Source organism: Bidens hawaiensis, unplaced genomic scaffold, assembly GCF_021521415.1.
Source record: "Bidens hawaiensis isolate Kalapana, Puna unplaced genomic scaffold, B.hawaiensis_p1.1 tig00000536_1, whole genome shotgun sequence".
NCBI lineage: Eukaryota > Viridiplantae > Streptophyta > Magnoliopsida > Asterales > Asteraceae > Bidens > Bidens hawaiensis.
Window position 1 is genome coordinate 1691679 of NW_027491034.1, and position 72089 is coordinate 1763767.

Here is a 72089-nt window from a genome sequence, read left to right on the forward strand (position 1 = left end):
ATGGGTAGTTATCTTTGTCATCTGAATTAATCTAAGTATTTTAATAGTTTATTTTATTTTAATTAATTAGGGTTAAGTTTAATAATATATTAATTAATTAGGTTAAAGTAATCATTATAGTTTTAATATTATTTGTTAGTGCACGAAATGGTTGTCCGTAGCATTCGAATAAGTTATACATAGTCAATATTGTTTATTTATTGTAAATGGCCCATTCGCTATAGTTTGTATAGCGAATGAGGTCCCTTCTTTATATGCTAGGCTAGTTCGTTAAGGTATAAGCTCATTCGTTATGGTAGCATAACGAATGAGAACTGGTTCGTTAAGTGATTAGCCTAAACATAGTGAATTAGGCTTATGTTAACGAATGGGAGTGTGCAGCCTATATATAGGATGCTCCCATTCATAATTATGTGAGATCACACATATGAGAGGTGTGAGGTTCCTACAGTGGTATCAGAGCAGGAGCTGCTCTCGATACTTCGATTAAGGTATGAATATGAGTTTTTCGTGTTCTTCGTGTTCTTCGGGTTTTGGTTAGATCTGGAGTAAATTAGTGTGTTATTGGTGGATTTGAGTGTGAATTTGTGTTTATTGATGGAAGAGGGAACTTCCTGTGTAATTTGAGGTTAAGTTATGGTGAATTGAAGGATATGCCATGGAAGAGCATGGTTATGGTTTGATTCGGTTTATGATGATTTAGTGAGTGTTAAGTTATTTGGATGATGGATTTGTGTTTATTATTGAAATCCGTATGTTTCTGTGGATTTTGGTGGTTAATTATGGTGTATTGAAGGTTTTTCCATGAAAGAGCATGGTTTCGGGTTAATTATTTGGTGATGAATAAGTAATCGTTAAGGTATTTGGATTATGGATTCGGAATTGTGGTGTAAAACCGAGTGTTCGTGGTGATTTTCATGGGTAATTATGGTGTTTGGATGATTTCACCATTGATGTAGTTCAAAAATTCCAGATTCCGGTCAGATCTATGATTTTCCGGCGATGTAACAATATTTTCCAGCGAATTACGTTTTTCCGGCGAACATCTCAGATCCAACCACTTGATTCGTTATTACTGTAGCTGAATCGTTAGAAAAGTCTAACGAATTACTGTAGCAATTCGTTATGGAAAAGTTAACGAATTAAGATTATTCGTTAAGGTAATTCGTTAAGGTTATGATAACGAATTAGAGTGATTCGTTAAGCTAATTCGTTAAGGTATATGTAACGAATTAAGGCAATTCGTGAAGCTGATTCGTTAAGTTAAAGATAACGAATTAACGCAATTCGTTAAGTTATTTCGTGAAGGTGATTCGTTAAGGTATTGATAACGAATTAAAGTGATTCGTTAACTGTTATAACGAAGTGAAATCTTAACGAATGGGAGGCCATTCGTGTAACTATTATAACGAACTGGAGTTGGTAATTTATAACGAATTGAGTTGATTCGTTAAGTGTATAACGAATGAGTGACTGGTTGACGAATGGTGATTAAGTTAACGAATTGAAGAGCACGAACTAAGTTAACGAATGGGATGATTATTTATAACGAATTAAAGAGGCAATTCGTAAAAAAAAATGGCGGGAAAAATTTTCTTACGCGAATTTTTTCCTGAATGCTCCTCGTAAGTGAGATTTCATTTTTTAAAATTTTGGCGTTAATATTTATTTTTCGAAAAATTTCAATGAATTTTGGCGGGAAAATTGGAAAAATTTTCTTATTCGAAATTTTTCTAGGATGTTCCTAACGTATTGGGTACTCTTCTCTCAAATTTTGGTAATATATTTTCCGGCCGACTGTTTATGCGTTTCACCTGGCCGAGGGGGAGATCTCGTGTAATTTAAGGAGGAGTGTGTTTGTTTGTGAACCTTGAAGATTATTTAAGACCTTGCCGAATTTATCAAGAAAAGGGGGAGATAAAACTTTCATTTGAGATTATTTGGCTTGTATATTCCTACGTTTGCAAGGTTTCTTGAAAAATTACTGCATTTCGGGTGGTAATTCATGCTTACAAAGCTACGTTTGACTGAGTTCAAGACTGCAGTTGTTTTTCGATTGGTGATTGATTTGTTCAAAGATTGAAACCTGACTATGTGGGATACGAGTGTCTGTTCGTTTACTTATTTCTGAGGGACTTGATCCTGACTATGTTGGCTACGAGTATACGGCGGATTACTTCTGTTGAGGGGGACGATTCTCGAACGTGTTGATCTTATTGAAGAATATACGAGTCTTGTCATTAGATTGAAGAATTTAATCATTTGGGGTTTATTAATGGAGGTTGGAACTCTGAATCTTATGATGCCCAAACATTAGTGCATCTTTGCGAATGAGATGTGGAAGAGCTTCAAAGAGTTATTTGGGATAAACGTTATCAAGAGAGGGAAAACCGAAGTGAAAGATGTTGAATAATCGAGTTGTTCATGAAGATGTGTAACGAGGTTAAACGTAAAGATATGTTTTTCTTTACCGGTGCTGACGGATAGCTGATGACTTGTTGCTGATTGTTGAAAGATTGAACCATATCATACGCCAATGGATAATCGGGATGATCTCCAAGAGTTGCTCACATTGAGGGGGTGATCTGATATGAGAAGCTACAAGTTGTTGGTTTGCTGAAAAGATTTAAAGATTGTCCGTCTACACAAGCCCGAAAATCATCAGTCAAGGGGGTGTCTGTTAGTGCACGGTTTGTGACTGGTGATTTGCAGTTAAAGTATTCGATAGCTACGGAAAAGGGGGTGTCTGTTAGTGCACGAAATTGTTGTCCGTAGCATTCGAATAAGTTATACATAGTCTAGATTATTTATTTATTGTAAATGGCCCATTCTCTATGGTTTGTATAGCGAATGAGGTCCATTCGTTATATGCTAGGCTAATTCGTTAAGGTATAAGCTCATTCGTTGTGGTAGCATAACGAATGAGAACTGGTTCGTTAAGTGATTAGCCTAAACATAGCGAATTAGGCTTATGTTAACGAATGGGAGTGTGCAGCCTATATATAGGATGCTCCCATTCATAATTATGTGAGATCACACATATGAGAGGTGTGAGGTCCTAGATCTAAGTTATATTCTCTCTAAGTTATGTATTTATCCACCATAATGTATTCTCTCCATATTTATCAATAAACTATGTATTTAACGTATCTTAGATTCGTATTGTATAATCGATGTATCATAGCGGCTAGATCTGTAACGGGTTTCTACATTATTTAATTAAATTAGGGTTTAGTTGTTAGTTTATTACTATTTAGTTTAAAAACTCCCCTTAAAAAATATAATTAAAGAGCCGTGTCAGTTAGTTGAGTCTAATTAGTTAATTACGTAATTTAAAGAGTCTCGTGGGTTCGATATCCGGACTTACTTAGCTGTACTAGAGTCGACCGGTTCACTTGCGGATTAGTAGTTTTAGTTAAGAGTCTAGAATTATTACCTAGTGTCTCATTAGCTTATTTTTAGTCAATAATTATTTGACTACTTTTAGCACATCAGAGGGTGAAAGTGATTTGGGATGCAATAATGCAAAGCCCATACCCCTATTTGTAGAGCTGCAATTGTGACCCATCGCGTATTGCGATGGGTTTAAAGACGATCCATCGCGTATCGCGATGGATCGCTCCACCGCCTCTGAATATTATATTCCATCGCGTAACGCAATGGAAGATTGGGTTAGCCATCGCGTATCGCGAAGCCACTCACTAGGTTTGATTGGTCATATAGTTGACCTACCACATGTTGCCATGTGGACACGTGTCCACGGTGGATAAACATTCATAAACGACTCTAATAAACAAACGAACATTAGCAGTTGCATATTAAACTCAGAAAGTATAATCATTATTGGACGTTCACGAACACGATTGAACGAACACGATCTCTGGTCGTGTTTGCTTGTTATGCTTACTGAATGAACGTTTATTGTTCATGTTTAGTTCGTTTATTAAATGGATGAACATAAACAAATTTCTTGCCTAACAGACATTTAGACGTCCGTCGGACGTCCGGTTCATTTACAGTCCTACTTCACACACTTACATGCATAGGGGAATTACCATGATGGCGGTGACAACATCTGAGCCAAAGATGTCTCTCCCTTCGTCGGGTTCCTCCTCTTAGCAAGAACATTGCCATAAAAGAAGTACCCAACTCTTCCGGGTCGGGCCCAAGAAAAATAAGATTAACATCATCATAACACAAGAAGAGGAACCCGACGAAGATCCCGGTGAGCTCATGATAAGGACTTGCCAACCATTTCGGTTCTTGTACTCTACAGTGACAATAATCTAATCATTAAAATAAATACCTTGGGTGTCACAAAATCCATTTTGGGATAATAACTAGGGCACTCAGGATAATAACTCGTGTTTTATCCGGGAAATCCCTCAATAGGTGGACCGCTAGGGGCTCCATTCGAACTAGTGGCTGACTCGGGCTACCTCTAGCCAATGGGAGCCGTGTACAGAATACCCAGCGTTACTTAGTTGGTCGTTCCAAAAAAAAATAATAATGCGTTAATAATTAATTAGGTTTTGATTGTTTTAGACATACAGTAGGATCCGTTAGGACAACCAAGCTAGGGGTGTCGGGGTCATAGAGACGCCCTCCGCCACCCACCGTCGATTGTGGACTTTACACAATTAACATGCATTATTACGACAATGACTGTTCCTTCAAGTCACCTCTCTCTTTCTCTCTATCTGCTCCAATTACGCCGGTACATTTCATTTCATTTCCTTCCACAAAACCCTTCCTAACATTAGTACCACTTTTATGATAATTTGATCGTTGAATTTAGCTAGTTCAAGTGTGTGATGAAATGCTTGTTGTATACGTGGCAGATGATATAGTTTCTAATTAAAAGTAGTCAACGCTAGCTAGGGTGGGGTTCAGTGGTTGTCACGATGGATGTTGTGGTGTCAATAAACAAATAGTAATATTAATTACCACCTGAGAAATGATTATCCTTTTAATATGGAATTCGTAATCAATCTGTAACCTAGCTAGAAACGTACGTACACGTGATCTCAAGTAACTACGTACTTTTACTTTCAATCTTACACACAACAAACATATTATATTGTTATCCTCATGATTTTATCGTGTAAGTTTTTGTGATCTACACGATAGTTTTGATTCTTTTCTTACACAGGGAAAAATCATTAACAGAAAAAATGATTTGATTTACTGCATATATAATATTTGCCTTTCATATCAAGTATAGTATACCTGCCTTTTCTTTATACTTTTCAATGTTAATTAAGCTCAAGTGAATCTTGTTGTTGTTAGAGAGATATAGTTAGATTCTTTTCCTAATATTCTTCGTGCACACCAAAAATGTTGTTGGGCTTCTAAAATCCTTGTTTTCCAGTTTCTGTTTGAGTCAATGAAGATCGCAACTTTCGTCGGGTGACATCAACTATTGCTATTGCTGCCTACGCGTGCAATGAGGGCTAGATGGACAGCATATAAACTCGGTTTATTTCGTTTCTTGCTTTTGATTCTTGTTTTAATTCAAGGGTGTTCTTCACTGAACCTCGAGGGTAAGCTTATAACCTTTTATATAACTTATTGGTGGAGTTTTGTATATTATTATTTATTACTTTTAACGTGATTTAGGTGGTTTGCAATTGGAATGTAGGTCTGGCTTTGTTGGACTTTCGGGCAGGAGTATCTCATGATCCATTTGGTGCCTTCACAAGCTGGAATCCTAATGACCATGATCCCTGCTCATGGTCTAATGTTCATTGTGTCGATGGTAATGTTCATGTGCTGTAAGTTGTTCCTCTATTCTTTTGATATATATTATGGAATATGGGTAGTTATAGGTTGTTGTTTTGAGTATTAAATGATAAACTATAGCCATTTTAGTCTTTAGAGTGAATTGAGCGTTGACAATAACTCATTGGATTTATATGTAGGACTAAGTTTTTGTGCATATGATAATTGATAGATAGTATTGATTTTTTTTTAAATAAGTGAGTTTTGTTGTGTTTTTTTTGTTTTTGTCTCTAGGAATCTCAATGGGCTTTCTTTGGAAGGAGTGTTAGCACCTGAGATTGGGAACCTCACTCATTTGAGATGCCTGTGAGGCTCTTCTATTTTGTCATTGCGTTTTGATAAATCTGTTGCTGTTTGTATTTTGTAGTTTTTAGTGTAATCAAACCATAGTTTTTAAAGGCGTTAGGCGCCCTCAAGGTGCATAGGCCTCGCCCGGGGCCTAAGAAAAAAAGCGTACTTAAATAAAAAAAATTAAAAATATTTTATATATGTATATGAAAGATAATACTATTCTTCAGATAAAATAAAAAAAAGCTATTATGTAACATTTACTGTCATCTAATTTAGTACCAAAAGTTTTAAAATCGCCAAGATTCAACTCTAATTCCAAAACTTGAATAATAAAATGTTCAATGTAATTATTTTGCTTGTCTTTTATCTTCTCATGTTTCTGTCATAGACATTGCTGAAGCGCTCGCCTAGGAACTAGAAACACATTTATTGAGCCTCACCTTAAAAAATGGGCCTAGGCCGCAAGAGACGATGCCTTTTAATAACTATGAACCAAACTTGGAGTATAGATTCATGACCTCCTTTTTTATTCATGTTATAATGGCACAGTAGATGTAAGTTGAGAAAAAAGTAAGTCCTTTTAGGGAATTATGGTATGCAGAATGTTGGTCTAAAATGGTCATCATCGATGCTTATGGCTAATATTGTTTTGCTAGATGTGAGTCAATGTTGAGAATCATATTTTATTGTTTTTGATATTATTATTTTTTTGGACTAGTGTTCTCTCACAGAACAAGTTTTCGGGAGTTATTCCAAAAGAGCTTGGTGAACTGATGATGCTGGAAGTATTAGACTTGGGGGATAATAACTTTAGTCGACAGTCCCTCTGTTCTCTTCTAAGTTTTTATATCAAATGTAGACCAGCAGTTTAGCTTTGTTACAATTCAAAGAAGATTATAGTTAAATTTACTGTAGCTTGCTCTGCAACAACAATCTTGAAGGCTCTATTCCCTTGGAACTCAGGACTCCCAACTTTCTCTATGAAAACCTTTTATCCTTCGTTGCCGATGATGGCATTGGATGTCTAAATAGGAAATTTGGAAGACACTTGTCATTATTATATTTAGTTTAGATATGGATGTCTATTTGGATGAGCCAATTACACCGATGTGTATGGCCATATTGCAGTTTTGGGACCAAGCTTTGAGAAATTACATGTTTAGACCTATAGTTTGCCAAAATATTACACGTTAGGTCCTAAAAGTGGATGTCAGTTAACTTTTCTGTTACATTTGTAAGAAATGACTCAAATGCCTTGTAACATTTGGTGAAAACTATTTATTGGTCTCCTGAAAGTTTGGAGCCACACCTCATGGTATTACATTTATTATTCATTTCTTAATATGAGTGATTGGTGCTGAAAATTTGTGTTGTATATTGACAGCATATGGCAGGGTGGTTCTAAACTTCAACAGAAAGCTGATTCTCTTCTAACACAAATCAAAGAATTAACAGTTATTGGTTACCTCAATCTCTTCCAACTGTAAGAAAATTTATTTTATCTTCTGCTTTCTTTGCCAAAGTTTCAGGATTCACAGAAGCCCCTCAACCAATTGCACTATGAATGAAAAATGTAAGTTAAAAGAACACACCATATTCTAATATTATTACTTATTACTGGATTCTTCATTGTGTGTGTGAATCAGTGGGGGCAGAAATGGTGGAAAATCTTCAAACCTAGCAGCTGTACCGTCTCCAAGGGACAAGATCATAGCTCTACCAATGACTAGAAGCAGTGGATCATTTCCCGCTGTACCCAAACCACCACCATCACCAAATCTTACTCCAGAAAGTGGAAGATTTGGGTCATAATAAGTTTTTGTATACTTTTGCTTATTATCCTTGCCATAGTGCTCTGGTGCGTGTGTAGAAGCCGAGCAGTTAAAACCATAGGTCCTTGGAGAACTGGCATTAGTGGACAGTTGCAGAAAGCTTTTATTACAGGTAAGTTGTACATTAGTTACAACTTTGGGCTTGCAATAAATTACCCATAATAATTATATTTTGTTACAGGTGTTCCAAAGCTAAACCTCACAGAGCTAGAAACTGCATGTGAGGAATTCAGCAATGTTATTGAAACACGAGACGGGTATACACTATACAAAGGAACATTATCTAGTGGAGTCGAGATTTGTGTAGCATCGACCTCCATTTCCAGTCTCAAAGACTGGTCAAAACGTGCAGCATTAGGGTTTCGTAAGAAGGTTTGTTTATCTATCTATTATATAGGGTATCTACCATCTATGTAATATGTATCTAACATATATATCTTTTTTTTTTTTGAAAACTGTATAGATTGATGCATTGTCTAGAGTGAATCACAAAAACTTTGTTAATCTTCTTGGTTATTGTGAGGATGATGAACCTTTTGTCAGGATGATGGTGTTTGAGTTTGCTACTAATGGCTCACTCTCAGAGCATCTACATGGTGATTACTCTCTTTTTAAAATACTTTTATAATATTGTTTCTTTAGATGCTTTTTGTTATAGAAATTGATGTAATTGCTACAGTTAAAGAGCTTGAACATCTTGATTGGAGTTCGAGGATGAGAATAATAATGGGAACCGCTTATTGTCTTGAATACATGCACGAATTGGACCCTCCTGTACCTCACACCGATTTGACCTCAAGAATGATCTGTTTGACAGATGATTACGCACCCAAAGTAATTCGTCTTTTCTTATTTTGCTTACAGTTATTACCAAATGTTATAACATTTTAGTGAGAAATCAAGAAGTTACTCAAAGAATGTGGTTTCTCAGGTTGCGGAGATGGGTTTTTGGAAAGATTTGATGTCAAAAGCAAAGGTATCTGCAGATTCTGAATCAGAGCATTCACTGCGACCGCTTATTGACACCGAGACAAACGTTTACTGTTTTGGTCTTTTAATGCTTGAAATCATTTCTGGAAAGCTTCCTCATTCAGACCAGCAAGTGCCTATTGTAGATTGGGTAAGACCTCATATTACTAAAAAGTTGTCTTGTACCATTGATTAATGTTCAGTTTGGTAGTTAGAGATGGTGACACTCGGGGTCGGTTAATGGGTCAAAAGGGTATTTTTGGTGGTTGAAACATGTTGGGCTGACCTGAAATTTGGTGTCAAATTGCTCAAATCTTATACCTATACAACTAATGTGTCGAATATGATTACATAAATGATCTTAAGGGCTGTAAACGAACGTGAACTGTTCATTTATATTTGTTTGTTTAATAAATGAACAAGGAGTTTTGTTCGATTAATTAAATGAAAGGACATGAACAGAGGTCGCACTTGTTCAATTGTTGTGAAAGGTGTTAGTTGATCTCATTTACGTCTGTTCATTTAGTTATCCTTTTATTAGTTTATCATCTTAACTTTTGTACTAGAAATCCTAAGTTTATATTTATTTTGGCTTGATTTATGCCTACATGTTTTTCGTTTGTGTTTGTTTATGAATATAGCGAACGAAACAGATGAACACGAACAAAATCAATTTCTTAATAAACAAATACGTTCAAGAAATTACGCTTGGTTTGTGTTCGTGAGCCATTCGCTTGTCCAATAAATGTTTTACAAACAAACATGAACAAGGTCTGGTCTGGTTCAGTATTGTTTGTTTGCAGCCCTATTAGTTATTGATCTCATTTCAGTAGTTATTGAATTCTTTGACTAAACTGATCAATAGCTCATTTAGGGTTTAGAGTTTAGGATATTGGTGGGAGCCTGTGCGTTTTTCTTAACGGGTTTTGTGAGAATTGAAGTGATAATCATTCATTTATCTGTGCAGGCTGCACAATATCTAAACAATGAAAGAAACAAAAGTGACATAATCGACCCTACATTAGAATTCTTTAAGCAACACGAACTTGACTTGATATGTGAAGTTACTGAAGAATGCATTCAGCATGATGCTCAAAAGAGACCGACAATGAAAGAAGTGGTTACAAAATTGAAGGAAGTGCTAAAGATTTCACCAGATCAAGCAATTCCTAGACTCTCGCCTCTTTGGTGGGCCGAACTTCAAATCTTATCGGGCGAGACAACATAAACAAACAAGTACCAAAGATACTTGATTCAGTTTGTTATTGGTGTTTGTAGAATTTGATCAGCGTACGGATATCATTGTTTGTGTCTCTTGTGCGTTTAATTATTTTTATTTATTGAGGATGGTTTGTCGACAACAGTTTGTGTCCAGTGTGCGTGTGATGGTTCTTGAGATAACGATGATATTGTTTGAACCAAGATTTATGCTGTATTTGTATTTTAAGTGTAAATTTAGAGATTTTAGTTATGTGTAAGGTTGGAAATTTTTCAGACAAACCAGTTAGCTTAATACTTGCTCGGTGTAGACCGTTTTTAGATATATAGGCCATTGAGGAAGGTCACCAATAGATTAAATTGAAATTCAAACTGAAACCGAAGTAGGTGCATCTCTGGTAACAACCGAGGAACCTGAATTTATACGTGTTAGGCTATGAACTTTTCTATTTCTTGCGTCTGTTAAACGTTTATCCCATTAAAAAACCAAATAAAGCAATTAATCAATAATCCGATTCAACTAACATGCAACTTGTTCAATTTTGGGTTTTTTTGGTTTGAAACCAAAACCGAGCCGTTTTTCACTTTTCAGTTATTTTCGAATGAAGATTTGAAGTATACTTCAATTTGTTTTCTTTAAGGTTAGGTCTAAATGTGGGGTTACAAGAACAGGGTATGCTTAGATGTGACTGGGCCATACATGTGAAGGTTTGTTGTGTATTGTTTGAGTCTCGGTCTACATATGTTCATATTGTCTTATATGATGAGAACATTTGGCCGCTAGTCATTAAAGTGTTTCCAAGGACACAACCCTCCTAAAAAGAACACTAATATGTGTGTAGACCCCCCGTATTCTTACAATGTCATGAATACTGATGTAACACCCCGGCTTAAGCGAAAATGCCCGAGTGTGACGTATAGATTGTTCAAAACACATGTGATACTATTAATTGACAATAATAACATTAATCCATTCAAATCTCAAGTACACAAGTTGTTCAAATAAACAAATTACAAAGGAAGGAATAAAACGAACATTAACTTTGTTTATTATTTAAATAATCTAAACTCTAGTGTCTTCGTCATTTCATCCTCTAATAAATGTACCTGTAGCATACATATAAAATAAAGTGTACTAATTGAATAATTGGTAAGTTCACACACGTTTGATACAAGTACATAAATATCATACAATTCAATGAAAGTAATAGCGCAAGCAATGCTTTTTTCAATTGGTAATAACCAATGTACTCGGATCGGGGTCCCTTTTCCACTCATAACATCGAGGTCCTTAGTGCAAAGGGAGGCGTATGATCATACTTAATGAGGAAACCATGAGTACGTAATCTTTGAGCAAGTAAGCAAATAAACTCACAAGTCCATGATAATGAATTGTAGTTTGAATATACGAAGCGAAATAAAACAAAGTATTTGAGTAGGATTTGTATATTATCCCCCAAAAGTAAAAGCGTAAAAAGGAGTGTGAGAAACTCGCCTTTGAAATTGAGAATAACTTGGAACAATAAGCGAAGATGCGCTAAAGGAACCGAAGCGGACGAACATCACAAACTTGAAATTGATATAACGCTTGAGGACGAACGAGCAGTACTTCGACAATACGTGATGGCCATTACAAGAGTTCCATGCGCTTAAATCGCAAACTAAAATACCGTAACATCAGTTGAGCCCACAATACATATAGAAAATGTGTGTTACGCGCCTTTAACTTGCATATAAATGAAATCATAAACACACAAACAAAAGGGACTTGAAAGGATGATACACAACTATAAAGTTGATTTGTGAGTTAAACATAACTAGGTTTGGACCCGTCGCGTTGCGACGACTGTTTGACATAAATTTGGTTAGTATCGATTAAGTTCGTCACGACACCAACTCTAAATCAAAAAAATATACGTGAACACCCAAAATAGTGTCAAATAGTGTCAGCACACGTATAACTTAGATTAAAGCGGCACATATACGATCGACATAGGTTACGTTCATACCGGTACCGACGCTAAATTAGAAAAATAAATTAATAAATGTATAGCTTATGATACACAAAAAAAAATAATATATGTAAAACGACGTTTTATTGGGTTCGCAAAATACAAGCCTTGTGGCGGAAAATTCAGTCGATATCGATAGGTTCGCCATGGCTTAGAACTAAACCCAAAAAATAATTTCGAAGAATTAATAAATTTAAAACAAAAAAAAAATCTGACAAAACACTACATTGCAGCGGCGAGTTGAGACGCATTCGGTCGGTACCGGTTAGGTTCGTTATTGTACCAGAAGAAACATAAAAAATAAATTCATTATTGTCTAGATTTCTTACGATACGATACTAAAACTAAATCTAAACTTAATTTTCTCAAATTAGTATACGTAAAACAAAAAAACCAAAAAAAAACTTTCCAAAAAAGAACCTCAAATCAAAGACAGCTCACCATACTTAAAACAATTAATAGAGATGCAAGACAACCCATCAAAATTAAGGCAACCCACCAGAATTAAAACTATTAATAGAGATGCTAAACAACTCATCAAACTTATAATCGTTAATAGAGATGCGTAGATTCGAACCCGGGGCAAATTGAACACATAGATTCAGTCGGTATCAATCACGTTAGTTGCAGTACCATAATCAAATCAAAAAATAAATTCGTTAAATTATCATATAAAATGAATTAAAATATCTAAAATAATGTTTATTCAATCAGTAAAACCCATGTGTTGGTAAACCCTGAGTATTGTCAATAAAACCCGTGTGTTGGTAAAACTTGGGCGTTAGTGGTCGGTTAAACCAAATACAAAAGCATAGCATAGCAAAAAATAAATTCGTTAATTTATCATATAAAGTATATCTAAAATAACGTTTATTCAATCAGTAAAACCCAGGCGTTGGTATACCCTGAGTGTTGTCAATAAAACCCGTGTGTTGGTAAAACTTGGGCGTTAGTGGTCGGTTAAACCAAATACAAAAGCATAACATATTTAAAACGACGTTTAGTCGGTCGGTTTACTCGAGTGTTGTGGGCGAAATTCGGACACGAATTCAAAGGGAGAGAGACGTGAAAATATGGAATGTAAACAAAATACACAAAATCAGTTAGCGGTAAGGATAATAATTAAAAAACAATTGGGAAAAAAAGGAATGTAAAAAGAAAATACTGCTATGGGTGGGATTTGAACCAGAGTAGTAACAACACCAATCGACAAGACTTAACCAACTCAACATCAGCCAACATGCTACTTTGTTTAACCTACTCTCTTACCAAATTTATTTCTTAAATAATAATATCCTTAAAAGTAGCTGTGGGCTCGTCGCACCGGCCTTTGCTATTTATCTATACTAGGTTTAAATCCGCCGCGTTGCGGCGGTGGCTTGACGTAAATTCGCGTTGCGGCGGTGGCTTGACGTAAATTCGGTTGGCATTGGTTAAGCTCATCATGACACCTGCACTAAATCAAAAAAATTATATGTGAACGCCCAAAATAGTGTCAGCATACGTACAACTTATGATGAAAGCGACACATTTACAGTCAATATCTGATAGAAAAACAAATTAGGAAACGTATAGCTTATGATACCCAAAATAATATAAGTAAAACGACGTTTATTCGGTTGGCAAATTATAAGAGTTGTGACGAAAATTAGGTCAGCATCTATAGGTTCGCCACAACACCAGAAGTAAACCCAAAAAAATATCTCGAAAAATTGACATGTTTAAAAAAAACAAACAAACACGAGCGTTGCAACGGCGAGTCGACATACATTCGGCCGGTAACAATTAGGTTTGTTAGCGTACCATAAGTAAACATAAAAAGTAATTTCGTTATTGGCTAGGTTTGTTACGGTACCGGAACTAAATAAACAATAACACGGGTGTTGCGGCGGCGATGCATTGTGTTTATAGTTGGTGTCGCTTAAATTCGAAACTAAATCTAATACTCAATTTCCTCAAATTATTATACTTAAAAAAACCTTTACAAATTATTATACTTAAAAAAAACCTTTAAAAAATCTAGATTGAAGACCTTTTAAAATGTATATCAAATTTAAAGGATAAATAAATGAAAAATGAAATGATGCAAAAGTCTTTTAAAAATGATTCTACATGCGCAACCACCAAGAATCGAACCCAGGCAATCTAACACTAAGGAAGTTAGCAAAACACACACAAACCAACATACCATCACTAACAACTAGGACTGTCACTTTTACCCGAAACCCAAAACCCAACCCGAAAAACCCGTACCCGAACCCGAACTAACCCGACTTGAAGAACCCGAACACGAGAAAAGACTAACCCGAACCCGAACCGAAGTAATTGGGGTTGGTTCTCGGGTTTGAATAATAAGATTTGGGTCAACCTGAAAAACCCGAATAAACTTTTAGTTTTGAAATTATATATATTTGTATGTATAATAGGCTAAGTTTTAGTCACTAAACTTATTAGAATCTGGCTTTAATCGACTGTTGTCACTCTAACTATTATGGATCGATTGTTTATTGTTAATTATGTTATCCGTTTATTACAATTGCAACCGTAATCGAACAATCAAACACGCCTGATTGAATACGATTATGGTTCGAGTTGGTTTTACTCTTCTTTTATCAAGTTAGGTTAGTTTATTATTTGATTTTTTATGTTATAAGCAAAGAAGAATATGTTGTTTTAATTTTAGCATTGTAATTTTAAAAAAAAAAATTGGTTTTGTGTTTTTTTTCTAGGATACTCGAAACCCGATTAACCCAAACCGAAAAAACCGGAACCCAAATTACCCGAATCAGAAAAACTCGTGAGAGATTTGGGTTGAGTTTCGGGTCAAGATTTAAAACTTTGAAACCTGAAGAACACCCCTACTAACAACATTGTTTTAAGGTTGAAACAAAAATCATAAATACTAAAACTCTTGGCTTCTTAAAAAAAGTTGTGACACCAACATTTGATATTTATCTATATATATAATTAGCGTGATTGCTTCTAGCATGTCACATGATTTTAAGTTTTCGATTGTAAAAAAGCCTCACGTGTCATAAAAGTAGTTATATGACTGATATGTCACGTGTTTTCAAGTGATTTTTTAGTCTTTTGTTTTTGTTTTTATAATAATTTGTTTTTTTGTTATATGACTGATAACTCTTTATTTGATATGGAAAACGAGAAATGAGAAAGCTTTTAAACATAAGGAGTACTCGATTACAAAGTTGGTAAATGATGTTAAGGCGTTCCCTTTCCTTTGGATATTAAAAACCGGAACAAAAGGGCAAGCTTGGATTGGTTTCTTGGTGCAAATTCAGTTTTATGAACTTCCCCTCGTAGCTTTTATGTCATCTTGTATTTGTTTTCGTAAGTTGTCCTTTTTGTCAGTTTGTACTCTTGGGCCTCTCGCTACTCCCTTGAGGTTCCCGTTCTTGGTTTTTTTATAGAAGTTTAGCCTTTAAAAAAAGTTAAAAATATTAAGCTGTTATTATAAAATAGAATAAATATTATTTTCTTATAAGTTACTTTTTTCCTCTTGTTTATTTAGATTTGGATATCTAACTAGAATACAAGATTCACTGACTTGTAAGTTACAGCTATAGGCTTATGTTGATTCTTGGTATAATTTGGAAATGAAAATCAATCTACAAAAACATTCGCCAATAGCCAGTCGCTCGCTGTTTAAGGTTTACATAGGTTACCAAAATTCGAAGAATCTAGAACCTATTTCAAAATAAAAAATAGAATGAGGTCATGCATCTATAATAATAAAAAAATATAACTAAAACCAACAAGAGAAAACCTTGCTACAAACGTTCATGTCGATTCTACCCAAGCCAACCAACATCCACATTCCACAATTAATAATATTATCCTCAACTCCCACAACACAAATTCATTAATATTTCCAAACATTCCATCACTTGACATCACCCACAATCTTAAAAAAAGGAAAAAAAATGGGTTCACAATCAACAAGTTGGATTTCATCTCCGGTGGGAGAAACTGTAATTGTTGTGATGAATGGAAATAGGGAGAAAGGAAGCATGGATGCGTTAGAATGGGCCATTAAGTATATCGTTGGCCCGAAATATACAATCGTCGTACTTGGAGTGTTGCCCGAGGAGATCGGAAGGAAACCCAATCCTTCTTGCTTGCCTTTTCACCTTGGATTTGGGAGCTCCGGCATGTGTAAGCTATTATATTCTATTTTTATACCTTCATTTTGCAAATAAAGAAAAAGAAAAAACAGTTGTGTGGAAATTAAATGAGGATCAATAAGAGGGGTGGATACAAATCCATCACCCATCACATCTAATGATACAGTGACACTTCACCCTAAGGCTGAGGGGTGTGGGGGGCTTTAATGAGGGCTTTAATGGGGGCTCCAACCAATAATATTATGACGTGTTGCAGAGAGAGAAACTGGATAAGGGGGTGTTGGAGCCCCCGTTGGAGTCTCTGGCCCTGGTGTGGAGGGGCTCCAGCAGGGGCTCCAGCGAATTTTTTTTTTTATTTTTTTATAAATATATTCAAACAACGTATTATTAAAAAAACTCATAAATTATTAAAAAAACACACATTAATAAAAAAACACATTAATATCTAAAAATAAAATAAAAATTAAAGTACTAAAAAAACATTCTTCTTATTCTTCGGCTTGGTCTTCTTCGATCAACCTCTTTCGGATACGTTCCTTTTGCTTTTCCATTAGCATTTGATCGACCGGATTTAGGTTACTGAAGTCTCTAGTAAGAAAGTCCAAATCTCTTATTCGACTTTTTTTCTTTTTGTCATAAGAGACCACCTCCATGGTTTTGTTGAATTTATTGAGGGATTCAACAAGATTGACGATGTTTACGGCTTCCCCCTCAGCCGGTTTTTTCCCCTTGGCGTCCCTTCCCAATGGCCACCTCCTCGGCGGTGAAGACGTTTCCTCCTCCGCAATGTTTAGGTCGAATCCAACGCGGCAGTTTTAGTCCGTTTGAAGTGCTATACGCTCCAGACGAACTAGTTTTAGTCCGTTTCGGCCTTACTTCCGCATCAAAGTCCGGCGCCACCAGCTCAACCCACTTGGAACACCTTTTCAACCTCTCCCACAACTTTAAATCGTCCCACGTCTTCACCATCCCATATCTCCGCAAACACTCCTGCTTCCACTCTTCGACCGTGAAATTGTAAACCGCCAAATCATCACTGCCACTTGGCCTCATACGACCGCTGTTCCTGTTGAAAAGATTAGTAAACAAGCTGACAAATTTTCTGATTTCGGACCACCAACCCGAAATCATATCGGCGTTCCGCTCTGTACTCCCAACGAGCATGTAGAACGTCTCCCTAACCTTTGTCCAAAAAATCTTGCTCTTTTGGTAGTCGGCTGCAAAATGACTAAATAAATTAGATTTCCATTTAACTTTTTTATTTAACTTTTTTATTAAAAATCATTTTTAAAAACGTTAAAACAATTACCGCAACGCCGATCCTCAGAAATGACTATCCAAGCCCGACACAAGGCTTCCTTCTCATCCGATGACCACGGAGTGGCTTTCCGTTTCGTCCTCGGAGTCGAAGCCGGTCCCGACCCGTCCGTTGCAACTTGTTTTTTCCGGTGGACGCGTCTTTTTGGTCCCGTAGCTTCACCGTGTGATTCTTGTGTCTCCGGAACAACAAAGTTAGGAGACGGTTGTGTGTTGGATGGTTGAAAGCCGGATGATTCTTGCGGCTCCGAATAAAACATCGGTTGGTGCGGTGACGACCATAAATCATCGTCAAGATAATCTGAATCAAGGTTTGGGAACCAATTTCCAGCCATTTTTTTAAAAAAAAAGTTGAGAAGATGAATTGATTTTGGGTGAAGGTTTGAAGTTTTGGTATAAAAATGGGTGAAATGGGGTATAATTATATAGGAAAAATATTATTTTTTTTGGTTTGTTCGGCTCCCAACGGTCAAAAAACCATCAAAAGTTGTGCAGCCCTTTCTCTTCTCCCGCTAACCGGCTCACGCCTGCATTGTTTTTCGCGTTAGCGCCCCGTTAGCGCCCCCGCTAGCGCCCTGGTGGTGTGGTGTTAGCGCCTGGGGGCGCGAGCGGAGGGGTTCTAGCGCCCCTGTTGAAGCCCCACACCCCTCAGTCTAACCAAATCCATCATTAGTGATGGAATTTAGTGGGGTGGTGGTGTGGTGTGATGAGTTTTTTTGTTTTTTTTTGTTCTTTATTTTTTTTAGCAACTTAAAAAATAAAAACAATATTTTACTAGAACATATTACAACTTAAAAATTATAATTAAAAAATAAAAGTTACAATAAACAATCTACTCCCCGTTTGAATTCGGAAATTCCAAACCTAAAGAACCTATAACTTCAACTAGATCCCATCTCAACTGATGGTGAATATTCTCATCCCGCAAGTCTAATTGCACATCCTCAAGAACAGGAACTTGAGTATGAGGATTCGGTACCCAATCTGGAGAAATTGCACGTCCATCTTCTTTTATTAACATATTTTGTAATATGATGCATGCATATACGTAGCTAGAGATGGTGGGTTTTTTCATTGCACGAACCGGTCGACTAAGTATGCACTATCTACCATTTAAGACACCGAAAGCTCTCTCGACATCTTTTCTTGCCGATTCTTGCAACTTCTTGAACGTCTTTTCATTGTCCTCGACAGGAAACGATAAGGCTTTCACAAAAACAGGCCATTGCGGGTAGATACCATCGACAAGATAGTAGTCACGTCTGTAATATCTCCGGTTGACAAAATACGGACAGAAAAGTTCGGTACCATCTGTTACGCTCTGAAACAACGGTGATGTGTACAGAACAGTGATGTCGTTGTTTGAGCCAGGAACACCAAAATAAGAATGTCAAATCCATAAATCATTTGACGCAACCGCTTCAAGTGAGATGGTCGGTCGTTTGATATCACCCCTAACATTCGCCCCTCGAAACTCACGTGGACAATTCCTCCATTCGACATGTGTACAATCGATGCTACCGAGCATCCTTGGAAAATGCCATCTAGCCTCATGCGCAGCGTAAAGACGTGTAATGTCGTGTCTTGTTTGTTTTCGTAGAAACTCTTTGCCATACAATTTAATAATCTCGTTACAAAAGAGTTGCAGACATTCACGTGAAGTTCTCTGAGACATGTGTAAGTATTCATTGAATTGGTCGGGTGGATTACCTGTCGCTAATTGACGACTAGCGGATGTGCATTTTTGAAGCGCCGTAAAACTTCGTTTGCCCCTCGCGTCGTAAGATTCTTGAAACCATTCTTCGTTTGCTTCGACGTCGGCTACAATCTTTAAAAATAAAGATTTCGGCAAACGAAACTGTTCCCTAAACGTCTCGTCATTGTATTTCGGTTCCTCCACAAAATAGTCGTTCGTTAGCACTTCGTGGGCATGTATACGATCACGATCTACCATTTTTTTCTTTGGACAGCTCGGGCCTTCAAGTTCGTTATATAACAACAGGAACCATTCGGCAATGTCATCGTACGTAGACGAAGAGCTATCGATGTCTAACAGAACCAAGTTGCTCGGAAATTCCATATTTTTTTTGTTTTGAATGAAGAAGAAGATTGAGAGTGTTTTGAGTTGGATTGAAATGGTTGTTTATTTATATTGTTTAATTTTATTTTTTTATTAAATCCCCCCCCCCCCCCAACGGTCAAAAATCCCCCCAACTGTACAATTTCTTGGTTCCATACACGTGATGGCCATCACACAAAAACCTCCACCACGCGTGATGGGGGGCACCGACGGCGGTGTTGGTGATGGTATCACGCGTGATGGGAGTCCATCACGGACCGCCCCCACCGCTCTAATGCATCCTCAAACTATAAATCAGATATAAAGCTTGAGTTTTCAAATGGCGTCGAAATGACACCATCAGAACTCCAAAGGGAGATAGACAGGAAGAAGAGAGAGTACCAAAAGTTTCTGGAGCCCTACTACCACCAATGTAAGAAGAGAGAGGTTTGTGTCTTTTCCTTTTTAACTACTTTCGACTTTTAAATAGAGGTATTAACATGGGCCGGTCTCTTGAGTAATGTATCAAAACATGAGGGGGTTAAAATGAGGCGGTTTAGAAGGGTCATGCTATCTTGGTTAAAAAAACGTTAGGCGAGGCGAGCCGTTTTGGTCTAAAAAGCGGAAGCGCAAAGAGGTAGGTCTGAAGCGAGAGCTTCACGTATGTGAGGCGCTCAATTTAAAAAATACTAAAAATTTATTATATATGACATATTCTACTTGTTAATCAATCATAAAGATAAAATGTATTTGTAAAACTAAATATGAATACTTAATACGTAGTTTAAACATTATAAAACCATACTTAAAAGTTTCAAAACACTTACATTCTTAGAAAAAAAGACGATTAAAAATAAAAAATGCATTACACAAACATTCGATAATAAAAGAAAGTATAAATATATAGTAAAAAGTAATAATGAAGAAAAATACCTCATGTGTCATAAACATATGTGTAATAATTGGGAGAGTTTGAGCTGATTAAAAAGATGGGAGTAATAACTGAGGAGAAGAGAAACTTGATTCGTCTAGTAGATTGACATTTAGAGAAGATAAACTTTGAATATGAAAATTAAAAAGTGGTTTGAATTGAAGATACAGTACGACTGAGTAATGTTTTACGGATGGGCCCCAATGTTAATATTTTAAGCATATGAAAACAAGCAGTTACATTTTCAATCTAATTTAGACTGCATCACATGAAGCGCCGCCTCAAACGCATCGCGCCTCACCCGCTGATGCGCCACTTCAGGCCACCTCATGTTTTTTTTTCTCGCCTTACGTAAAATAAGGCGTTTTCCAAAACGCTTCGAGCGCCTCACGCCTCATGCGCGCCATTTTAAACCAAGCATGCTATATACACACCAATTTGAGCATTGTATACCATACTGTTTGTCACAACATATAGGCCGAATGGTTTGTACTAGTCATATAATAGGACGGAAAATGGCCATACATGCCATATGATTTCGTCAAGGGTCATATCAGTAAAAAAAAAACATTCAGGCTGTATGATTTTCCTCTCAAACAACCCACATGGACATTTTTCTCCATGTTATATAGGCTATATGGTCATTGTCTCTATGCCATACGGCTCGTATGACAATGGTGTCCGGATGGATAGTTTGTCACTTGATGTTTGTTTAGTATGGGCTGGGTTGGGCGGGTTTACACACGAGAACTTGTGTACAATAAGAAATTTTAAATATCTAATGTGCTAGTTATTATTATTATTATTATTATTATTATTATTATTATTATTATTATTATTATTATTTTAATGATTTTGTTAATTTAGCCCGTTAAATAGAACCCAAAATATAATTCATTTATAGCTGAAGGAAGTTGATTTGTAGTTTGTACACTAGAAAAATTTATACTTGCATCACATATCAAAGTTTCCATCTTTACTTTCAAACAAATATCCAAATGGAAAGCCATCTCCCTCCATGCAGGTAAAGTTAGATATAAGGCTAACCGCAGGGTTAGAATCCAAGAACATAGCTATCGATGAAGCACAAAAGCTCGATCCTCGATGGATTGTGCTAGACGGGTACCTCGATCACACTTCATTTTCTTGATTTCCATCATTATTTTGATTTCATATAGATTAATTGTTGTTGAATATATTCTCAGTTTCTTCAAGAAAGACAAGGAATTCATACACAAACATGTCAACTGTCACGTTGCTTTGTTAAAGACAAAAGGCGTAGCAACACTAATCCCATCAAAGATCACCGGCCCAGAATGTCAAGATTGGCAAATTGTGTGTAGAAAAATCGATGACCATGCTTTGACCGCGGTTGACTTTGTGGAAGAACCAAAGTCCCCTTGTTCATCGAGAGCTTTCAGTTTTGGTGAAATTGAAGAAATAACAAACGGATTCAACAATGTCACTGTTAAGGACGATCAGAGGATAGTATACGATGGCATTTTTGGTGAATCCCGTGTTATGGTCATGTGTTTCCCTGCAGATGATCGAACGGTTTTCCTACTCAGAATTGCATCGCGTGTTCGCCATAGAAATGTAGTGAGTTTAGTTGGTTATTGTTGCGTTGCTGATTCGCTCTACTTGCTTTGTGATTGTCCCCAAGGTTCACTTGAAGCTTGCTTGTTGTGTAAGTCTCTTACATTGGTTACATGCCACCGTTACTCTAAACCAGCCAAGGCGCTCGAGCTTGGATCACTAAAAGCTCCACTCAGCCGGCTTAAACAAGGCTATGCAAGTCTATTAATTATTTATTAATATATTAAACATACATACATTTACAAAATAATGATTATTCTTTATTGATAAAGCTATGTTAAAAAACTACTTAAAATATACCATGTTTTATATATAACTTGTACTTATGTTTATCCATAATCAGGGACGGCTCCAAAAAACAAAAAAAATTTTGGATCAAAGGCGAAAATATTTTTGGGCCTTAAATAAAAGGAACACTTTGTTGGTTTAAAAATTTTAATTTTAAATGAACTTACTTGATTATGATTTGAGTTGTGTAAAAATTTTTTGTATAAAATAAGTTTAAAAATGTCTAAAATAAGAGTATGTTTGAGACTGAGTTTGAAAAATGCTTATTGGCTTATTGGTGTTTTCAAAAAGCCAATAAGTTAAAATGTGTTTGGCAATTATAATTTCTTTTTTTTATTTTAGCCCTTTGAGATGGTTTAAAAACGGTTTTCCAAAAGCCTCAAATCCTAGCTTTTTAATGACTTTTAGAAAAAGCCAATAAACCAATAAACATTTTTCAAACTTAATCCCAAGCATGCCATAAGACTATAACTTACAACCTTTTGGTTAGATATAATACTTGGTTACCACTAAACCAAGCTAATGGTTATGTAATTGTGTTGAAACATTGACTATACATATTTTTTTCATAAAAATACATTAAAAATATTTTTTTTTTAAATCGGGCCTAGCGGGATGTCGGGTCTGTAGCCGTCGACTACCCAGCCATACCTTATGGGCGACCCTGTCCATAATAATAATAAATATAGATAGATAAAATACTTGAATAAGAAACAAGCCGATATCAAACTTGAAAAGCTATCCCACAATCGCTCTTGATTATTAAATGAAAGAAGTGGTTATGGGCTCTGGCTCGACTCATTTACACCCTTAGGTAAACTGTAAATGGGTCATTATAGTACAGGTAACATGTCTAGATGTCTAGATATGTTGAACCCGATCTAAAAAGTTATATATATGTCATATATAATTATTGAAACTATATTATCTTAGTAACATATTGCATATCTAGTTTAGACTTGTATAAACATTATACCCATTCAACGTGTTGCCCCATTTCGTTCTAACCAAGTTCTTTTAATTTTACCTGTTTAACACGATAGAATTAACATATAAACCAAATTGATCTATTTATTTATAAGTTAACCCGTGAACCAGTTACTAAATATATATAGAGGGTAAACTTTGCAGGTGATAAGGCAGCAACAAATCTTTTGTGGGAAAATCGGTGGGCTATCGCTCTAGAGATAGGTGCGGGCATTCAGTACCTTCACGAGGAATTTGTGGATGGCGCGATTGTAAATCTATCCATTTGTTCATCTAATGTTGGACTTGGTGGCAGCTCTTGTGCCATGGTAACCCAACTTATGTTTCAGTAAAATGGAGGGGATGATCGAGTTTTTTTCTTTTTTTTTTGTAAAGAGTCACCTAAATCATTTTTTTTACAAATTTATTTAGGTTTTTAAATGAGTAGTTAGTGTGCTTATATCGCATTTTACAACCCTGAATCGATGAAATTTAAACACACAACCCGACTATACTCGTCTATACATAAAATTGCCTCATCTTTTATTACAATGGGATTGGTATATTAAAACTTATATCTTTAATGGTGTTTTGAAAGCTTTGTATCTATGAAACAACAATAAAGCAGTTGAAGCTTGATGATGATCCTATGAAGTAAGATCGGTTTTAGCAAATATCTTGCAAATTATCATATAATAATGTACCGTTTTGAAGAATAACTAAGGGCATTCGTGTTTTTAGTGAATCAAGAAGCACGGACATTGACATAAATATACATGTTGGAGCGGATATAAAAGATTACGGGATCCTCTTGTTAGAGCTCATATCGGGACAGAGTAGGCGATTGTTTGAAAAAGATGGTCAATGCCTCGTTGACTGGGTAAGGTCCACGTCTCTAAGGTTAGAGGTGGTAATTTTGGCCCATTAACAAATGAATGTGTCGAATCGGGTTATATTACATCGAGAGGGTCAGTAACACAGAAAATAACTTAAAGTTAACGAGCCAAACAGGTAAAAATGGCTGAAACTAAACTTGGTAAATCAGTTTCTTTAAAGTAATATTGTTATTGAAATAATATAATTTGTATAAGGGTTAATAACATGAAAAACTAATAAGTTTTCTTACTTTTCACGAAAAACTTACTAAAGCCAATTTATGGTATATTAAATCTCTCAACTAGTTAGAAATACACGAAAAAAATCACTAAAATAGTTTTTGTATATCAAAGATAATCTTATCTAAGACTAATTATTGATTAAAAAATTTAAGTTTTTGTACATAAAGTATTTCATATCAAACTTAATTGACACATCAGTAAAATACTTGTTTATATGAATTGACCCGTTAGCCAACCCGATCTACTTGTAGTTGAAGCAAACACAAGACCTACCAAACCACTTAAAATCCTAATGCTTATTTATCAAAACTGTTTTCAGGCATTACCACTTCTGGAGAAGAATTTAATAAGCACGTTGTTGGATCCAAGGTTAACCGAGGCAAGTGATCCTCAGGTGGCTCATATGGCTCGAGCCGCATTGGCATGTCTAAAGAACTACTCGAGCCCCTCTCTTAAAATCAGTAAGGTTGGTATGTTTGTAGTTCATGTAATCTTAAATGCAAGCTGATTCCTTTTGTTTATTATGTATATGATTAAAAATCTAAAGATATAAACTTTTTGTAGGTGTTGGCAATTGTACGCGGCGATCAATAATAACGTGGTTAAGTGATGCATGGCTCAAATGTGGTGTTTTGAGCTATTCAGAGAATGCAAAAAGAATAACGATGTTAAGTTGATTTCTCTATCGTTCATAGAGAAATATTGAACGATATCTAAAACTTTATTAAGATGTGTTTAAGCATAACTTCATCTCTATTCATTTATAATTACGTTAATATCCTTCCAAACTTTCATATCATCTTAATATAAACTAGTGGTATTCAACCCTTGGCGACGCGACATAAATTTAGCCGGCATCAATTCGGTTAGTTACAATATTTGTACGATAACGGCACTCGCTATAACAACTGGAAAAACCTATAATAAATAAAGTCTATTATCTAAATGCATCAAAACATGTTTGCGATGTTTGCTTCGTTGTTTTCTTAATTGTTCAACTTTAAAAAAAAACTAATTATTATTTTTTTGTTTTTTGAAATAATGAATTAATGAAAAAATAATAAGACCATATGATTATAAAAGTCTTAAACCCTCACTATTTGGGAACGACCCAACATTAAAAAACACCTTAAAAAATTAATAAGTTGATTTTAGTTAAACGTTTATAATCATAAAAGTCTCATCTATTTATTTTCTCCCTATTAAACAAGCTCACTTAAAAGGATCATATGAACTTGTTGATTAATATTGATACGATAGAATGATTGGTATTGGTTGATTGAGGTCGAATGGGTCTATACGTTTTTTTCTTTTTTTGATATGACACACAGTATATTGGTATGGGTTGGATAGGGCCGGCCCGATTATCATTTAGCTTGACCAGGATATGCCCAAAAGATAAAGATACCACATGTAATTAAAATCATTTTTAGTCGGGAATGTTAGATGGTTTTTTATTTGGAACAACCAATTAAGTAACGTCATGTATTTCGTACGCAGCTCTCATTGGCTAAAGACAGTTGTGAGTTAAATTGGTTTTGTAATTCAAAAGTTGGGTTGGCCATTTTAAATATATATATATATATATCTGCATTTAAACTCTTAAGGTGATTAAGATGGTTTTTAGATATTATATATTTCGAGTCTCGTCACAAGTATTTGTTTTTTATATTTTTAATATCAATACTATATGGTTTTGGTATTTTTAATGATACAAGTACCGCCTGATACTGAACCAATAAAATTTGTATGATATACACTTCGTTTGGTATGGAGAAATAGAGAGTGGAATGGAATGACTCATTGCAAGAGAATGAAGAAAAGTGTGTTTTGTTAGTCAAAGAAATGGAATGACCTATTACCTACGTCATTTCATTCCCTCTAAAACACTCCAATTTCATTTCATCCATGCCCCATGTTTTTTTTTTCATTTCATTCTCTTTTTCACCATACATCACCTCCACCACCCTCCCAACACCATCAAGACCCACCACGACCACCACCCACCACCATCGCCATCCACCGCCGTTGCCATCGAACACCATCACCGTCCACCGTCGTCGTTATCGCCACCACCACCAACCATCGCCATCAGTGCCAATCGCCCATCACCGCCACCCGACCGCCCCTGCACACCGTCATTGTTGCACACCACCGCTTGTCACCTTCACCGTGACCGCCATCACCCACCCCCACCACCAACACGTGCCCCCGCCCACCGTCACCACTACCCACCGCCGCCTGCCACCTCCACCGTGACCGCCATCACTCACCCCCACCACCAACACGCGCCACACCCACTGTCACCGTTGCCCACCACCGCCTTCCCCCTCCACCATGACCGCCATCACCCACCTTCAACCTCCATTATCTCCCGTCACCGCCCACCAATGCGACGACCACCACTGCCACTCACTACCGTTTTAACTTTATTTTTTCTTTTTTTTTCTACCTACCAAATAACGCAAAATAATCATTCATTTCATTCTCATGTGGTAACCAAACGTCTTATTGCGATTCCATTTTACAAAGCAGAAGTCGTTAAGATTTACGAATCATTAATTTGGGAAAAGGACATAAGCGTTACCATGAGAATTACAATACTTAATTGTTTCTATATTAAATCAATCATAAGTGTATTCTAGAAGGGCGATTCATCAAACATGCTCTCTTTAAGAAAAAAATAACAAATAAATAAATAACTTTTTTCATTATTTATACATGTAATTGTCATATTTTGTGACGAATACTGCTTTATGTTTAACTAAGATTATATACTCTTTTTTTAGTGTTACTTTTTCTCTGTTTTAAGGGCCTTGTTTATATATTTTTAACGTCTCGTTGTTTTGTTGTTTTATGATGTCTTCTTATTTTTTTCCAGTTGATCTAGTTATGTTACTTCATTGAGACATTATGTTACTTTATTGTTTAACTAGTTTTTATCCCCCGTATTACGGGGGCTGTTTAAATTATTCGTTTTTAATATTTATATACTTTTTGGAGTTTAATTATTTATTATAAAGAAATTTATAATATACTTAGAGTTTGATGATAAAAAGGTTTTACAAATAACTACGATGTTATAACCCGGTTTAAAAGTTATCTGGGTTGGGTGAGATCCAAGACCTACTTATTTTTTTTACTAAAAAATTGTTTCTTCTTTTTTAAAAAAATCATATAATAATTTTATCTTTTTCTAATATTTATTTATTTTTGAATTTATATTTTTTTATTGTATGAAAGTTACAAATATACTTATGGTTTGATGATAAATTATTTCACAAATAAATGAGATGTTATAACCGGCTTAAAAGCTATATGATTTTGATGAGACTCAAGACCCGTTTATTTTATATAAAATTGGTTTTTAATTATAAATCATATTTATGAAAGTTAATAATATACTTATGGTTTGATGAGACCCAAGACCCGTTTATTTTTTTGACTATAAAATTGGTTTTTTAATTTAAATAATATATATATCTTTTTCAAAATAAATAAGATATTAATTTTTAGTATATCCTATTTTATAGGATTTTTACATCAATAATTTGGTGAGAATAATTTTTAGTTTAATGAGATTTTATAACCCGTTTAAGGAATATCTGGGTTTGGTAAAACCCATACACATGAATTCGGGTCAAATGCATGAGAAGCCTCCATTTAAAAATCAAGCAAATCTGGTGACTCCTAAAAAAGGGGAGCGACCACATCACGACACATAAGATTTTTATGTTTTCGTTTATATATATTATAGATGTCTTTGATGCTTTGAAATTACACTACTTATATCTAATTATGCTATGGTCTTATTTATTAAGATGTCACCATGTAAATTTTCAACTTACTTCGCAGATGAAAATTTCAATTTTTATGTTCACTAGCTAGCCCCTATATAGATATCCGTTTTGCAATAAATATTTCTTGAAAATTATATTTAAAGTGTAATAATTGAAAGACGATTTGTTTTAGAAAATATAGATATGGGATGGATAGAAAGAACGAAAGATGCCATATACACATGGTGTCATACAAGTAATTCTTTGTTCTTTTCTTATAATTTGCTTTTGTTTTCTTCTTCGATTTCTTTCATTTTATTTTTTTTGTGTGGCTCTAGAGTTTTTATTAGTACTATACGGCTAACTTCATGATTTTGGACACGTATGTTATTTTCAAAATAATATATATATATATCTAGACAACTATTAGCCGAAATGTGTATAATGATTGAAGTTACTTGTGCCTACCATGATAAACTTGATGGCAAGTATGATTAGTTTCTTTGAATATGTTATACATGTATGTATATATGTTTTTTTGCATGCACGTTTTGTGTTATATGTATGTGTATATTGGTCTTATCTCTATGTATACTTAAGCAAAATGGGCCGAGTTGCTACTGAGGTTTATTATTATTACTAGTTTTAGAGCCCATGTCACACACATAACGATTCAAATTATAAAATTATAAATAAGCAAATAATTACGAATTAACGTATATGAAAAAATGTATTACATCTATGCTTGTATATATACTACGTGTAGATAACTTGATTTAATTTATACCTCAAAATGATTTTTGTAAAATAAACTTAATAAAAAAATACACGTGCAAAAATATACCCGAGAACGCTCTTTCTATTAAAAATATCATTCCTAGTGGCATATACGTATAATTGAAAGAATTTTGGTTATGAAACAATTTAGGAAATAAAACTTCGTATACGATAGTAGTTCTAACCACTCATTATAAATACAGAATGAGCGTTACCTATATTAATATATTTATCAATTTACCATCCATCAAATGAAATGAAAACATTAAATTGTAACGAGGGATGTTTTTCAATAACTTGTTTTACTAAGCTAAACCATGAAAAATATTTTGATAAGTTTCAGGGGGTTTATCAACTTTGTCATAATGACAACATAAAAATAACATGTTAACTAGGGTGAACGTGATTCGGTTCGGTTCAGTTTTTGGGTGAAACCGAAACCGAAGCTATCGGTTATTTTAGAATACCAACCGATCGGTTTCGGTTATCCGGTTATTCGGTTTTCGGTTATTTTTTATTTTGGTTGCGGTTGATTTCGGTTTTATTTATTGTGAGTAGACATTAAAAAAGAATTCAAAAAAATAGAGTATCTCGTATATATTGAATTCAAAATACAAAAATAGGCACGTGTTACGTGGAACCAAACAAATACAAAGTTGTTTGAGTAGTAGAGTTTAAAATTCAATAAAGTTCTTAATAAATAAAACACTAAAAGTTTGGCCCGAATCTTAGTTCATTATTTTATTCATCTTCAAAGTTTAGACCCAATTTTCAGCATCTTCATCATCGTCAATGGTAGATTCTTTTGCCGTTTTTTTCCGGTCATAACATCTTAAAAGAAATACATGTAGAATACATAGGTTAGAATAATCTGTTCGGTTCGGGTTTTTTAAAATGGATAACCGAACATAAACCCAAAAATCGGTTTTTCGAAACACTAAAAAATTAGCCGTCACTTAATGCTTCGGTTCGGTTTTTTCGGTTATTCAGTTCTGGTTCGGTTAATTCGATTTTCTGTTCACCCCTAAATTGTTAACTCATTCAACTTTGTGAATATTTTGCTTAATTTGAGCATAGTTTTGCATGACACGCTTCCCATATAACGTTCTGATCACGATTGAAGGAAAAGTTAATGTTGCCACAAATATTTCAAATTTGATAAAAGTTAGAAGCATTGATAACCCTGGGTTGACATGTCGAAAATGTTTGCAATATTTTCTTAAATCTTAATATTCGAAGGAAAATGGTCAATTTACTAAAACCCGAACCTTTTAATTATTTTCAAAAATGCCCTTGAAAATAATTTTGAAACCTGAATCATGTTTAAAATTCTAACTTTCATCCGTTTGATATTTTCAAGTCAACACTTTGAACCTGTAACAAATTTGACGATAAGTTTATTTGCATTCCCAAACTTTTAAAAATGCTCAAATTTATCATTTTTGACCCGTAGCAAATTCTAACCTAAATGTAGTCTACTTGTACCAAATAATCTATTTACCAACTTTTTGACACATAAAAATCAAATTTAAGTTCCATAAAAAACTTGAAACAATCCTTGATAAAAAGAACTATAACATTCAATATGATAAACTTTTTTATGTCATAAAGTGATTGATATATATTATCATTACATTTTAACATATATATATAGTTTACTAAATTAACCGAAAAAATAAATAGATAGATTTAAAGCATATATTTATAATTTATAAATTTATATGAAAGATTACAATAATAATAATTATAATAGATAAATGAATTGATTTAAAAAATGATCGAATTTTAAGCATATATATAAAATTTAATGATTATTTAATTACTTTGTCAAATGAAATCATATTCGAGTTTTGTTTTTCTTTACAACCTTTAGACGATATACATAGTACAATATGTTAATGATAACATTTGAAATTATATTCTTTTTAATCTTTGACAAATATGGTTTATTGTTGATTTTTGGATTTCACCAAGTATTTTGGAATATATAGTAAAATAACATGTTAATATTTATTTTTATAAAAATGTTTACATATAATATAAATAGAGTGTAAAAGGAAGGTTAATAATTATTGATTTATTGCATATATTAAGTTTAATTAAGATCTTAGTTTTGGAAGTAAATATTTTTTGAGAATTAACCAAAACAATAAAAGTGTCCATAATTATTATACTAGGGACAATAAGGTCCCGGGTTCGAATCCCACAAGGGGGTTTTCCCAAGATTTATTGGGTTTCCTCCTGAATTGGTGGTTAGGCATTATTGCCTAGTGGAGATGGATATGATCGCGTGGTTCTGCTGGTGACACGATGATCTCCAGTGGTCCGTGAGTGATCCTAATTTGCCGTTCAAAAAAAAAAGAATACGATTATTATTATTATTATTATTATTATTATTATTATTATTACTAATAACCCAATCAGTAAAGTTGTCATATTATTTATCATATAATTAAGAACCATTTTACACACTGTTTTTATACTCGTACGAGACCCTAAAGTTTTAAGGGATTTTAGACGGTACTGCACATAAGCAGAGCAGCCGCCCCAAATTCAATATAAAGCTAATATGTAATTTAAAGAAAGTGACATTTTTTAGATACGTATGATTAATTATTTAACTAACCACAAAAATATAAAATCAAAAACCTCTTCATTTTAACCGTTGATTATTGGCTAGGTTGCTATCAACTCCTCCGTACTGGTTGCTGTACACGTACAACGACGGGACATGTGATTTTATTAGGAATCCGAGGCTACATGATCTTTACCTCCATTATACTTTACCACATTAAAATTATGATTTTAAGTTGTGATGTTTACACCGTCAAAACGGGTTATCTTTATATTGACATGTTTTCTTAAACCGTTTGTATTTATGTAGCGTTTGGTATGGAGGAATGAATGGTGGAATGGAATGACTCATTGTGAGGGAATGAAGAAAGGTGTGTTTGGTCAGGGGCAGACATACCTTAAGCCCAACCGTAGCCTCCGTTACGGCTCAAATTTTTACGGGTAGTGCAAAAAAAAAAATTGGTCGATTTTCGTGTTTCGTTACGTGCTAATTTTTAAGCCCAACTAATATATGTTTTAAACCCAATCAAAAGATAAAACCCAAACAAAAAAACCCATTAACCCAACCCAACCAACCCATTAACCCACCTTTCACAAAAAAAAAATAAATCATACGCACATACATAATACTGTCCATTGTCCACCCTCCCCTGTAGCAGTGCAGGGCCACCAATCCTCCACACTATAGCAGCCGCCGGCTCCACACCACGTCACCACCGCGGCACTGCCGACGTCCAACGAACCTCCACCTGCCCACTGAATTACCGACTTACCGCCCACTGCCCACAGCCCACAGGTAGATGTCTTGTTTAATTTAGGATTTAGGGTTAAATTGGAATTGAATAGGTTTTTGTTTAGGTTTTTGTTAGGTTATTGATTATTGGTTATTGGTAATTGATTATTGATATTGGTTATTGATTACTGATATTAGGTTTTTGTTTCAATTTTGTTTAGGAACTTTGAATCTTTGAAGATGAGTAAACAAGCTCTTATTAGCAACCTTTTTAAAAGTCAAAGAAAAGAAAACGATGACATTGGTTCATCTTCACCAAGTTTAAATATTCCAACTTCATGCTCAAATATGGTTGATGATTTGCAAGAAAATGAAGATATCGGTCCAAGTTCAAGTCCTTCAATACGTTCAAAAATCAATTTGGATGATCTTCCTTCGGATCCCGCCGATAGATTACCTATTACTAGTTATCATCCTAATCAAATAGATGACGTAAGAAGAGCATATCTTGTTAAAAAAGTTTTTCAACCACGAGGTCATAACTTTAAATGGTCAAATTTTTCTAGTGGCCGGAGACATTTTAATGTCAAATGGTTTGATAAATATGATTGGTTGGAGTATAGCACTAAACAAAAAACGCGTATTGCTTATGTTGTTACTTATTTAATGGAAGTGTTGGTAATCAAGGTGGAAGAGAGGTTTTTGTTAGTGGAGGCTTTTATAATTGGAGTAAACCGGGTGCCTTAAAGGAACACGTTGGGGAAGTTAATAGTATTCATAATAATTCGGTGCAAATATGTGACAATCTTTTAAACCAAAATCGATCCTATGAGGCGAATGTCACTAAGCATAGTAATGAAGAAAAGATTGCAAATTGGTATCGATTATTGGGTTCTGTTCGTAATTCGAGATTCTTGTTAGAAAATAGTTTATCATTTCGTGGTCATAATGAATCTGAAGACTTTTTTTTCTAAAGGGTTCTTTCTTGCGGTTTTAAAGTTGATTTGTGAGAACAACCCGGATATTGGTAAGTATTGTTTAGGGATTGCAAAAAAGAATAATACGTTAACAGCTCCATCAATACAGAAAGAGATTATCGATTGCTTTGTGAAAGAAGTAACCAAAAAGCTTTGTGAAGAATTTAAAGATGATGTGTTTGGGTTGTTAGTCGATGAGTCTAGTGACGTGTCTCAAAAAGAACAAATGACCATAGTTATGAGATATGTTGATAAACGCGGAGTTGTTAAAGAAAGTTTAATTGGAGTTGCTCACGTAAATAATACATCTTCTGCAACTCTTAAAGAAGCCATCGTTTATTTATTATCAAATAACCAGTTGAGCATTGATCAAGTAAGTAATACGTTTCATACTTTTGTTACATAAACTTTAATAAAATATATTATATACGTATCTTATACTTATAGTTTATAATTGTTCACACAGGTCATGGGTCAAGGTTATGATGGTGCAAGCAACACGAGAGGAAAGTTTAATGGATTAAAAGCTTTGATTTTAAGAGATAATCCATCAGCACATTACATACATTGCTTTGCTCATCAACTTCAGTTAGTGATTGTGGCTGTTGCAAAAAAACATACCGGTGTTAAAGAATTTTATGAATCTCTTGGCCTGGTTTTTAATACGGTTGGTGCTTCTTGCAAAAGAAAATATATGATGTTGGAGTTAAAAAGTGAGATGGTGAAAAATGAAATTCTTCTTGGTGAGATTAAAACAGGTAAATGATTAAATCAAGAGGTTTCCCTTGCACGAGCCAGAGACACCCGATGGGGTTCTCATCATAGAACAACCACAAGTTTGTTAAAATTATTCCCGGAAGTTGTTGAGGTGCTTCAATTTATTAAAATTAGATGGATATAGTGTGCAACAAAAATACAATGCGAAAGGTATTCTATCATATTGTAAGACTCTTGAATTTGTGTTTTATATACACTTGTTGGACGAAATTTTACGCCTCACAAATGCTTTATCAAAACATTTTAAAAAAAGAGTCAAGATTTGTTGGAAACGTCTAAGTTGATAAGCGGGTAAAATCAAGCATTAAATAATTTAAGACAAATCGGATTTGACAAGATGTTGGCAAAAGTTACATCTTTTTGTGAAAAAAACAAGATTAAGATGTTAGATATGGAGGAAAGTTATGGTAATCAAAGAAACCAGAAGTACGTCATTACTAATCGACATCATTTTGAGGTTGAAGTTTTTAACACGGTCTTGGATATGCAAATTCAAGAACTTGGAAATAGATTTAGTGAGGTCTCAACTACTTTGTTAGAAAATATGTCGGGTTTAAATCCTTGTGATTGGTTTTCCAAGTTTGACATATCTAAGATAGTGGCTTTTTCAGAGATGTATCCGAGTGATTTTACGAACGAAGAAAGAGGGTGTATTCCGGGTGATCTTACGACCTTTTATTACACTTTAAAGGAAGATGATAAATTTGCAAAACTTGGTGGAATGAGTGATCTTGCTCGTGTAATGGTGGAAACCGGAAAACACACAACTTTTCGTTTGGTTTATCGGATATTGAAGCTAGCATTGGTTTTACCGGTTGCAACTGCAACCGTTGAAAGATGTTTCTCTAAAATGAAGCTTATCAAGACGGATTTGCGCAATCTAATGGGTGATGAGTATTTGATCAATGCTTTAGTTTGTGCGGTCGAAAGAGAAACATTTGATAAAGTAAATTAAGAAGATGTAGTGGCTCGGTTTCAAGCTATCAAAAACCGAAGAGGAGTTATTTACAGCCCAACCTAGATCCGTCATTGTTGGTTCGTTAACCCGGTTAGTTTAAATTTATTTGTTGTCGTGTTCTTTATATTTGTTTCGTTAACATTGTATTAAATATGAGGAAATTTTTTTAGTGCTACGGCTCGGTTTCGAGTCTAGATCCGTCATTGTGTTTGGTTGATCAAAGGAATGGAATGACCCATTACCTAAGCCATTCCATTCCCTCTAGTGTTTGGTATGATGGAATAAAAGGTGGAATGGAAAGAATCATTTCAAGGGAATGAATTATAACATGTTTGGTTGCCATGTGTTAATGAAATTTTGAAATGAGTTATTCCTTAAGGAATGAAACTCCTTCCATTTATAGGATTTTCATTCCTTTAAGAGAGGGTGTTTTTTTTATCATTCCTTCAAGGATTGAAATAAACCAATAATAATAATAATAATAATAATAATAATAATAATAATAATCTCTATTATTTTTATTATATCAATATTATATTATAATAATTTTTTTGTATCATAGTTATTGTATATTATCAATATTATAATAATAAATATATATTATTATTATTATTAGTTTGCATATTATAATATAACAATTATTATATTAGAACTACTATTATATTTAAATTTTGAGAAGTTAACATTGCACAACATACATGTGTGATTCAATGTTTTTACAAGTATGTTTATTTGGTTAAATAATCTCGTTGTAAGGTGTGGGTCTTAAAAACCAGTTATTATGAATAATATTATTAATTATTATTATTATTGTTCAACATTTTTACGAGTATGTTTATTAATGATGTGGTCCAAATTATACATATTCTTATATTAATATTTCCTACACTTTTAATTGTTTTTAAGCTGAATTTTTATATAATATTACTCCAAAGTGGTTCATCTTTAGATTTGAAAGGTTTAAAAAGATAACGAGCTAAAATAGTATATTTTAAACATAGTTATTATTTTAGCTAAAAGTTTATATAAATTAAACTAACAGTTGAAAATTGTCACATTATTAATCTTAAAAGTTAATATATGTTATAACAATAATGCATGCAGTCTCAAATTCAATGTTCATATATGATTTTATTTTAATAAAACGTGAGATGATATAGGCCATGGAAATTATTGCTTGGAGAGTGGGCCCACATATAACAATATTAATTGGAGCTATGAGCAAGCCAGCCCACAAGAAAATAAACCTAGTTCCAAATTTATAAAAGGGGTCGGCTAAGCAGAGGAAAGAAAAAAAGAACGAGAGACATTATTATTTATTATTATTAGTGCACATTGGCGGCAGAATCTTTGAGCAGAGACATAAGTTTGCTTTTTGGGACGGCAGGAACATCATCACAAAGAAGTTATAACATATATATTTTTATTCTTGGTGGTCGGCAATTAGGAGACAAGAGAGAACCTTGAGTTCTTGGTCAAAGGTCACAAAAAGAGGTTTGCACATCAGAATCAAGAATAAAATTCATTAATTTTTTGTGAGTAACTGTTCGAAGGGATACTTAATATTTGGTATTTTAATCTTTTGTTTCACTTTTTTTGTTTTGAGCATGTTGGCTGTCATATTTGGTATGGTTTTCAAGATTATTATTAACATAAGGTTTTCAAGATTATTATTAACATAAGTAGCTAAACTTATTAGAACTACCTAGGTTTGGTTTATTGACGGTGTGTTGACGATTGTTTTGGGTTGAGTAACGAACATATAATTGATTTTCTAGTATCAAGTTCATATTATTATGATTTTATTCTATGATTGCTATTGAGTTGTTCATTATTATATTAATTAAACCACGTGTGATTTTATCTTTACATGAATTAGTTTCGTGATTGGTTTAGGATTGCATGTTAGACTAATTACTTGGTGTTTTTGGTTACTTGTGGTAGACGTCACCATAGGGTTTGATTGGTTAGAGTTGTTTATCTCAATGGTTCATCTCCTTTTAGTTGGACCAAGACATTAGGAGTTGGTTTGTCTCTTTGGTCTATTCAATTTAGTTTGCCGTTGCGAGACCACGTGCGGTTTTCTAGCTGTTGATTAGGTTAATTTGTAAGCTGAATTATTTAATCTTTAATATTGAATTACCCCTTATTCCCTAGGTTTGTTAGGCTTATGAGCTTTAGAGGAATTTGTGATTTTGATACGGACCAAGTAATAAATCAATTGGGTACTTAGAAAATCAACCGTACTTTATCTTTCTTTCTAGACGTTTTTAGGGGTCTTTAGTAAAACTGACCGTGGGGACCCATTTTCCCTTATAATTGTCTAGTTAGATAACCTTTAGAACCCGGCTTTATGTGTTCGTTGTCACCCGAGCGTCGTTGATAGTCGTTAAGATACCTTACCTAGGTGGTTCACCTTCATCATATTTGAGAGCTCCGTTAGTGTCGTTAAGTCTCGTTAAGTTTTCTTGTCAGTTTCGTTAACTTAAGTTAAGTTAGTTTAAATTAATTAAAATAAAATATAAAAAAAATATATAAAATCAATTAAATATTTTAAGGTAGGACTTGAATTAAGGTTTATAATCTGAGCCGTTCTCACGTGGCTTCGAGTTCGATATCCAGACTTTCCTAATCTTTGCCAGCCAGTTATCCGAAGAGCACCAGGTTCACTACCCAGTAATACTGAGAAAAATTCGAGAGGGTTCGCTAAAGCGGTGACTACTAGAAGCGGTGCTAGAAGAGAAAAAGAGGCTGGACCTTCGAGAGTTGTCACACCCGCGGTTGATGAAGAAAAGCAGGTGGACGAGGAGATCCAGATGGAGCCTCCTCTGGCCGAGGCACACCAGCAGACTATTCCAGCGAGTAAGAAGCCGGCCGATAAACCTTCATCATCATCAAACCCACCTCTGAGAGTCTACAAACCCAAACTGCCTTATCCTGGGAGACTCCGATCGGACAGAGACGAGGAGCAAAACTCCAAGTTCCTTAAACTTATCAAACAGCTTCACCTGAACATTCCTTTCCTTGAGGCACTCACTCAGATGCCCAAATATGCCAAATTCTTCAAGGACATTCTTTCCAATAAGGAGAAGCTAGCTGAGGTTTCTTCTATTCCGTTGAGTGCTGGGTGCTCTGCAGTTTTGCAGAGCAAGTTGCCTGAAAAGATGGCCGATCCTGGAAGTTTCACAATTCCATGCATCTTAGGCGACGATACGGTTCAACATGCTTTGGCCGACCTTGGGGCCAGCATCAATCTTATGCCGTATTCTGTTTTCAGTAAGTTAGGTCTTGGTGAATCGAGGCCAACCCAAAGGAGTATCCAACTTGCTGATCGTTCCGTGAAATACCCGCGATGGGTGGTCGAGAACATGCTTGTTCGTATCGACAAGTTCATCTTCCCGGTGGACTTTGTCATTCTGGATATGAATGAGGATGATAGTGTCCTGCTCATTTTAGGCCGACCATTCCTTGCCACCGCACAGGCGTTGATCGACATCCGTGAGGGAAAATTGATTCTGAAAGTTGGGGATTATAATGTCACCTTTGACGTAAGACAGTCCCTTAAGCACCCCAAGTCGGCGGACGACTCCCTGTATTTCGTTGACACCATCGTATCGCATGTGCGAGAGTTTTTCACTGACATCTGTGGAGGACCTATCTTGGACCCACAGATTCTCAATAGGGAGATTTCAGAGGTCGAGATGGTTGCCATGACCACTCAACCATTGATGGATGACACCGTGTCACCGCCCCTAGATTATGAGTCTGCTGTTGAGATCGTGCGAGACGTTCCAAGGGACCGACCCTCTGTTGAGAGCCCTCCTCATTCCTTAGAACTTAAGGATCTACCTGATCATTTGGAGTATGCATACCTGGATGAGGAGAGGAAGTTACCCGTCATCATCGCGTCTGCCTTGACGGAGGTCGAGAAATTGAAGTTGTTGAAGGTGCTGAAAGTGCATAAGGAGGCGATAGCATGGAAGATTATCGACATAAAAGGGATTAATCCCTCATTCTGCCCTCATAAAATCCTCATGGAGGATAATTTCAAATCCGTCGTTCAGCCTCAACGGAGGCTTAATCCGAAAATGCTAGAGGTCGTTAAGAAAGAAATCATTAAACTCCTTGATGCGGGAATCATTTTTCCCATCTCTGATAGCGCCTGGGTGAGTCTGGTCCAAGTAGTTCCCAAGAAGGGTGGCATGACTGTCGTCACCAATGAAAGGAACGAGCTTATTCCCACTAGGATCGTGACCGGTTGGAGAGTCTGCATCGACTACCGCAGACTAAACGATGCCACTAGGAAAGATCATTTTCCTCTGCCTTTCATTGATCAGATGCTAGAGCGTTTGGCAGGTCAGCAGTACTACTGTTTTCTGGATGGTTTCTCCGGGTATTTCCAAATCCCGATCTCTCCCGATGATCAGGAGAAAACCACATTCACCTGCCCCTACTGTACGTTTGCCTATAAATGTATGCCTTTTGGACTCTGTAACGCTCCAGCCACTTTCCAGCGATGTATGGTGGCGATCTTTCACGAAATGATCGAGAATTCCATGGAGGTCTTCATAGACGATTTTTTGTCTTCGGGAATTCTTTCGATCATTGTCTCTCCAACCTTGATAGGATGATGGCTCGTTACGTCGATACCAACCTGGTTCTCAATTGGGAAAAGTGTCACTTTATGGTGCGCGAGGGCATTGTTCTAGGACATAGGATCTCGAGTGTGGGGTTCGAGGTCGATCGAGCTAAAATTAAAACCATTTCTAATCTTCCCCCGCCCACTTCTGTGAGATCCATCCGTAGCTTCTTGGGTCATGCAGGTTTCTATCGCCGGTTCATTAAAGATTTCTCAAAAATTGCGGGACCGATGACCAAGCTACTTGAGAAAGACACTCCATTCGTCTTCTCTGAACAGTGTATCGAGGCGTTTGATCTTATAAAATACAAACTCGTTAACTCCCCGATCATGATTACTCCCGACTGGTCTTTGCCATTCGAATCGATGTGCGACGCGAGCGACTATGCCGTTGGAGCAGTGCTTGGACAGCGGAAGGAGAAGCACTTCCACCCGATCTACTATGCTAGCCGGACACTAAACAGTGCTCAGGAGAATTACACTACCATAGAGAAAGAGTTGTTAGCTGTAGTGTTTGCATTCGATAAGTTTAGGTCCTATCTTGTTCTGTCCAAAACAGTCGTCTACACGGATCATGCTGCCATTCGTTATCTTTTCAGCAAGCAGGATGCAAAACCACGTCGCATCCGATGGATCTTGCTGCTTCAGGAGTTTGATATGGAAATCCGTGATAAAAAGGGAGCCGAGAATGTAGCGGCCGATCACTTGTCACGTCTTGAGAGAGCCGAGATTGGAGATGTTGGGGTCATCATCAATGACCATTTCCCAATAGAGAATCTCATGTTTGTTAGAGCCCAGGATGATGGCTACCCATGGTTTGCCGATATCGCGAATTTCCTCGTCGATGGTTCCCTCCCTAAGAGAATGTCTCACCAGCAAAAGAAGAAATTCTTTGCTGATGTAAAGTTCTACATCTGGGATGACCCATTTCTTTTTCGTATAGGTGCCGATCAGCTTGTAAGGAGATGTGTTGTGACATTCGTCAATTTCGGGTCACTTTTGTTATGTAAACCCGACCCTTTTGTAACCCGAACATTTCAAATATATAAAATATTGGATCTTGTAATTTAAAATATATAAAATATATAAAATATTGTTTTTTTATATTATGCTTAAACATACCCATTTTTATGCAAACCATAAAAGAATCTTTATACCCAACCCTTCACTCCTTCCCTATATATACACACCCATCTTCTTCATTTTACTCTTGCTACATCTCCAAAAACTCTCTCAAAATTCCATAGATTCAAGGTTGTTATTTCTCATGTATTCTTGAAGTTTTGACTTCTCAAGTCAAGCTAACTATAGTCTTTCATTCTAACGTGTTCATATAACATTACTAACTCTTGAATATGGTGGTACAACATATATATAATACACACCCCTTGTTTCCTTTATTTGTTACTTCACCGACTCTGGTTGGTTAAGTTTCGAATGTCATAAGGCAAGGCTTCATGGAGGACTTCGTGTTCTTGATATATATTTACACACACATAACTTATTATACATATCACTTATGACTAACTTCTAACCCTTTAGTTTGTTCATCTTATTTACAAGTTCCATGGTGTGGGTTTGTATAAGACTAACCTCGGTTTAACCGAAACTAGTCCAAACCGGAAACCGAACTTTTGTTTACTAGTTTTGTTAAAATAGTTGTTTAAACATGTTTATTGCTAGATTTGAGTTTCAAAAATCATTTTTACAAGTTCTTTGATATTAAGCATATGGAATCCATCTATGAACTCGTTGGGAGATGGAAACCGAACTAAACCGAAACTTTTTTCTTAAAAGACTTGTAGTTAAATTTTTATGTTGTAAAATTTAAGTTTTCTTCATTTATAAACCAATATACAAGTTCTATGATATTTGGGCATGTAGAAACCATCTATGAACTATTTGTGAGATGGAGACCGAACCAAACCGAACTATACCGACTTTTACTCGCTTAAGACACACAAGTGTGTTTTTAGCTATCAAGACTTGTATATTTCATTAAAAAAATAGTTTACAAACTGATTTTAATTATTTTCTTAAGTACTTGGAATAGTTGGATCCAACTTGATCTCATAACATAGTTTGGACCGACAAAACCGAACACTCGCTTAACATGCGTTGTTAGTTCTAAACAATAGATCTACATACTTGGTTAAGTGTTAGTATGTTTTAATGAGTTATCTCATAACCATTAATATTTTGGAAAGTTGACTTTGGGTTTGACCATTTGTCAAGACCCGAACCGACAACCCAAACACTCGTTAAAAACCCGTTTTAGTATCTTTAGCCTAATGGAACTTGCATTTTAGCATTTTCCCCACCTTATTACTTAACATTGGTTAAGTAAATATTAAGGTTAGATACTTTAACCCGGTTTTGAGCAAACTTACATTTTTAAAAGGGTTATTATTATAAATTCTAAAATAGTTACATTTTAAACCTTGAACTTTAATTGATTAGTTTTTGCAACAATTATTTTATTTAAAGATCTTCAAGACAACCTTTCTAAATCCAAGACTTTCTTTTATTTAGGCTTCATACGTTAAACTCGTCGTTCCGGCAAATCTCCAAATAATCAATCTTTCAAGTTTATTACTTGAACGTGAGTAACTTCATACCCCGTTTTCTATCTTTTATTTTGGGGGTGACATTTCAACTTATCTAAACTAAATGTTTTATACTTGGGTCTTAAACCACAAACGTTGTTGTATACCTTACTTGAATAATTGCTCGATTTGGTGTTCTATGCTTATTTGACTATGTGTTTATCGCTTTTGGATGGTGGAACTATAAATCCTAGACCATTTGGCAACCCCTCATGGCAAGGTGTCGTTAACGTAATGCAATTAACGATAACTATAAAATCCTAAACTATTTGGCAACCCCTTATAGTTGGGTGTCGCTAACTTGTTAGCGATAACTATTTATCCAAGTTTATAGCTATTATTTATGGTTTTGTATACTAGTTTTGTGGCTTTTCATACTATATATCTATTGTTCAAACTTATGAATTGCTCACCAACCTTTGTGTTGATAAACTTTATTTTATGAAATGTTACAGGTTTGCATCTAGGTTGATTATGGAGTTCGGTGAAGAAAACGTCACAAATACCGTTAGGATATTAGCAAAAAATGAACAATATCTGATTTGCTATATTTTGTTATATTTTGTTGTATTTGAGTTACGAATATTTGGTTATGTGACATTTTCGATGTTGTGAAATGAAATGAGTTTGTTAAATATTGTCGCTTTAAATAGTGTCATGCGCTTATGAGCAATCGTTGCACCCCGGCATGTTCCGCCGCCTTTGGTCGGGATGTTACATGTGTGGATATCGAAGAGGGGTGGCGGATTTTGAGCCACTGTCATGAGGGACCGACAGGAGGTCACTATGGTGCTGTTCTTACTGCTAAAAAGGTCTTCGATTCAGGATTCTATTGGCTTTCTATTTTCAAAGATGCTCATGCGTTCGTAAAAAGCTGTGACTGATGTCAACGTGTTGGTAACATCTCATCCCGAAATGAGATGCCCCAGAATGCAATTCAGGTTTGCGAGATTTTTGACATTTGGGGTATTGATTTTATGGGCCCGTTCCCGTCATCTAGAGGGAACAAGTACATACTCGTTGCAGTTGATTACGTCTCCAAGTGGGTCGAGGCAAGAGCCTTGCCCACTAATGATGCCCGAGTTGTAATGAGATTTCTTAAAAATCTCTTCTCTCGTTTTGGTGTACCAAAAGCCTTGATCAGCGATCGAGGTACTCACTTCTGCAACGCGCAGATGGAGAAGGCGTTGCAATGCTATGGGGTCACCCATCGGCTTGCGACTTCCTACCACCCACAAACCAGTGGGCAGGTGGAAGTGAGTAACTGGGGCATTAAACGCATTCTTGAGAAGACGGTTGGGCTAAAACGAAAGGATTGGTCCGAAAAATTAGATGATGCTTTGTGGGCTTTCCGTACAGCGTACAAAACTCCGACCGGTTCCACACCGTTTTGAATGATTTATGGGAAAGCCTGCCATCTGCCTGTTGAGTTGGAGCATCGTGCTTCTTGGGCGCTTCAAACAGTTAACCTTGATCGTTCGACTGCTGGAGATAACCGTTTCCAACAGATACATGAGTTAGAGGAGCTCCGCGATCATGCTTATGCACACTCGTATAATTATAAGTTGAGGACCAAAGAGCTGCATGATAGGAAGTTGAGAGGTGATAAACAGTTTAAGTGTGGGGACGCCGTACTCTTGTTTAATTCCCGATTCAAATTATTCCCGGGAAAGCTTAAGTCCCGATGGTATAGACCATACACAGTCAAGGAAGTTTTCCCGTATGGAACAGTAGAAATTGAAGAAAAGAATGGGAGCTTCAAAGTTAATGGTCACCGTCTAAAGCGCTACATTGGTGAGAAAGCGAGCATGGGGGAAGGCGAGGTTTTGCGCCTTACAGCATCTTTAGGTTAGACTTGAGAGAGGGGTCGGGCTGAGGACCCGTTAAACCAAGCGCTCTCGGGAGGCAGCCCGAGTTTTTGATTTCTGTTTTTATTTTTGTTTTTAAGGATCCTCCCAATTGGAGCCGTCGTACTCAATCTCCATTCGAGCAGCTGATTTTGAGGGAATTATGTTTTTCTTTTCATCTATTACAATAAAATTAAAAAAAAAATCAAAAAATAGAAAACACAAAAATATGTTTATTTCTTACGTTTTGTTTTTCTGTGTTGTACGCCGCTACATGCGAGCGAGTTTGAGTTATTGCAGGTATTATTATGCGCATGGTAGCTCTGATGGCGTTTTGGAACTGGTTCTCCCGTGGTTGTGGTCGCGAATGAAATGCTATACGGTCGCTCGATTGATGCACAGCTGATGAAGATTCTGCATATAAACCAGGGGAGTAACCCGTTTTCTGTTTTATTCTTGAAAATTTTAAGTTTTATTTTTATTTTATTTTATTTCTTTTCCTTGTTCTCATCGAGGACGATTTCGTTCTAAGTGTGGGGTTGGAAATTTATTTTACTTAGTTGTAGAAAATTTAAAAAAAAATGTTTTAAATAAAAAAAAATAAAACAAAAGTTTTAAAGAAAAATGTCCCTTGAAAATGGTTTTTCTTCTACGTTAAGCAGGAAATGATATTATTACCAATGTGCTAACGAACTCTCAGAACTTTTGAAAAATATAATATAATAATAAAAAAAGGGATGGTTTGCATATCTGATTTGGGATGTGTCGGTCGGCCCAACTAGCTTTGATAGTCCTCTTTAGCATGTTTATATATATATAATAATTAAAAAAACGGTGAAACCGAATTTCGATGCTTAGGGAGGATTACCATAATCTGAAAACTTTGAGATGGTTATACTTAGATGCACTCAAACCAACACACACCACATGTCTATCTTTTTACGAGCTTAGAAATAGTTATATATTTTAGGGTGATATAAAAGATTGAAAAAAAAGAAAGATAAAAAAGAAAGAAAAAAGAGAAAAAAAAAGAGTATGTTTAGAAAGTTTGTTATGTATTGTATTATCCAAAGTTGTTCAAGAAAAGCAAAATACTTGTGAAGAAAGTTATGTATTGTAAAATGCCAAAGAAGCATTCTTTAAAGTTAGTAAAAGAGGCCAAAGTTGCACATACTTGACGGGACTTAGAGTTTACGTGTTACCAAGGGGATAGTGACTCTGAGGATACACTATTGGGGCTCGAAGGTTCTTAGTCGATAAATAAAAATTAGGAATTTATAGGACAAAGTCCAATAATATTAAGGAATAGCTCGTACGACCTCCACATGACCATTCATCCATCAAAATTTCACCAAGTGCATCTAATTAGTACCATCAACGAGTCCTTGGATTATGATGATTTGTCGAACCAGTTTGCTTCGACTCTAGTTTTTCTAGCTCTCTTTGTCTGAGATGGGGCAGGGTGTAGCCTTGATTTTTGGACTTAAAACGCTTAATGCAATTAAGGGCTTGATTGGTTAGTGGCTGGGTTTAAGTGGACAACAATACCGGCCATCGCGGTCAATATGCCAAGCTTATTCTTATGCTTTAGTAATGTTAAATAATCTGGGATTTTGTTGTTTTCACTTGGTTATGATCCTGTGTAGATTTCTTTTTCAGGGACGAAAAAGGTTTAAGTGTTGTGATATTTGATGTGGTCCAAATTATACATATTCTTATATTAATATTTCCTACACTTTTAATTGTTTTTAAGATGAATTTTTTATATAATATTACTCCAAAGTGGTTCATCTTTAGATTTGAAAGGTTTAAAAAGATAACGAGCTAAAATAGTATATTTTAAACATAGTTATTATTTTAGCTAAAAGTTTATATAAATTAAACTGACAGTTGAAAATTGTCACATTATTAATCTAAAAAGTTAATATATGTTATAACAATAATGCATGCAATCTCAAATTCAATGTTCATATATGATTTTATTTTAATAAAACGTGAGATGATGTAGGCCATGGAAATTATTGCTTGAAGTGTGGGCCCACATATAACAATATTAATTGGAGCTATGAGCAAGCCAGCCCACAAGAAAATAAACCTAGTTCCAAATTTATAAAAGGGGTCGGCTAAGCAGAGGAAAGAAAAAAAGAACGAGAGACATTATTATTTATTATTATTAGTGCACATTGGCGGCAGAATCTTTGAGCAGAGACATAAGTTTGCTTTTTGGGACGGCAGGAACATCACCACAAAGAAGTTATAACATATATATTATTATTCTTGGTGGTCGGCAATTAGGAGACAAGAAAGAACCTTGAGTTCTTGGTCAAAGGTCACAAAAAGAGGTTTGCACATCAGAATCAAGAATAAAATTCATTAATTTTTTGTGAGTAACTGTTCGAAGGGATACTTAATATTTGGTATTTTAATATTTTGTTTCACTTTTTTTGTTTTGATCATGTTGGCTGTCATATTTGGTATGGTTTTCAAGATTATTATTAACATAAGTAGCTAAACTTATTAGAACTACCTAGGTTTGGTTTATTGACGATGTGTTGACGATTGTTTTGGGTTGAGTAACGAACATACAATTGATTTTCTAGTGTCAAGTTCATATTATTATGATTTTATTCTATGATTGCTATTGAGTTGTTCATTATTATATTAATTAAACCACGTGTGATTTTATCTTTACATGAATTAGTTTTGTGATTGGTTTAGGATTGCATGTTTGACTAATTACTTGGTGTTTTTGGTTACTTGTGGTAGACGTCACCATAGGGTTTGATTGGTTAGAGTTGTTTATCTCAATGGTTCATCTCCTTTTAGTTGGACCAAGACATTAGGAGTTGGTTTGTCTCTTTGGTCTATTCAATTTAGTTTGCCGTTGTGAGACCACGTGCGGTTTTCTAGCTGTTGATTAGGTTAATTTGTAAGCTGAATTATTTAATCTTTAATATTGAATTACCCCTTATTCCCTAGGTTTGTTAGGCTTACGAGCTTTAGAGGAATTTGTGATTTTGATACGGACCAAGTAATAAATCAATTGGGTACTTAGAAAATCAGCCGTACTTTATCTTTCTTTTAGACGTTTTTAGGGGTCTTTAGTAAAACTGACCGTGGGGACCCATTTTCCCTTATAATTGTCTAGTTAGATAACCTTTAGAACCCGGCTTTATGTGTTCGTTGTCACCCGAGCGTCGTTGATAGTCGTTAAGATACCTTACCTAGGTGGTTCACCTTCATCATATTTAAGAGCTCCGTTAGTGCCGTTATGTCTCGTTAAGTTTTCTTGTCAGTTTCGTTAACTTAAGTTAAGTTAGTTTAAATTAATTAAAATACAATATAAAAAAAATATATAAAATCAATTAAATATTTTAAGGTAGGACTTGAATTAAGGTTTATAATCTGAGCCGTTCTCACGTGTCTTCGAGTTCGATATCCGGACTTTCCTAATCTTTGCTATACGCGACCGGTACACTTGCCGTTTGTGTGAACTAGGATAGATTGTTTGGTTATTAAATCTTAGTTGCGATTTATGTTTTATTTATTTATATATTTTCGCACATCAATTAGTATTATTTACTAATAATAATATTCACTAATGATAATAATTATTATCATTGGTGAATAATTACAATAATAATAAAAAAAGTGAAGAATCATTTCATTCTTATATGATAACCAAACATGATAACAGAATGGTAATAATTCATTTCATTTCTTTGCCCATTCCATTACCACGTTCATTCCATTCCTTTATTCATTCCATTACCCCATACCAAACAGACCCTAATTTCATTACATCCAATACCCCATGTTTTTTTTTCATTTCATTCCTTTTTTCACCCTATATCACCTCCACCACCCCCCCCAACACCATCAACACCCACCTCCCACCACCACCGCCGCTTCCACCGACCACCACCATCGCTGTCCACCGCCACCGTTTAGCAATGGGTTAAATAGTTTGACGGGTCAGATGATGTTGGGGAGGGGTGTACATGGATCGAACCCGGCTGGACAAGGGCATGTCTGTTTACTTCCGTTAAGCTTTTAACGAATAAACGGATGGTTCATGAACACTTTACCGAACAAAAATTTATGTTCGTGTCCGTCCATTAAAAAATTGAGTTTGCCCGTGTCCGTTCGTGTTCGTCCATTAATATTGTAAACAGACGTTAACGGACACTAATTGACAAACTGACACTAATAGACACCAATCGTACATGTGAACATTAATGGACAACGGACACTTAACAAACATAAACAGTCACATATTAATTCCAAACAACTTCACATACAAATTTGGAATTGCATACACCATATAACTATATAATATCCAAATATACTTAACACTTAATATATTAACATAAAATGAACCACTATAAGAAACATCATACGTATGTAGTTATACTAAAGCGTGATTAATAACAATAGAAATTCCACAATTAAATACAATATTGGATAGATCTTAACACTTACAATACCGGATGGATGTTACCGGACGTTCACTGTAACATCCCGAAATTTCAAGATAATATTAATTATATTACTTTATAATAGAGGGAAAGTTTACTCGGGCTATCGGGATATAAATAACAGAATAGGAGTTGGTATGAATCGGGCTAGTGTTGGGTAATGGATGCGGGTTGTGGACTTGGATTATTTGAGATGGGTTAAATGAGAATGGGATTAAAGGGATATAAATATCCCCTAAACCCAAAATATCTTCATTCTCACCCTACACCCTAAAACTCCTAACACACACATACACACACATTCTAACCGATCAAGATTCGAAGCCGAGACCCGAGATTTTGTTGATAGATCTGAGTTGGTAAGGTAAGAACAAATCCAACAAAGCTAATATTACTGAAAATGGTTAGGATTGGATGGGTTAACCGGACCTGAAACCCAAACTGCCCAAATCGGACCCCTAAAACGTCGATTTTAGGCCGATTGGATGGTTGGGATTTGTAGGCGCCGATCATACGATTCCGTGGATACCAAAATCGAGTTATTTGGCTAAGAAACGAAGGAGTTATGGGCAAACAGATCTGCAGCGCGATAACTTCGCCTGCAAGATTAAGTTCGCCTGATGAACTTCACCTTCAAGCGTAACTTCGCCTTCAAGTGTAACTTCGCCTAAGGATAACTTCGCCTACGGCCAAGTTCGCCTAAGGTTTAACTTCGCCTGAAGCCAAGTTCGCCTAAGGTTTAACTTCGCCTGAAGCCAAGTTCGCCTAATGTTTAACTTCGCCTGAAGTGAAGTTCGTTTAGAAAATAAATTAAAAGCGATAAGTTAAAGTAAGCTAATACTAGGCCACCAGATTAGATCAGACGAGTATTAATACGTGTAACTTGTACAGTCAGCCGAGCTCAGTTAAAGAAGGGATTTACAGCTATCAGAAGAAAGAAGCAGAGTTCAGGTGAGTTTCTAGCCCCATTCCTTGTTATGTTTTTCGGGGCTGTGTGCATACTTGATGTGTTGTTAATACATTTATCCTAAGTGATAAGTGTATGCCATATGTGATATATGTGATATGTATGAATGATTGCTTGATGGTACGTGAACGATCTTCGGATATTGCACGTACTGTCAGGTTGTAACGTTATAAATATGGTAAGTATGATATGTATGTTTATGTGTATGAACGTAATAAAGTTAATAAAAGAAGGAAATGACGGTTGTATGGTTGTATGGTTACGAAAAGGGTACCGAGCCCTAATAATACTCGAGGTATGATGTATGGTTGTATGGTAACGAAGAGGGAATCGAACCCTACTAATATTCGAAAGCAAGACCAGACCCTTATAATATCTGTGATGTTAGAGACCAGACCCTTATAATATCTGTGATGTTAGGGACCAGACCCTTATAATATCTGTGATGTTAGGGACCAGACCCTTATAATATCTGTGATGTTAGGGACCAGACCCTTATAATATCTGTGATGTTAGGGACCAGACCCTTATAATATCTGTGATGTTAGGGACCAGACCCTTATAATATCTGTGAGGTTATAGGGCGAAAGGCTCTTTAAAACGTATGATTATGAATGTAAAGAAAGTATGTAAGTAAGAAAGAAAGTATGTAAGTAAGAATGAAGGTATGAGTACTTATGTGTGTATGAAAGAAAGTTATGAGGTTAAGTACGTATGTATGTAATAAGGTATTGTATGGTATTGTATGATTAACTAGAACTCACTCAGCGTAGCTGACTTTTAGTATGCACGCAGGTGAGCTGATTATAGAGTTAGCATGAGGATGACACACGGCATGGATTGAACGGCTGGCATCTGAAGAAAGAAGTAAAGATGTTTTAAATATAAAGTTTTGTGTTATGGTATCAAAGAAAAGATTTAATGCTTTGTAACAAATGATTGATGTTTTATATTCCGCGAAAAGTTTTAATAAACTCTGATTTGAAGGACTGTGTTTATGAGTAAATCCGACGCTAAAGTAGGGTCATCGGTAACGGGGCCTTACATTCACGAACACTATCAAATGGGCTTGGCACATGTCCGTGTGCTTCCGTTAAGCTTACCGAACGAAATTTTTTTGTCCATGTCCGGTTTGTTTATTAAACGGACGAACATAAACAAACTTCTTGCCGAACGGACGACCGGACGTCCACCAAATGTCCGGTTCGCTTACAGCCCTAATGTTGGGGCTTCGGCATATAGGACATATGACGTTTTTTAGTACAATTGTATTCATACTCTGCCCATGTACCTAGATATACTATTTCTAAACACAAGTTTCAAATTAATTTTGAATCCAAATCACAATTTACACACAAAGTATCACATTATTTGTAAATGAAATATGCATATTACAATATGATCAATGATGCCAACGCACCCTATACACATGATTCACGTCTGGCATAAAAATGTACATACTATGATGTATATCATGTATATACTTTCTTCATTATGGTTAATTTATACGTAATCATATTTTTTTCCTTTTTGATAGCTAGTTTTTATGTTTTTTATGCGACTTATTGTCTCACTTAAGTCACAAAGTATCTCAACAGAATGCTTATTTGAAGCACAATACTTAAAACATCTTCAAAAACTCTTCAACGTATGTAAGTGCTATCGCAAAATACGATAAGCAACCTTAATATATCCCTTTAAATCTCTATTCTCGTAACATAGAAGACTTTTCCTAAGTCTCTCTTAGCTAAAAATATCATTTTCTAAGATTTTATACTTTGTAGTGTTGGACATTCTTTCTAATGATAAACACATGTACCTATATATAAGATCGAAAGGTCTTTATAATCTTTTTAATATTATGTAAAAGATGTCTTAAACTCGCTTTTGATAAAACTAACATTCCACACACTTAGGACTTGAGTTTGTTGATTAGTTTATCAATTCTTATTACCTATGGTTGTGATTTAGAATTTGGATACATACAAACTAGTAACTTTTTCTACTAAAAATACCTTATTCATATATATTGTATAGATCTGACTTTTTTTTAAAGATAACTTTGTTGAAACCACAAACCCGACTAGCACTAAACTCATTCACATATATAGTTTTTGAATTCTCTGTTTATATTTTATATTTATTACATTTATATTTTCTTGAAATTAATAAAAATCATTATACAGCTCAGTTCGACAAAACAAAAGGGGGACCATAATTTTTAAATACAATTTAGTACCAAATTCGGATAAAAATAGTTTTACATTTGTTATAATAACAATGCATTTAAATATAAATATAATGTTATCAATTTAACCTTATTATCCATCATTTGTAGTCTAGTGGTAGGAAGGTTTGGATGCTTTAGTGGAGACTCAAATTCTATCCTTATTTGTGTCAATTTTGGTTAAGTATGATAATAAAGGATTTGAGCTAGGCCTTGTGAGGTTGTCAATTCGAATCCCGATCCCACCCGGGTTTTCGCCCCACTTGTGTTACGTCAAAGGGTTATGTTCTTGTGGCCCAACGACTGTCGATATGGTTTCCTGAGAGAGTGCCCATGCCAAACTCTGCAGCCATCGTAAGCTCGATTAAGACAATATAATCCAACTAGAGTATGGCAACAGGGGCTCTCCAATTTAAAAGTGTGTTGTTCTAAAATCACAAGTCATTATTCTAAACATGCTGTCGATTAAGACAATATATCGATTTAACCCTATGAATAGTAAAATTATCAAAATGAAGAAAAGGACAATACCCATTTGAAAAACATGCTGTCGTTTATTTATTTACGTCTTTCTGTATTTAAATATGAGAGATATAATTTTAAAACGAAAGGACTATACACAAGTGTAATTTTATTTTTAGTCGTTTTGAAGACAAGACGAAATGATTGTCACTTTCAACCATTTGCTTACGGCTCTTGTTCACTCGTCCGAATTGTCCCCACTTCAATTTGAAGATTAACATCGATCTTCCCGACTCGTTCATACTAGGTGTTGAAAGATGAATGATGTCTAAATAAATTACGCTACTACGCAAATGAGTATTTGCAAACTAAACAACATGTTGCAATTGTGGGACCGATTTAGAACCAAATTCACAGCAATCACAAAATTGCGATGGACCAACATTCCAGTGGTAAAACAGTTGCAAAGTTTACAATTGTTTATATTCGGTCACAAATCGGTAATAAAGTTAAATATGGTTTCATTTCAATCTTATATTGTATGCATATATATGAAACAAACAATTAATTAAAATTAACGCTAAAGTTGTCATAATACAACCCCGGTTAGATATAGTCACAAAATGAGATTACAAGCGTGAGTTTTTTCTATCGCAATTTGTAGGTCCGTTGACCGGATCTAACAACACAACAACTATTACCAGTTATCTTTGATCAACCTCTACACTAGCTAGCGGAAATCACCAGTGAGGACCGAGATATTTGATCTTGTTTGGTGTTGATTATTGCCGTGAGAAAGAGAGATAAGAGAGAGTTTGAGACGTGTAAAGATAAGGTTTGCAAAAATGTTTGTTTGTGTATGAGTTACACACACTATATATAGTGTGTGTGCTCATACACTATCTATTCATTATAATCGGCCCAGTGGGCTCAAACACAAATGGTCTTGGGCCCAAACATACATAAACAAGTCTATCAAGCTAACAAATACACAAATAGGGGTGTTCAAAAAGCTAGCGGCTCACTCGAAACTCGCTCGAGAAAAGCTCGATTTAAAATCGAGCCGAGACAGCTCGTTTTGTAATCGAGTCGAGCTCGAGCCTGACAATCGGACTCGTACTCGTACTCGAAGATATCGTCTTTGTCTTTGAAAGGTTGATGGTTAACAAGTAGACGGACAAACTTGTTAAATTTTCCGACGATTGAGTCCGTACTGTCACGGCGGACGTCTTCGACAGTACACAAAGGTGACTTGTCAAGCTTCTTCAAGTCACTTAGTCCGAAACCTTCTAGTTCGTGTTCATCAAAGAACCACAGTTCGTGAGTGCGTTCACAGTGAATTATGACTTCACCATGAATGTTGTCAAACTCTCAAGCAACGAAGTCAAACAGAAAGTCTTCATCGAAGGGCATGCCATGAAAGATTGGTTCTCCATGATCGTCTGGCATCTTGTATCTTCGACTCTTGGACGGCTTGTTGGTGAATGGGTTTATCTCTTTTGACTTGTAAGACCTACCCGGATTGACAGCGAACTTCGGGTAGTTGGTCTTCCACCAGTGCTTCAAGAAACGCTTGAACCATGATTCAAGTGTGTCTTTATCATCATCTCGACCAGCGGTTTTTCTGAAGTAATTCATGTCGAGGACTGACAAAGTGTGCATATCTCCATATGTGAGATATGTCAGATTGCCATTTGCATGCCGAATAGCCCAGCTTTTGCTATCTTTGTGCCACTTTGCATAGAGAATTGCATTTGAGTCATGGTACGGTTTTGATCTCCACCTCATGCTTGCCATCCTGCTCACACTATAGTATTTGATACATTTACTAGACTTCCTTTGAGCAGACTTGGTGGAGGGAGAAACAACGGGTACTTGAGCGACAGTTTCTTCAATCACCCTTTTCGGAGTGTCCGGATTAGGTGAGTAATTTATGTCGTCGTCACTGTCCTCAGTTTTTTCAAAGCTTCCTTGACTGGTTACTCGGTACCTGCAGCAGAACAAACGTTAAAGAGAGAGGCAATTTCAGCCTCAATTGCAGCATCCGTTTCACGTGTCTTATTTGCCTCACTTGGTGGTTCCTCCTCAGCCGCCTTATTTTCTCCAGTGGCACCACCATCACCACTATCATCACCAATTCCACCATCACTACCACGAGGATCATCAAAACTATCGTACTCGTGATCATCATTGTCATCATTCTGTCCTCATCATCTTCCTCATTCTCATCGTCGTCACCATCATCGTTTTCGCCATCAGACTCATCATCATCACCACTGTTTCCATCACCTCCACCACCACCTTGAGCTACTTGTTGTTTCAGAACATATTCAATCAAAGCAGTTGTAAAGACGACACTGACTTGTTCACCAGTAGTCGGTGCAACAAGTGGTGAACTTGTGGAACTGACCTGCCCAGTTGTAGCAGCAGTATTAACCACAAGTTCAGTTCTCACAACTGTTCCAACAATAGCAGCAACCTCGTCAACTTCCTTCACACCTGATCTGCCTTCACCAGCATCCTTTCTAGGTTTACACGTGTATAGGAAACCGTATAAGTTTGCTTGAGCTCTGACACTTTCGGCATCAGTGACCAGATTATTAAGATTAGTTTGTCGTCTGTTTCTCTGCTTGGTCCTTGGCTCATTTTCACGTAGAAACCCACGAAAGGTCTCCATGAGATGCATTCTCAAGTTCTCCACATCTTCATCTATTAACCGCATTACCTCCATAACTGCAAGGTAGCTGTTCACCAACGATTCATTTATGCGACCTTTGGAGTCGCGTTGATCCTCCGTTTTGCCTTCTAGCTACTCAATCATGTCACGCAACTTCACACTCTCACCCATCAACTATCCACATCCCTGTTGTTTGGTTTTGGCACGTGTCCAATACCATAGAACAACTCATCCTCAGGTTGGGAGTTGAAACTAAAATGAGGTAGGCTAGTATAATTCTCATTAAACGGTGGTGGAACAACAGTCTTATCATAGCTTATTCCCGTTTTCTGTTTTACCCCAATCTGTGCCCCAATTATCCCATTAAGCTTATCAGAAGCTAACTAAATTTTTTCAACAGTTATTTTCCTTTGAGCTAAATCTATCTCCAATTTGACAATTTTAGCATTTAACTCAATCACACATTTTTCATGATGTTAAGCTAGTTTTTTTAGCTTGGAAAAGTATTTCATTTAACTTAGCCATATCATTATTATGATTTTTAATCCTAGTGGCATAGATCTTTTCAGCTTTCTTAAGTTCATCATATGACATTTAATGCCAAAGATTTGATCTAAAATAGTAGCATTTTGGTTTCCATAGTGCATAACTTTATCAATACAAGCTTGTGAGAAAAGTTTGTGCACCTCGGGAATGATAAAGGTAGGTGTGGGTGTTCCAGAAGCAGGGCTTGATGAGGTGCTTGCTTGATCAGTGAAGGCCATTCCAGCGAAGGTCAGAGGATTCTTCAACTCCTTAAATTAGTCATCCTCCCAATCTGGTTGAGTTGATTCAGCAGTTCTTGTGATCATGGCCTTTGAGCTCGACTCGAAGTTTCCCTTGGATCCACTTCCTTGACCAATTCTTGGGTCTCTTGACTTCGAGGAGTAGTTTGGAATGTGCTTCTTGTCATGTCTTTTAGCACCCTCATTATCAGACATCTCAATGATCTTGATGTCATTCACAACCATTGGTGTATTTGTGCATTCTCTTGCGAAGTGACCAGTTTCATTACAGTTGTAGCAACGCAGCTTATCTTTCTCAAACCCAATATTCTTCCCATCAGCATCTTTGAGACTGTTCTTCCCATACTTTTTCATGAAGTTTGAAGCTCGGTGAATAGCCATGGCCATCTGATACTTTATGTCCATTTTCTTGAGATCCTTCTTGTTTATCTCGGGAAGATCTCCTTGTTCAAAGGAATGAGGAATCAACTTTCCTTGTAGTAACTCCTCATGGCTTGCCATAAAGGCATGGAACAGTGCCACATTGGATTCATCAGGAGAAATGGTTTGAGGAGCAGAGTAAGCTTGATTGCTAGTAGGTTTATTGATCCCATGAGCCCTCAGGACTTGTGCAATGGCCTTGTCAACTGCATCTTGAAATGAATTTGAGCTTGATAATGCTTGGGTTGCAGCAGAGGTCTTGAAGGCAGAGTTAACATTTTGAACAACAGGGTGTGCTTGACTCAGAAATGCAGTGCTTATCCCTGATCCTATAGACATTTCAGCTTGATTAAGAGAACTAATATGAATTCCCATCCTCAACTTCTCATCCATCTCAAATGACTTGATAATGGAAGTCAAATCAGCAAGGGGTAATTTGAAGGTTAGTGGTTCTCTTGATTGTGATGACATTACTGTTCCAAGCAAAAGGACGGGAGTTGAGCAACTTGTCATTGATTTCAACTTGATCATATTCAATATCAGCACTGTTGATCTTAGTAATCAAGGTTTCAAATCTTTGAATGAGACTAGCAATTGATTCTCCTTGAATATAATTGAACATGTTGAATTCCCCTTTCAACATTCCATTCTTGATGTTTCTCAATTCAATGTTTCCTTCAAACTTGTTCACCAAGGCATCCCAAAGACCTTTAGCCGTGGTGTGATCCCTCAAGGTTAGTGCAATTTCACGTGAGAGGCAAACACTAAGAATACCAAATGCCTTTTGATCATCACTGAAACATTTTCTATCACTGTCATCATAGGCAGAAGGAAGCTTAGGAGTTTCACCATCAGCGGTAGTAGTTGTGGGATTATATGGACCTTCCTCAATGGGTCTAAGAAGGTTATGATCAAGAATTTTAATGTAGTTCTTAAATGTCCACATGAATTCCTCAAAATCATTTTCCCAATTCATCAACTTTGGTGGCTTGCTGGTGGTTCCAGCCTCGTTCTTAAAAATCATGGACCCTTTTAAAGCATCATCCCATTTAACTTTTTCCATTTGATTGGCCATTGCTCAAACAACTTCAAGATGAACCACAAACACAGCATGATTCTGCAGAAAAACACAAGTACAAAGTATTCGAATGTGGGGTATTCGAATACAAGGTAATCAAATGTAATGTAATCGAATGCAAAGTAATCGAATGAATAGCAGCTTCTTTAAATATGATTAAGTATAAGGTAATCGAATGGTTTGATATTCTAATAGAATGGATGAATTTAATCGAATGAGATTATAATATAATCGAATGGACTATTCGAAACAAATGGGGATTCGATTCGATTAAATTTTGATTCGATTAGAATGTAATCTGGACTTGATTCGATTGCTCTGAAGATTAGATTAGATTAATTGGTATTCGATTCGATTAGGCTTAGTTGATTCGTTCAATTATTCTTGAATTCGATTAGACTACAACAATGATTCGAATCGAATGGGTAATTCGATTCGAATGGATAATCGATTCGATTACAACTGTACTTAGGGAAAGTACAGTGTGTACTTTTCTGTCACCTTTTTCAAGATTTCCTTTCCTATGTATGTTACTTCAATCAAATTTGACCCTTTATAGATCTTCACAAACACCAATAAGTCAAACACTTTCAAACACCAAACTTGAAGATTTTCAACCCTTTTAACATCAAATTCTTGTACTTTTAACACACAAACTTTAACACTCGAAGTTTGAAAACACTTTTTATGAATTTTTTGAACACTTTTGTGGCTTTGAACAACCCGTAGCCCACAAGAGCTCTTGAAAACCCGTCTTTTATCACAAACAAGACCAAAATCTAAGATTGTGATCCAAGATCTACAACTTGTAGAGCCCGAAAGCTTTGATACCAATTGTATGTCCCTTGACCAGATCTAACAACACAACAACTGTGACTAGTTATCTTGGAACAACCTCTACACTAGCTAGCAGAAATCACTAGTGAGGACCGAGGTCTCAGATCCTGTTTGGTTTTGATTATTGCCGTGAGAAAGAGAGTAAAGAGAGAGTTTGAGATGTGGAAAGACAAGGTTTGCAAAAAGGTTTGTTTGTGTATGAGTTACACGCGCTATATATAGTGTGTGTGCTCATACACTATCTATTCATTATATTCGCCTTAATGGGCTCAAACACAAATGACCTTGCGCCCAAACATACATGAACAAGTCTATTAAGCTAAAAAATACACAAATGATACAAATACGAAAGACTACAAAACAAAATGAGCCTTAAACAATTTGATCGCACAAGACGTTATGCAACCGCTTTTGAGTCACATATCCATAATTCTAGTTACGAAATCCTAACTTTAGAAGGTTGGTCTATTTTTTAAATGTAAAAAAAACAATTAATGAATGGCAATTCAATATCTAATAGTATTTTCCGAATGTGAAATGATGTTATTAATCAAAACTAAATTTAAAGTTAGTTATAATGGTCTAATGTTTACAATTTCAAAATACAGGTGGTGTGTTTAAATTCTTACAAGTGTAAGGTTTGAAGGATTTTGTGAAAATAAATTTGTTGTTTAAAAAAAAAGTTATTACATGTGTTTAATGAGATATAATGTACAAAGGTGTAAATTTGACCACAAAATAAATGACACCTTTGCTCGCTATTACTCACTAAATTTAACTACCGAATAATTGATGTGTTTATTAAATGGTATTTGACCAGTATCTGATGATATGATAGTAAGTGATTTCTTTTTTGGAGGTTGATGATTAAATCCTATATATGACGATTTAAATATATTAGCTTTAGGGAATAATTTGTTAATAAAATTAAAATAAAGTCTAAATGATTAAAAAACTATATGGCAGTATATGCTGAGTACGTCAATGTGGAGGTGATTGGTGGTGGTGAGTCGAGAAGGTGGTGCGTGAGTGGCATAATGAGAATTATGAATACATGTGAAGAAACAAATGAGTAAAATACGCATTCAACATCATTATGAAACATAATGGGTGAGAGGTTTGTTGACCGATTTAGAGACATCATTATGGTAAATTAAACACACTTAATGCTGACTGATTCAAATTTAGTCTTTTAATGAAATCATTAAGAGGCTACCAAACAACCTCTTAGATAGTTATCTCAAGCCAATGGACTTTTGGTCAACTAGCATTGGAGGGGAAATGAAGACCTGGACTAGAGACACAAGGTCTTCAATTCGAATCCAATCTCAACCGTGATTTACCGTAGTGGACCTTTAGGCGGCAGGTTTTCCCCAGAATAGAAGATCGAGGCATTAGGCTACCCGGCGTTGTTTGCGATTACAGACGTATGGAGTCACCTTTTGACATTCAATTACCTCAGGTAGCCAGACATTATTCACTGGTCATCAAAAAAACGTTAGTTATCTCAAAAATTTTATTCCTTGATTTCGTCTTTTTTAATGTTTTTTAACAACCGTAGTTTTATAAAAGAGAAATGGCTAGCATACTACTAGCTCGAATCCAATCACCAGATCACCACTTTTGGCTTTCTAGAAATCAGAAGTGATGCCTAAAGCCATCGAGAAACCACCCCTCGTGTCCTATTAGCAGTGGCGCACTCACCCAAAATATGATCCATTGTCTCAATCTCTTAAAGATATAATGAGGATGATTGGGTAGGTCAGTGACCCGTAAGTGAGAGAGAGAGAGAGAGAGAGAGAGATAAGTATGGCTTTCCACCAATAGAAAGCGTATATTATCCTTCCATAGTATCAAATGAAACTTGTCAATAATCAATTGCCACCCTTGAGATCTAGCCATGTCAAAGCCGACTGATATCCCCAAATAAATAAACGCAAATTTTCAAGTGACCTATCTATAGTGATATCATCAACATAATACAAATTAGAAATTAAAAACTTATCTTTCTCAACTTAAGCAACACGAAACATCCCTGCATCAATCATATCTTTCCCAAAACGGGTAATGCCTACGTGTTCCGATCAATGCCAAATTAACAAGTTCTTACAATTTGTAATATACTAAAATGCAAACCAAATTTGAGACACATTGAAGATGAGACGTTGGTGTAGATCAAGTATATAGAGAGGTTAATTAATAACCTTGGTGTTAGATATAAAATTACTACAAATGAAAGACATAGACACCATTGACAACTTCACGATAACATGACTAGTATAGTCACATGAGCAACAAGCCTTTAAATAACATTTAATGATGCAACTGGTACGTATACTACTCAATTCAGTCTCCGATAGATTCATTCAAACTCAAATAGTTGCATTAATAGAACATACTCTGCTCTAGATACTATGACACTAGATGAAACAATTGGTAGATTGAAAAAACCGGCCATGAAGAAAGAATACGTCTTAAGAAAGAAAAACATATATAGACAATTATGAAAAACATTTGTGTCACACCCCGATCAAAGGCGGAGGAACATGCTGGGGTGCAACGGATTGCTCAAGAACACAAGACACTATTAAAGTGACAATATTTCAACAACTCATTCGCTTCATTTAATCTTCAAAACGTAACACATCTTGTTCATACAAATAACACCAAATGCAAATAATTAAATTGTTCATTCTTCTAATAACCTAAACGGTCTCACAATAATATAGCATCTTCAAACTCCAATCAACCAATAATCAAACCTATAACAATGCATAAAATACAATTTGTCAACACGTATGTTGGTGAGCAATTTCATAGTTTTGAGTATATATAATATGAGATAAAATCCACAACACGTATATGAAACTATAAATAAAAAAATAATTGCGGTATATAAATCATAAATAATTTAGGATCATTTCTAATTGGTAATAACCAACATACTCGGATAATGAGGCCATATTCTACTAGCACAAGGCCAAGTAGTTAGGGGTGTGTATGATCATACTTATTGAGGCTCAACAACAACAAAAATAAACACTCGTGCACGTAAAGCATATGATACATATAACACATAATCGAGCAAATATTCAAAGTATCATATACCCTAGAGTTTGGGGTTTGAGATTCTAGTATCATAAATCATTTTTGTTTTGAATATGTATGCATGTTACCCCCCAAAGTATAAAAAGGAAAACGGGGAATGAAATGTACTCACATGAAATAAGTAACTTTAAGTATTAGTTTGCGAATAAATGGAAAGGTAAGTTCAACGAGCAATACCTAGATTAAAAAGGGCTTTGAGTTAGCAGATAGTCTTAAAAGCTTTAAAGTAAAATTACATGACAAGTAAGATAAATAATTAAAGTTTGGAAGTTAAAGGGTAAATACATAAAAAATTAAAGTAATGGTTTTTGAAAAGTAAGTTTACTCGAAATCGGGTCTCGGTATTCTATTCATTAGTTTTACATAACCTTTGTTAAGTAAATATTTGGGTATAATTATGATATTGCAAAACCCTTTGTTAAATAGATGCTAAGATGATATTTAAGAGTGTTCGGATTTGTCGGCTTGAGTCTTGATACTTGGTCAAGCCCGAAGTCGAGATTCAAAAGTGATAAATGTTATGAGATAACTCAATGAAATCAAAAGAAACTTAACCAAGTGTGTAGTTCTATTAAGAAGAACCTTGGTGTCCTTTAAGCGGGTGTTTGGATTTGTCGGTCCAAACTTGTTATAAGATCAAGTTGGATCCGACATACCAAGTTTTTTGAGAAAACAATTAAAAATAGTTTATAATATAGTTTTAAAGAAAATATGAGATTCGGTGGCCCAAAACACAATAATTGTGTTTAAGCGAGTGAACTCGGTTTAATTCGGTCCTGGTTCGGTCCTTGACTTGGAATAAGATCGAGGATGGTTACCACATACGCAATACCATAGAACTCATAAAATAAACTTAGAAATGATAATACTCAAGTTTTACATAGAACATGTTAATAGTAAAGTATTTAAACAAAAGTTTGGTTTTGGTTCGGTCCTTGACTCGGAATGAAACCGAGAATGGTTACCACATACCCAAATACTATTGACCTATTAAAATGATTTGAAAACTAAAATGACTAGAAACTAAACAATTATAATAAGCTTAAACAAATTTAAAGTGTTAACAAGGATTATAATAGTCCTCCATGTAGCCTTACCTAGCAATACACCTAAACTGACCATGGCCGAAGAAGGGAAATCCAAGGAAAACAAGGGAAGTATGTTTTAAACAAACTATAATAACAAGCTTTAATTAACAAGAATTAGTTAGAACAAATATTAGCATTAGTTTGACCTTGAGAAGTCAAACTAGCAAGAGTTTGAAAGATGAATACTTTGATCTAGATCGGGAGAGTTTTGAGAAAGAATGAGCAACAAAATGGGTGCATTGGACTTGATTTTAATAGTGGAAAAAGCAAAGGTTACCCATAAGAGTTATGCATGCATTTTGTTTGGTTAAAATGGTCAAACAAGGTGGATGGTGGTGGAAAAAGTAAGGGTTATCTATTAGTTTAAAACACCCATTTAGCTTTGGTTGTTTGGCGATATGGGTCCCTGAAGTTTGTTTTAATTCGTTTTTAATAATAAAAGGGTGTTTTAAGGCACCATAAAGGGTATTTTCTTGATCCGACAATTGTGAATCATAACACCCAATATTTTATTAATAACGAAGGATCCGAAAGACGAAATGGGTCAGGTTTCCGATACAAACACAAATACAAGTTAAATAAAAAACGACAAATTCACAGTCTTCCCCACTTTAGGAAATTTCGTCCCGAAATTAGGAAGAATCCGTAATAAATAAATGTGGGTACTTTTCCTTCATAACGTCTTCTCGTTCCCTAGTAAATTCAGCGCCACATCGTGATTTCCATCAGACTTTAACTAAACGGATGTAACTACGTTTGGTTCGTTTCTCATTGTGATCCATGATTTCAACGGGTTTTTCGATCATTTGCAAGGTTTCGTTGATACGCACTTCGTCGAGAGGTATATGAAGGTTACCTTCGGCTAAGCACTTTTTGAGGTTCAAGACATAAAAGGTTGGATGAACACCGGTAAGTTCTTGCGGTAAATCGAGCTTATAAACCACTTTTCCAATCCTTTCGAGGATTTTGAATGGACCTACGAAACGAGTAGCTAGTTTTCCTTTCTTTCCAAAACGGACAACCCCCTTCCAAGGGGATATTTTGAGAAGGACAAAGTCGCCAACATTGAACTCGAGAGGCTTTTGCCGTTTTTCGGCGTAGCTCTTTTGATGACTTCTAGCAGCGATAAGATTTTTGCGGATTTGATCGGCTAGATCGGTGGTGTCTTGGACCATCTCGGGACCGGTGATTTGGGTTTTACCAATCTCGTTCCAACAAATCGAGGAACGACACTTATGACTATAAAGAGCTTGGAAAGAAGCCATACTAATGCTAGAATGATAGCTATTTTTGTATGAGAATTCGATAATCGGGAGATGAGAATCCCAATTTCCACCAAAATCAAGTACACAAGATCGAAACATATCTTCAAGGGTTTGGATTGTATGCTCGGATTGACTATCGGTTTGAGGGTGATAAGCTGTACTACGATCAAGGCGATTACCCAAAGCTTCTTGAAGCGATTTCCAAAAACGGGAGGGGATACGAGCATCACGATCGAAAATAATGGTCAACGGAATACCATGGCGACATACAATTTCATGAACATAGATTTGAGCGAGTTGTTCGACAGGGTACTTCTCTCGGATCGGGATGAAGTGAGCCGATTTGGTTAATCGATCGATGATTACCCAAATACTATCATTTTGCTTTTGAGTGGGGGGTAATTTGGTGATAAAGTACATAGCAATGTCTTCCCATTTCCAAACGAGAACAGAAGGTTGCTCGAGCAAACCAAAAGGTTTTTAATGTTCGAATTTATCCTTTGAGCATGTAAGTCATTTTAAGACGTAAAGTGCCACGTTCTTTTTCATACCCGGCCACCAATAAATAGATGGAAGATCTAAGTACATCTTATCCGTACCGGGATACACGGAATATCGCAACATATGAGCTTCGTCGAGAATGAAAGTACGAATTTCATCACGATCGGGAATCCACAAACGATTGAGAAAATAAAGCAAGCCATCAGGTTTGGTTTTGAGATGAAGTTCGGCTCCACATGACATTTCTTCGTACATATTGCCTTCATCAACAGAGGCACATTGGGCTCGATAGATGCGATCTTGAAGACTGGTTTGGATAATAATGCTATGTAGCAGAACAGATTTAACATTAACTATATGACTAAGGGCATCGGCTACGACATTCTCTTTACCAGGGTGATAGCGAATTTCGTAATCGTAATCACTAATTAATCGGCCCATCGACATTGTCTCATGTTGAGATCTTTTTAGTCAAAGATGTGTTGAAGAATTTTATGATCAGTAAAATCTACACATTTTGTGCCATAAAGATAATGTCTCCATATTTTGTGAGCGAAAACGACGGCACCAAGTTCGAGATCATGGGTCTTGTATTTCTTTTCGTGAACCTTAAGTTTCCTTGAGGCATATGCGATAACTTGACATCGTTGCATGAGAACGCAACCGATACCTTGGTTGGATGCATCGCAAAATACCACAAAGTCATCATTTCCATTGGGAAGGGTTAAGACGGGAGCATTGCAAAGCATATGCTTTAGAGTTTGGAAAGCTTCTTCTTGTTTCGGTCCCCATTCATAAGGTTTACCTTTATGAGTTAGTGCGGTGAGGGGTAACACGATTTTGGAGAAGTTTTAAATGAATCACGATAATACCTAGCCAAACCAAGGAAAGATCGGATTTCCATGGGTGTGGATGGAGTTTTCCAATCTTTTACTGCCTTGATTTTGGCGGGATCAACATGAATACCTTTATCGTTGACAATGTGTTCCAAAAATTTAACTTCTTTAACCAAAATTCACATTTTGAGAACTTGGCATAAAGTTGTTCCTTTCTTAGGAGATCGAGAATGAAACGTAAATGATGCTCATGTTGAGAAAATGAGGATGTCATCTATAAAAATAATTACGAATTTGTCCAAGAATGGTTTGAAAACGCTGTTAATGAGGTCCATAAATACCGTCAGTGCATTGGTTAGTCTGAATGGTATAACCATGAACTCGTAATTTCCATACCAAGTACGAAAGTAGGAATGTTGTCTTCATGAGCACGCAATTGATGATAACCCGATCGAAGATTGATTTTGCAAAAACAGGTTGCGCCTTGGAGTTGATCGAAGAGGTTGTCGATTCGAGGAAAAGGGTAGGGATTTTTGATGGTGAGTTTATTGAGTTCACGGTAATCGATACACATGCGAAACGAGCCATCTTCCATTGTCACGAAGAGAACGGGAGCGCTCTAAGGGGAAGAGCTTGGACGGATAAAGCTCTTATCGGAGAGTTCTTGAAGTTGGTTTGATAACTCTTGCAATTACGAAGGATCTAAACGATAGGGTCTTGGCTACGGGAGTCGCGCCGGGCACAAGGTCGATTCGAAATTAAACCGGATGAATGGGCGAGAGACCAGAGACATCTTTGGGAAAAAACCCGGGAAATTCACAAACAACGGGGATATCTTGAATTTTCTTTTCTTCTGGGTCTTTTATCACCGCTTGGGCTACTAAAGGAACGTACTTTTGGCGCAAGTACTTTCGGGATTGAGAGCATGACATGAGGTTGAGTTTCTTGGGAATCGTTTTGCCAAAGACTTTGAGGGTTTTTCCTTGACAAGCGGGATTCGAATGAACTGGTCATAAAAAACGACATCGGCACGGTTCAAAGCTAACCAATCCATACCTACTATGATGTCAAACCTTCACATTTGCATCGACATGAGGTTGATAGGTTTGGACTTGGTAGGCTTTGGTTTGGTAATACGGTGTGGGAATGATTTGAGCTTGGTTAACGAATGCAAGTCGAGGACAAGCATTGCGGAAATGATTCGGATCTCCATAATCAAAACAAGCTCTAGGTTGAGGAGGAGTTTGAGCAAAAGGCACGGGACGGTTTTGGTTAGATGGAGCAAATCTTGGTGGAGCGGGTTGCCCATGGGAGGTTTCTCGACACACGTTGCTAAGGTGACCATAGCTGTTACACTTCGTGCAATGGCGACAAGCGGAGTAGGAGGGATGATGGCGTTGGCTAGTGTTACACAAGGGATGTGAGCCGGAATAAGGTTTTCGGTTTTGAAGTGCTTGTGATTGAGATTGAGGTTGAGATGGGTGAGTGACGACATAGTTTCGGTAGTTGGGTTTGCTTTTCTTCTTGGAGTGGTGGGATAAGTTGGAGTAGTTTATGGATTGGGGTTGAGGATCAACTTTGGTGAGGGTTGATGGTTCGGGTGTACTCTTCTCATTGGGTTTCTTGGAGCTTTTGATAGTGAGTGTACCGGCTTTGACATGGTTTTCGGAAAGAGCATCGGCTAAGATAATTGCATCATGGAGTGTTTGCGGTTTACTACTCATCATCGAGTCGCGGATTTGCATAGGCAAACCGGCGACATACTTTTCAATTGCCCGTTCGAGGGGAGTGACCAAGTGAGGTACCAAGAGACTAAGCTCATGAAAGCGTTTGGAGTAGGCGGAGTTGTCATCACTCTCTTTCTTAAGTTCCCAAAATTCGGATTTGAGTTTTTGGAGTTCATGTTTTGGGCAAAATTTCTTCATCATGACTTCCTTGAGCTTGGTCCATGAGTAGGTCATAGCTACTTCCGCCCCGTTGGTGAACACTTCGAAATTCCACCAAGTTCGGGCGGTCTCCTCGAACATGCTTGAGGCGTACGTGGTTTTCTTAGATTCGGGGCATTCACAAAGATAGAAAACGCTTTCCATCTTATCGAACCATTACAACAAGGTAGTGGCACAATTCTTGCCATAAAACGAAGATAGGTTGGCACCGGTGAAAATTTTCAAGGAAAAAGGTGCGGGGTTAGGCAAGGCTTGGGTAACAGTGGGTTGGGTGGCTTTAATTTGTGTTATTAGTCTAGAAATCACAGCGGAGATTTCTTTAGCAACCATAGTGGCCATCCGACGACCGGAGTTAAGCTTGCGAGTGTGGTGATGAAGAGCATGCATTCTAAAATAATAATAGAGAAATGATATAAGTTTGGAGTAACTGATATAAGTTTGAGGATAATGAGTAAACATGGGGTTTTAATGATTGTGAGCCCTAGAGTTATGAGGATGAGGATGTTAAAAAAAATTCTTTTGTTAGTAAATCAAGTAAATAGATAAAATGTTAAATAGTTTAAATCTTTGAAATTTGAAAATAATGTGTGATGATTTAAAAGCGGGAAAACTTGCATGAACCCCATAACTTGTTGTCCCATTATTAAATAAAAAAAATTGTGGTAAAGTGGGGATTTGAACATGTGCACGTAATCACCGTGTTTTACACGTTTTGTCCCAAATATCGTAATAATAACAATAACAAGTAAACAATGAGGCAATCGAGATGTTGAAAACATTAGTCCACGTATCACCGTGGCTCTTATGCTTCCAACAAAAAAATATATAAGGAAGCAACCGGAACGCTTGCATTGGAAAACTTAAATTTGTTGACATATATTACATGGTTTGTTGGCCTAGAAGACGAACACTACAATTCAATCATCCCAGGTAAGTAAATCACCTTCGATTCTTGGAATGTTTTTTGTCAAATGATCGTTTCATAGTGTTTCGCCCCCTATGTTGGCTACAAACCCGTCATAGAGTCAAGCTTTAAGGAGATGATAGATAACGAGATCCAAATTAAATTTGTGATCCATAAAAACATCATAAAAATCTACTAGGTAAGGATACCTTGGAATACAACTCATTCGCTTCATTTAATCATCAAAAAGTAACACATCTTGTTCATACAAAATAACACAAAATGCAAATAATTAAATTGTTCATTCTTCTGATAACCTAAACGGTCTCAAAATAGTATAGCATCTTCAAACTCCAATAAACCAATAAGCAAACAAGTAACAATGCATAAAATAAAATTTGTCAACGCGTATATTGGTGAGCAATTTCATAGTTTTGAGTTATATAATTTGAGGCAAAATCCACAACACGTATATGAAACTAACTATAAAAACACTCGTGCACGTAAAGCATATGAGACATATAACACACAATTGAGCAAATATTCAAAGTATCATATACCCTAGAGTTTGGGGTTTGAGGATCTAGTATCATATATCATTGTTGTTTTGAATATGTATGCATGTTACCCCCAAAGTATAAAAAGGAAAACGGGGAATGAAATGTACTCACATGAAATAAGTAACTTGAATGATTAGTTTGCGAATAAATGGAAAGGTAAGTTCAATGAGCAAGACCTAGATTAAAAAGGGTCTTGAGTTAGTAGATGGTCTGTAACATCCTGAAATTTATAAGAATAATATTTAATATATTCTTTAATTATGGTGGAAAAATTTACTTGAGTTAATAGAGATATAATAATATAATAAAGATGGAAGGATAATTAGGCTAATTAGATGTAATTAATTATGGACCAAAAAGGAAAGCTGGGCCTAAGGTCCATGGGCTTAAGGGAGTATAAATACCCCTAAAACCCTAATCCTTTCCATTTCCAACCATCTCTACACAATAGCCTCCATACAAACTCAAAACACACACACAAACCCTCTCCCACGGCCGTGACCAAGAAGGAGATTCAAGACCCGAAAAACAAGAAAGATATTGATAAATCTTTGATATATCAAGCAAGATACATGATTATAGATCATAACCAAGCTAACCTGTAGCCTAAAAACGAGTAAAGGTACGTTTTTTATCTTTAAAGGTTGTGTTTTTATGAATTGTTGACCATGAAACTTAACCCTATAGTAGATCGGGTCTAGATGGTTCATTACAAACTTGGTGTTAAAAATGGACTTAACGAACCCATGGACAATATATGGCTCACATAAAGAAACCCTAGATCTAGCCAAAGAACGTTTTAACCCATAAAGGTTCAAGCTTTATGTATAAACGGGTTAAGTCTTGGCCGGAAACGGTTAGGGAAACGTTCATGGGTAATATGATACCATACTTGGTATATAAACGTTAATAATGAAAGGATGATGGAAATAAAAGACCTAACAATTGCAGCTAATTCGAATACATTATGCTCATTCGCATACATGGTCTAAATTTGAATACATTATGGCCATTCGCATACAATGATAAAACTCGAATATAACAGTGTGTTCGATTACATTGTAAATTTCGCATATATTAGATACATTCGATTACAATATGAGGATTCAAATACAATTCTTGATTCGAATACACTGAGAAACTCGCATACAATGTGCTTATTTGCATACAATATGCTCATTCGCATACAATATGGAGATTCGCATACATTGTATGCATTCGCATACAATATAGAGATTCGCATACAATGAATCACTCAATTACAATAAGTCATTCAATTACAATGAATCATTCAATTACAATGGATCATTAGAATACAATGTGATCATTAGAATACAGTGTGATCATTAGAATACAATGTGATCATTAGAATACAATGTGATCATTAGAATATAATCTGAACATCAGAATTATTAGGCACAGAAATTTGACACTGTGGATATGTTATCCTGGCATATGTTTTGGATCAGTTATCCTTAGCGTGTGTTCCAGATCCCGTCAGGATCAAGGATCCACGGTACTTATTATTTACTAACGATTGTTTCATGTGTATAACATTATATTTGACAGATGTAACGACTAAGAGTCTACCCCCTATTTCGCAGCCTGAGTGATATAGCACGTGGTCAAAGTGGCTGTTACGATTATATTGAAGGAAATGGCGGATTTTTAGGGATTATTAGTTAATTGTATTTATTTTTGATAACTCCATTGAGTTATGATCAGTTAAGGCACACACCCTATATATAACACACCAGCTACATTCATAGAGGAGGACAACAATACACACACACACTTAGAATTATTGTAAACACTGATCATAATCTCCAACCTTGTATCCTCATTTTTCATATTAATAAAGTGGTGATAGACAATTGTCATCACCCGGGGTTTTTGTGCCGGCGATTCGACCAAGATCAAGGGCTTTTCCTCGTAATAAATCCTTGTGTTTGTGTTTGAAACTGTTTCATAATCGTTATTATCAATCTAGCACTAAACCTCACAATTACAGATTTGGATACATTATCCTTAGCAGATTTTTATCCAAAACTATTTGGCGCCCACCGTGGGGCAATTGGTGCTATAATCCAGAAATACCCCATCAATATTCAACCTTTCATACCCATATCACCATCAGTGGCCTCTAAACAATCTTCTGCTTCATCAACCATGTCTTCCTCAGTTTCACTCCCACCGGGATCCTCACTGCCAATGCCTCCGCCAATCACGGGAGCACCACGGGCTGCTGCTGCTGGAAACAAGACGCAACTTCCAGTGTTCCAGGGCTAAAAAACCACTGTTGCCACTTCGGTGGTTAACTCTAACAATGATGTTTCTGCTATGTTTTCACAGGTTAAGGCATACATGGCGCAGCAGAACAATACCAACCAGAGGATCCTACGTGAAATTGAAGATCTCAAGAAAAGAAAGAGGCCAACGGAGGATCAGACTCCCTTGATGCCTAAGGTGCTGCATTTATCTACTCCAGGATCCGTGGCTCAACATGCTCAAGGATCCTCCATCCTTGCGCAAGGATCATCCATCCTTCAACCGGGGTCCATGGGTCAATTAGCTCAAGGATCCTCAACTTTTCCGCAAGGATCATCAATCCTTCAACCGGGGTCCATGGGTCAGTTAGCTCAAGGATCCTCAACTTTTCAGCAAGGATCATCTATCCTTCAACCGGGGTCCATGGGTCAGTTAGCTCAAGGATCCTCAACTTCTCAACAAGGATCGTCCTTCCTTCAACCGGGATCCTACGGGTCATATCTTCAAGGATCCCTCAACTCTCAACCATTGGGATCCTTTGACCACAATCAAGGATCCTTCTTCCAGGATCGAGGATCCTCAAGGGTTCAACATCAACGATCCTCCGAGGTCCATGAAGGAGATATAATACCTATGCAGACTATAGCTTCGGGGGGACCAACTCCTCTAGCAGACGCTTCTTACCTAAACCACTCTTCTGGAAAGACGACCTTTACACAACAAAGAGGTAACGTGTATAATCCTATATCCTTAAATGCTAACCATGGTTCCATGCAGGACGAAGGTATCAACCAAGCTATGGCTAAGGAACTGCAGAAACTCAAGGATATAATATCCAGCGTACCAGTGGTGATCCGTCCAATTCCTGAGATTCTGGAGGCAAGCCACAAGTTATCCATATTTGCTCCTCCAATTTGTGACGCGGAGATCCCTAAACGCTTTCAAACCCCCAACATGAAGGTGTATGACAGGACCTCTGATCATGAGGAGCACGTAGCTCAATACAGGGAAAGGATAGAAATTAACCCAATTCCTGAGAGGCTCAAGGAGGCTTGTCTGAGCAAAGGTTTTGGAGCCACAATATCAGGATTTGCTTTGAAATGGCTGCTAAGTCTTCCTCCGTTTTCTGTTACTTCTTTCTCACACTTAGTTAACTTGTTCAACAGTCAATTTTCCTGTAGTAGGAAATTTGAGAGGTTAACTAGTGATTTATACCGCGTTATCCAACCCAATGATGAATCCCTTAGGGATTTTGTTACAAGGTTTGGAAGGTAAGCTCTAGAAATCCCTAATCTTGTGTAACATCCCGAAATTTCTAATGTAATATTTAATATATTATTGTGTCGGGTGAAATAAACGAGTTAGTGGAACGATAATAATAATAGTAAAATACGAAAGACTAAGTAGGATAATTAGACGGATTAGTTATGGACCAAAAAGGAAATATGGGCCTTAGGTCCATGGGGTTAAGGGAGTATAAATACCCCCTTAAACC

The 72089-nt window shown here is 36.1% G+C and overlaps 3 protein-coding genes and 1 pseudogene across 4 annotated transcripts; all 4 read left to right on the forward strand.

Moving 5' to 3' along the window:
• Positions 1 to 5431: 5431 nt before the first annotated feature.
• On the forward strand, positions 5432 to 10241 carry LOC143635550 (protein MALE DISCOVERER 1-like; annotated as a pseudogene). Its single transcript, XR_013154076.1, has 13 exons — positions 5432 to 5543; positions 5642 to 5774; positions 6016 to 6087; positions 6791 to 6892; positions 6940 to 7122; positions 7457 to 7555; positions 7596 to 7645; positions 7719 to 8016; positions 8086 to 8276; positions 8368 to 8500; positions 8584 to 8738; positions 8836 to 9024; positions 9841 to 10241. The product of XR_013154076.1 is annotated as a protein MALE DISCOVERER 1-like (transcript).
• A 5745-nt stretch (positions 10242 to 15986) lies between these two features.
• LOC143635198 (leucine-rich repeat receptor-like serine/threonine-protein kinase At2g14510) lies at positions 15987 to 25123 on the forward strand. The gene is made up of 8 exons (XM_077103085.1): positions 15987 to 16276; positions 19941 to 20068; positions 21577 to 21674; positions 21758 to 22239; positions 23568 to 23731; positions 24001 to 24056; positions 24153 to 24282; positions 24840 to 25123. Exons 1-8 carry the CDS (start codon positions 16045 to 16047, stop codon positions 25026 to 25028), a joined length of 1479 nt encoding a protein of 492 aa, XP_076959200.1. The 5' UTR covers positions 15987 to 16044; the 3' UTR covers positions 25029 to 25123.
• Positions 25124 to 32731: 7608 nt separating this feature from the next.
• LOC143635209 (uncharacterized) lies at positions 32732 to 34126 on the forward strand. The gene is made up of 4 exons (XM_077103094.1): positions 32732 to 32918; positions 33071 to 33283; positions 33360 to 33733; positions 33827 to 34126. Exons 1-4 carry the CDS (start codon positions 32732 to 32734, stop codon positions 34124 to 34126), a joined length of 1074 nt encoding a protein of 357 aa, XP_076959209.1.
• Positions 34127 to 38136: 4010 nt separating this feature from the next.
• On the forward strand, positions 38137 to 44193 carry LOC143635221 (uncharacterized). Its single transcript, XM_077103100.1, has 4 exons — positions 38137 to 38469; positions 38578 to 39042; positions 40383 to 40691; positions 43849 to 44193. The coding sequence occupies exons 1-4, from the start codon at positions 38137 to 38139 to the stop codon at positions 44191 to 44193; spliced, it is 1452 nt and encodes a 483-aa protein (XP_076959215.1).
• The last annotated feature ends 27896 nt before the right edge of the window (positions 44194 to 72089 follow it).

Bases quoted from the DNA above. Each gene is read 5' to 3' on its own strand.
- LOC143635221 (XM_077103100.1), top strand. From the start codon at position 38,137: ATGCCCAAATATGCCAAATTCTTCAAGGACATTCTTTCCAATAAGGAG. The intron at 39,043-40,382 runs GTGCTGAAAGTG...TTGCTGCTTCAG, and splicing joins AGAAATTGAAGTTGTTGAAG to GAGTTTGATATGGAAATCCG. The intron at 40,692-43,848 runs GTAAGGAGATGT...CGTTTCCAACAG, and splicing joins GTATAGGTGCCGATCAGCTT to ATACATGAGTTAGAGGAGCT.
- LOC143635198 (XM_077103085.1), top strand. From the start codon at position 16,045: ATGGGTTCACAATCAACAAGTTGGATTTCATCTCCGGTGGGAGAAACT. The intron at 21,675-21,757 runs GTACCTCGATCA...ATATATTCTCAG, and splicing joins CGATGGATTGTGCTAGACGG to TTTCTTCAAGAAAGACAAGG. The intron at 24,057-24,152 runs GTAAGATCGGTT...TAGTGAATCAAG, and splicing joins CTTGATGATGATCCTATGAA to AAGCACGGACATTGACATAA.
- LOC143635209 (XM_077103094.1), top strand. From the start codon at position 32,732: ATGGTTGATGATTTGCAAGAAAATGAAGATATCGGTCCAAGTTCAAGT. The intron at 32,919-33,070 runs GTCATAACTTTA...TTGGTAATCAAG, and splicing joins AAAAGTTTTTCAACCACGAG to GTGGAAGAGAGGTTTTTGTT. The intron at 33,734-33,826 runs GTAAGTAATACG...TTGTTCACACAG, and splicing joins ACCAGTTGAGCATTGATCAA to GTCATGGGTCAAGGTTATGA.